This window comes from Alnus glutinosa, chromosome 8 (assembly GCF_958979055.1).
Source record: "Alnus glutinosa chromosome 8, dhAlnGlut1.1, whole genome shotgun sequence".
Taxonomy (NCBI): Eukaryota; Viridiplantae; Streptophyta; class Magnoliopsida; order Fagales; family Betulaceae; genus Alnus; species Alnus glutinosa.
In genome coordinates, this window is record NC_084893.1 from 22,244,421 (window position 1) to 22,316,509 (window position 72,089).

The 72,089-nt window shown below is 35.8% G+C and overlaps 3 protein-coding genes across 3 annotated transcripts; all 3 read right to left on the reverse strand.

Annotated features, from left to right (window-relative positions):
* Positions 1 to 9,237: 9,237 nt before the first annotated feature.
* LOC133876221 (LRR receptor-like serine/threonine-protein kinase FLS2) lies at positions 9,238 to 13,567 on the reverse strand. Its single transcript, XM_062314506.1, has 5 exons — positions 12,925 to 13,567; positions 12,705 to 12,848; positions 11,058 to 11,498; positions 9,511 to 11,013; positions 9,238 to 9,353 (listed from the first exon to the last, which is right to left on the reverse strand). The coding sequence occupies exons 1-5, from the start codon at positions 13,565 to 13,567 to the stop codon at positions 9,238 to 9,240; spliced, it is 2,847 nt and encodes a 948-aa protein (XP_062170490.1).
* A 13,792-nt stretch (positions 13,568 to 27,359) lies between these two features.
* On the reverse strand, positions 27,360 to 28,225 carry LOC133876222 (probable leucine-rich repeat receptor-like protein kinase At1g35710). The gene is made up of 2 exons (XM_062314507.1): positions 27,892 to 28,225; positions 27,360 to 27,829 (listed from the first exon to the last, which is right to left on the reverse strand). Exons 1-2 carry the CDS (start codon positions 28,223 to 28,225, stop codon positions 27,360 to 27,362), a joined length of 804 nt encoding a protein of 267 aa, XP_062170491.1.
* A 15,837-nt stretch (positions 28,226 to 44,062) lies between these two features.
* On the reverse strand, positions 44,063 to 48,664 carry LOC133876223 (probable LRR receptor-like serine/threonine-protein kinase At3g47570). Its single transcript, XM_062314508.1, has 4 exons — positions 48,022 to 48,664; positions 47,802 to 47,945; positions 44,573 to 46,576; positions 44,063 to 44,415 (listed from the first exon to the last, which is right to left on the reverse strand). The coding sequence occupies exons 1-4, from the start codon at positions 48,662 to 48,664 to the stop codon at positions 44,063 to 44,065; spliced, it is 3,144 nt and encodes a 1,047-aa protein (XP_062170492.1).
* Between the last annotated feature and the right edge of the window lie 23,425 nt (positions 48,665 to 72,089).

The window sequence follows — 72,089 nt, forward strand, 5'->3', positions numbered from 1 at the left end:
CAATTGTACCCTACACGATGGATCAAACTAATGCATTAAGATCAATTAGACGTTCAAACCAACCTTAAATCATGTTAAATTTGATTGATCCTTTGATCTTGTCTTTTTCTTTAATGGGAGGATGCTCAAGAAATTACCACAGTCAATAATCTTGTAGAGTGAAGCATGCAAACATGTCATGTTTGCAAAGTGTAGTTGGAGAAGCCATCAATTAGTTATGACTTGGGTAATTTCAGCATTGAGCACGCGGTAAGGATGAAGTTGGAGTCGGTGGAGATATGGAAAATGCTCAACATTCCGTAACTTACATGTTTGTACTTGGAATTTGTGGGAAAGAAGAAGAAGATACAATTATTATTATTATATATATTTTGACAACCCGAGTCATTAATAGTGTGTTTGTTTTGAATAATATTTAAAATAATATTCAACTTTTTTTAAAAAATAAATTATATTTTATTCAACTTTTTGAAAAAATTTTAAATTTTTTCAAATTTTATCTCACAAAGTCAAACCTCGTAATTCATGCAATAAATTTAAATAATATTCAGATTCAACACCCAAGTCATAACATACACAACTATATATATTTTCATTTAGCAAGATTTTACCTGGTTAAGGACGCCGTGCACAGAGTTGTAGAAAGTAGAATAGCCGGCCATGATCATGAAGACTTTCCAAGTCAACGTCGTCAATGCTGATGTCTAATCTTTCACGGTCGAGTTTAAGAAATTTGGTGTACGTGAGATTAACGACTTAATTTGACAAGGTTGTCATGACAAAATTTCTGGAAATTTCTCGGCAATTCTTCTTTGAAACTTGTGATTTATCCATGATATCAATCGCTAATTGCTTTTCTTTTCTTTTTTTCTTTTCTTTTTTTTTTTTTTTTTTTAAAAAAAAAAAAAAAAAAAAAGAAAAAAAAAACTCGACACTTGACACAGCATGCAACAATTAATCGAGCCATGTAGTTTCCATGTAATTTAATTTAGTCATTCTTGCAATTCTTTCTTCTTCTTTTTCTCTTTTTTCTTATCCGTTCATCCAATGCTTAATGCTTAATTTTATTATGTGCAAAAGAATTCATTTCGCCAGAAAAAAATTGCTCCAACAGTTGCCGGTTTATTCCACTTAAATATTTTCGAGTAATTTTACAAATACATTAAGTATTTATCAAGTATCCATAAAAAAATGAGGTAGTATTTAAAATCACCATTAGACATGTGATTGATCAAATGATAAATTCGATCAAATAGTAATTTTAAAAGCCATTTTATTTTTTTATTGACACTTAAATGTATTATTAGACTTACTCAATATTTCCATGATTAGCATTCTGAAAAAATAAGTAATTCTAATAATACATTAAGGATGCGTTTAGGATTGCGATTTCATAGACAATGGGTGCGATTTTAAACCAAATCGCAAAACATAAATCGTTTGGAAATTGCGTTTTTAAAAATTGCGATTTGAAAACGCAAAAAATCTGCTTTTTCAAATCTCAGGTAAGATGGTGCCTTTTTGAAAACGCGAAATTTTAAAGGCTAATTTACGATTTTAAAGGCTAAACTGCGATTTTGCCAAACGCTTAACTGCGTTTTTAAAAATCATTTTTTTCAAATCGCAAATTTTAAAATCGTTATTTTAAATCGTACTTTTTGAAATTGAAAACTCAAACGGACTCTAAGTGTTTATTATGTGTCTATCAAAAAAATGAGATGGCTTCTAAAAAGGCCCCGACTGCTGCACTTGTTGTGCAGTTGTTGTAAAAGTAGCATTTCCCCTTTTAAAATCAGTACCGTTTGATTAAAATGTGTTGAACTTTCTTTTCATGCATTATTTCCAATTCAGCATATTTTCATTAATTCTTGTGTTGTTTTTAGCTTACTCGTTCTATTATTTTAAACGGTCAAATTAGAATCTCTCTCTTTCACACACACCCAGAATTCGTCTCCAGAGTTAATCCACTATAAATAATAGTTGGTGTAGGTAAGTGGGGATAAAGCATAAAGCAAACAGTGTCCACTCTCCTCTCCAATATGAAGACCTTTTTTATAGCATGCATTCTTTTGGCTTCCATATTCTTTCTTCCTTCCGACATAAATGCTCGAGAATTATCTGGTTCCAGCGGCGGTGAGACTACGAATTCCGTTGTGTTCTTATTTTCAACATTCATTAGCTTTACATGTGCATGTGTCTTCTTTACATACACGATGAAACTCTGCTTCATTATTATTATTATTATTATTATTATTATTTTTTTTTTTTCTAATTGAATAAAAAAAATGTTACTAGGGTGGATTTTCATGATCTTTTCCGTTCTTAATCTTAATGCAAGAATAATAAGAGATTCAGTGGGAATGCTTCGTGCGTCTACTTAATTATTATTAATTTGGTCATTCATTTCAGCAATATTTTAACTTTTTGCAATCTTGGTTGATTATATATATATTATTGATCGTACTAGAATCAACTAATTAATATGATATGATTGAAAATTTTCGGCTAGTAATCTAATACGTTATATATATCTTAAATAGCAATAATACTTCGGAAAACTGAGCAAGAGGGTGCAGGATTAGTCATATCAATAACAAATTTTATGATATTCGATCAATAAGGTGAGAAATGTTAAAAGAAAATTTAAACAGAAAAGACTAATTAACCAGTACCAGGTATGAGTATGATTTTGGATTTATCATGTAGAGATCAAATATTTTATAGGCGTAGCAGAGCCGATTAGGATCCTCTACAATTTCAAAGAAACTTTAGATTATCAATTTATGTGAATTTTAGCCGTTTTTTACATCGAATGGCGAAAAAAGTACTACATATTTAAGATATGACATATTATCGAGGCAACAAAAACAAAAAAAAAAATTCTAAAAAGCTTTTTCTTCACTTTTGAAGAGACGTTTTTTCTTTACTAAACCAAAACACAGTTTTTTTCTCAAAGCTTGTATACGACATAAAGTATAAGAACCTGATAAAAATATACTCAATTTTCATTGTTTACATGTCACATTTTTAATATGTAACACTTTTCATGTCGTTCAATGCATGAAACGACCTAAATTTACATAATTTGAAAATTTATAATTTTAAAAAAATTGTAGGGAATGAAGCTGCCGTGGTTTTAGGCCAGCCTGGATATAGGGTAGCGCCTCCAATAACTGAGAGATGTGCTCCTCCTTACAACGGCCAGAGTCATTGCGGCCCATGAAAAAGAAACGTGTGGCTTCAATAATGAATTTGTTGAACAGATGATAGTATTAAGTAGCTTATCGTAGTGAAGAGGAAGGGCGAAGAATAAATTGGTTCTGTGTCACTCATGGCTTGGGGAAATTGCAGTACTTTTGTTGTATGTGTTGTATAACTATGTATTTTTCCTTCTCTGCTGTGTAAAAGAGAAATGATCCATTTCATTTCTAGCTTGGTTCTTCTCCCGTCTTTTCAATTTTTAAAATTATCATTGAATTTGTAGGGTTTATATGAGTCCTACCTATGGACCCTATTGATTCAATGGTAATTTTGAAAAATGAGAGGATGAGAGAAAGACGCTGTAAAACTATGTACTAGATGTCATTTTCGTAAAATAATTAAGCGAGCAGATGAAAGTCAATTTATTTGTATGTGATGGATTGCAACTTTTTTTTAAAAGTTTAAACTAATAGAAATAAGTAAATTTAATCACTTAATCAATACTTTAATACTATGAGCATCGTATATAGTTCTACAGCCAGATTTACCTAATAATATGCTAATACATATTAAAATGAGATTGAGGTTTAGGGGTTACATTTTCTTGAGGAAGAAGGCTCAAAACAAAATCACATTTTCTCTTTAAAACCTCTCTTTCTCCTCTATGGGCTGCTGGTGTTAAAAAAAGGGGGGGGGGGGGAGAAGAAGGCGAAAATGGCATTATTTTAGGATAAAGATAGCTTTTTATGGGCTTTTGCAAGAGGGGGCTAAACACAAAATGTTCTCAGACAGGCTCAAACGTTCGAGAGGAAACTCAAACGTTCGAAATAAAAACAACTCGATCATTCGAGAGGAGGCTGAACATTCAGAAACAAGACAACTTCATTATTTAAGAGGAAACTCGAGCGTTTGGGGAAAAGACAACTCGACTGTTCGAGATGAAACTAAAATGTTCAAAAATAAAGAAATTTAAAGTGTCAAAGGTTTTAAGTAAATCTAATTTATAGCATTTTATTGGAATCCTTTATATATATATATATAAAATAAGGATTTATAAATCGTGATTATTAAATAAATAAATAAATGTATTTATTCTCGGAGTATTACAAATATCCACCTATGTCATTGTGATAACCCCACAATCGCATATATCTTAATATTGCAGGTGATGAGAGTGCTGATAAGGATCTAGTCGCCTCATACTTGAACTTAATTCTATGATTGAAGTAATGGGATGCCGCATGTATTTTGGTTAGCAGAAAATTCTAGAAATTCTAATGTCTTTTAAGATCTTTTGTGAATCTTAAAAACATGGTGTAGTTGTGTTGTGTTTATAGGTTAATATTCAAAATTTTATGTGAGTGGTAAATTGGTAATTATTTAATTCAAAGAGTTCAATCAATCATTAGCTCGTATCATGATTGATCGAACTATTGCACCGAGATGATTCTTCAATCCAAAGAGTTTGGTCGATCCTCTGATTTTATCACGATTGATCAGACTATTGCACCGAGATGATAAAAAATCCAAAAGTTCGATAGACACTTCAATGGGATCACGATCGATCAGACTAATGCACTATGATCAATTAGACATTCAATCGAACCTTAAATCGTGTCAAGCTCGATTGATCCTTCGATCTTGTCCTTTCCTTTAATGGGAGGATGCTCAAGATGGAAATTACCACAATCAATAGTCAAGTAGAGTGAAGCAAAACATGACATGTCTGCAAAGTGTGTTTGGAGAAGTCATCAATTCGTTATGACTTGGGTAATTTAAGTATTGAGCACCCGGTAAGGATGAAGTTTGAGTCAGTGGAGATGAAAATGCTCAACATTCCGTAACTTCATGGTTTACTTGGAATTTGTGAGAAAGAACAAGAAGATAAATATAAAAGAAGATCCCACCATCAAAAAAGAGAAAGGAAAAAGAATTGGGAACCCGAGTCACTAACATGTAAAACCATATATATTTTCATCTAGCAAAACTTTTACCGAGTTCAAGTGAGCTTAAGGACGCCGTGCACAGACTTGTAGAAAGTAGAATAGCCATGATGAAGACTTCCCAAGTCAATGTCAATGCTGATGTCCAATCTTTCATGGTCGACATTAAGAAAACTGGTGTACGTGAAAATAACAACTTTGACAAGGTTGTCATGACAAAATTTCAGGCAATTTCTTCTTTGAAACTTGTGAGTGATCCTTGAATAATTATTAATCGCTAATTACCATTTTTTAAGAAAAAAAAAAAACTCTCGACACTTGACAGCAACAATTAATCGAGCCATGTAATTTCCATGTAGTTTAATTTAGTCATTCATGCAATCCTTAATGCTTCAAGTTCATTTCACTAGAAAAAATATTGCTTGAATAGTTGCCAGTTTATTCCACGTAAATATTTTCATGAGCATGCTGAAAAAATCACCTCTTCTATATATTGTTCCTTCTCTTCCGACTAAACCACGGAACCATCAATTCTATGGTGCTCCCTAAAGTCACTAATAAGACAGCACCAAGCAAGTTGCATTGCTCAACTTCTTGCTATGCCATTAATATCTTTTGGCACTTGCAATTCTTGGACCTCAACTAGTTGGATCGATGCATGTGGAAAAATTGCCAATGAAGTAATGTCCTTCCAGAAACGTCACGGTTCAAGCATTAATCTTGGGGACTGATGCATGCACTGTGGATGCATGTGGTGCAAATTTGAGCCGAGTAAGCTTATTTGGATTTCAACTTAATATCAAGGCCTATCCTAGGGTCATCAAGCAAACACACACACAATGGATCGATGCATGTGGAAAAATTGCCAATGAAGTAATGTCCTTCCAGAAACGTCACGGTTCAAGCATCAAGCAAACTTTCAGCCTAATATCTAGGCCTATCCTTGGGTCATCAAGCACGAACGCACACGCACGTGCGTGCGCGCGCACACACACACACCGAGTGGCCAGGGCCGGCTCGATATATTTGGGGTCCTTAGGCGAGAAGTTTAAAATTACAATCACCACTCCCCAACCCCACAACAAAAAAAAAAAAAAAGAAAGAAAGAAGAAGAAAAAAGAGGAAAAACATGGCTATTCAACAGCCATGCGTTGATTGCGTTCCCCATCAATAATCAAAAGGATGACAAAAAAAATACAAAAGGAAAAGGTGTGGCTGCATGCTGCCTAGCATGCTCTCATGAGAACATAAAATCTTGTGGAAGAAAGGTCTAGAAGACCTCTAAATATCAAAAAAGAAATCGAAAGTAAATTGCAGATCTAACCTTGGGCATGAGAGATTGCCGTAGGAGGGGCAAAGATGAGGCGAGAGGTGGCTACGGCGATCTTGGATTCATGGGCTTCTTATCATATGGCTGCTCGAGGAAATCATAGAGCATTTCAAAGAGTAGTTTTGGTAATTTGCTGGAGAGATTGTTCAAGTAGGATTTGTGTCTTTTTTCTTTCAAGAAAAAAAAGTTCATATTTGTGGTTTTTGGGCCTTTTTATTGGCCAACTTTGTGTTCTGACTATTGATTTTTTGTGGGAGTGAGAATCTTCCAAAATAGAGATAATTAATGACTGTTTATTTTAGTATTAATTGTTGTGTTTTTTGCATCTGAATTTTTTTATGGAAGTTTAAGAGTCTCTTAATTAAAGAAGAGATAAATAGGGGACAAAATAGATAATGAATTTTTTTTCCCTCCTTTCCTCATCAGACTATAATTGGGCCTTGAGAAGTGTAATTTTTGGGGCCTTTTTCTACTGGGGGGAATGTAACTTTTGGGGCCTTCTTTCTTGGGGGCTTTAGGCGACTGCCTAATTCGCCTAAGGGAAGAGCCGGCACTACAAGTGGCAGAGATAGGATTGGGTCTTGTGGATACCTTTCTCAGATTCAATGCCATGTTATCCCCGTAAAAAATGATAACAAAAGGATGAGCCTCAAATTCAATGATAGTGGACAATACAAATGTTGAACGCAAGCGTGACCTTGACTAACAGAATTGCAATGTGCAAGAATCAAGAATCAGAAAGTAGAGAGAAAGATAGAAGATGAAATGCATGTGGAGAACGAATGATTTCAATTAATATTTTGTGTAAATGATACGAAGAATCCTATCTTTATACAAGTATAAAAACAGAGTAAAGTAACTAATTAACTATCTTTATTACATCACGTGTCACGTGTCGGTAACTAACTGTCTAACTAATAAGTTTAACTTCAACACCTATTTACAACTGAATCTATCCCTCAAGATGAATGGTATATATAGGTTTATAACATTCATCTTGGACAAAAACTAATGAAAACAAGAACTTAATTAGCAAACTTTTCCATTTTGCGTATGCATTTTCCTACTCGTCTCAATAAGTCTTGCAAGGATGCTTTACCAATAATTATTTTTTTTTTTGCTTAATTATAACATTATGAATTAGTTGTAAGATAAAAATATAGTTCATTACATATAAGTATATCAATGAATAGGTGGAACATAAGACCCTTGCCCGTCACTTAGGCCTACCATGTATGAGGTTGTAAGCATGACCGAAGGGAGAATGGTTGTTCCAGACATGATCCTAGAACTAAGCACCTAGACTGAAGATATGAGGTTTAAGGCCATGATAGGACCCCCATACGTCGACAAAGGCTTCGAGTGAAAGCCAGATTCTCCAACAGCACATTTTCTCGGGTAGTATGGCGCAACTCCTTTTGGCCCTTGGATTCTACGGCTCTTAATTTCTCTAATATATATGGTAGAATGGGTTGAGTTGTTTATCTCCCCAACATCTCTAGGGATCCTTATAACTGATCACCACATGTTACAAATATTTGAAGCTGTGTCGTGTGATCTTCTTTGGCATTACCGAAATAAAGCCTTTCATGATGCTCTCTCCTTTGATGTTGTTCAAGTCTCTCAACATATCAACAAGATTTCTATGGAGCACTTCATTGCTTGGAATCGAGTCCCGGCCAACTCCAGTGGAACGGTGGCTACCTCCTACAAGTCTTGGTTACAAAATCAATTTTGACATAGTAACCCGGGATACTTTTTCAACACAAGCAGTGACTTGTTGAAATCACAAGGGTCATATTATTAGTATGATCTCCCAAATTAGTTCTCCTTGTTTGCCAAATTATGGCGAAGCCTTAGCTGTGTGTCTAGCTATTTCTTTTGCTACTTCTCTTAATCTTGAGAAAGTTATCATTGAGGGTAACACTCAAGTGGTTATTCTATCTTTGCAACATCCCAAGAATCCTCCAGATTGGCGCATCTCATCTGTTATTTACGATATCATTGACTCTCTTCCAATCTTCATCTCCTAGAGTGTTAGAAGAGTCAATAGAAATGCAAACCTTTGTGTCCACTCAGTGGCACATTGGGTCACAACCAAATCTTTTTCTGGCCGCATTCCCACTACTCCTCCCCCTCCCTCAGTTTCTATTGTAAGTGGGAAAGACCCACCTCCTATTACATTATTAATGTAACTTGCTTTATGGTTTATTTCTGCATTAAGCCTATTAGCTGTTTGTTTCTTGTTCAATGTACTTTAAAAAAAAAAAAATTACAATCCCACAATTGCTTTCATTTGTGTCCCGATACCAAAAATAGTGATTTTTTTACCTTCAACACTTTGAGACTAACGTAGAATACCCATTGGCTGCTAACTATAGATGATAACTACAATCATTAACTGTACTAGTTATAAACAAATCAATGACTATAAAAAAATATCTTTAGTGGAGTCTTAAAAATATAATATTATTTCAAAAGCACGTACAAACTTGAAAGAGCTATAAACAAACTTGATGTTCTCATATTAGCTTCCATCAATATCTTGTAGAAAATTCAATTTGATCTTGTTGAGTGTGATTAAAATCCTTTTTGCATTAATCCTCTGCTCATGTAACTCATCACAACACTGCAACGCCAATCTCATTATGGATGACATACAATTCTCCATAGAAGCATAATCTTTTTCAGTTCTCAACAAATAGGCATCAACAACGTTAGTTACTGAAAAGGGTAAAGATTCCTCTACCCAACGCTTCAAGCTCATTTCTCCACCAAACATGTCATCAGTAGTTTCTTTCTTGTGAAAGTTTCCATAAGCAAAATACCATAACTATACACATCGCCACTTGTTGAAACAATTCCTTCCAATCCATACTCTACGTGTAACATAACAATTAATCATGAGAACATAATTATATATTCCAAAGATATAAAGTGTTAAAATCAATATTCTACCAAAAAACTATAGTTATTTGTGTATAAATGAGTATAATGATAAACATGCAAGTTTTAGTTGTAGGCTAAAAATATCACCTGGTGCCATATACCCAATAGTAGCAAGAGTCATGGTTTGCATCATAGAATCTTTGTCACCTAACAGTTTGACAATTCCAAAATCAGCAACATGTGAGACCATATCTTCATCTAATAAGATATTGCTAGGCTTCAGATCACAATGAACAATAGGTGTTGAATAACCATAATGAAGGTATTCTAGTGCTGATGCGACATCAATCATTATATTTAGTCTTTGTAAGATACTCAAACAACAGTCTTGAGAATACAACCACTTTTGTAGGCTCCCATTAGGCATGTATTCCAATACAAAAGCTTTGAAGTCATTGTTACTACACGTGCTGATGATTTTAATAAGATTCCGATGACGAATGTTGCGTAGTACCCCACACTCAGTTTCAAAACTTTTGAATGCCCCTTCTACTACCAAGTTGAAAACTTTTATTGCAACAATCATACCATCTGAAAGGGTCCCTTGGTATACTAATCCAAAGCTCCCTTTACCAAGTAAGTTGCTTGCATTGAACCCTTTTGTTGCTTGAAAAAGTTCTTGTTGGGAAATTATTTTCCATGTCGCTAGTTGTGGTGAGTTTGTCTCCACCAGAAGTTTTGCATTCCTTTTTTGGCGTCTTGTCCATTCTAATACAAAAGCAACTACAAGCATTGTTAACCCAATTGTTGGTAATACATACTTTAGTATAGATGCTACTGCGGTATTTTTGGGTCGAGAAGCACCTTCTTTACATGGGGGAACTTGCAATCGAGGAGCACCACAAAGTCCATCATTTGACATAAATGATGCAGCAAAGAAGTATACAAATGGTCCTCCTACAGGAATTTTTCCTTCCAGTCTATTTGAAGAGACATTTAGATACTTGAGTTGTGAAAGTCCTTCTAAGGACTTAGGAATCTCTCCAGATAAATTGTTAATGGAAAGATCCAAGAATTCCAAACTTATCAATTTACTAAAAGATTCAGGAATTGAGCCTTCTAATCTATTGTCCGCCAATGAAAGATTAACTAAATCGTTGAGGTCACCAATTGTTGTTGGGATATCACCAGATAGTTGATTTCTTGATAACTCCAATTCCATCAACACCTTCAAATTTCTAATCTCTAATGAGAGAGAGCCATTTAGAGAATTTGATGACAAGTCGACCTTTAAGATATAAGAGAGGCTCCACAAACTCAAGGGAATCTCAGATGTTAATTCGTTGAAGTGTAAATAAAGATATCTTAGAAAAGTTAGATTATTTACACATGTAGGAATAGGTCCAGAAAGCTCATTATGACCTAAATTCAACTCAAACAAGCTCTCTAAATGACAAAGATCAAATGGGATGAGACCTTCTAGTCTATTATTATCAACTCTCAATCCTTGAAGCTTGTGCAATTTTCCCACAGTAGTTGGAATAGGTCCAGTCAATTCATTAAACTGTAGAGACAAAGTCATCAAGTTGCTTAAATTGCCTATATCTCTTGGAATGTTGCCCTTAATATTGCAATGATCTATGTAAAGTTCTTCATTCCAATGGAATCAGAAAGGATGTTATTCAGTAGATTACCTGACAACTGTAACTGTTTTAGATATGTCAAATTTGACAAAGAAGAGAAAAAGTTGAACTCTGGAGTAGAAGATTCAATGGTCAAATTATTGTTTGCTACGCCAAGCCCTGTAAGGAACCTTAAATTACCAAGTGCTTTAGGAATTAAGCCTGAAAATGAGTTGTCACTCAAATCTAACAGAGTGAGTTGTGAAGCATTAGAGATAGAGCTAGGAATTGCTCCACTTAGTTGATTTTCCCAAAGAATAAGTTGCTGGAGATTTGGAAGGAAGAGGCCTACATTTGATGGAAGATGGCCTGAGAAGTTATTGCAAACCACTGAAATTACTTGTACTGTTGAGATGTTAAATATCTCAAATGGAATTGGACCAATAAAGTTGTTGAAACTGACATCAAAGAGCTTAATGCTTTGAAGATTTCCAATTTCACTTGGTATTGCACCTGTCACAATATGAACAACCATGCGTTACTATTCAAAAAAAAAATGCTTTAAATGAATCGTGCATACAAGTGAACAAGTGTAATAAACTAACAAAAACTTCAAATTAAGAGCTAATTAATAAATAGCAATAAATACAAAATCAGTCCATGTGGTTGGTTTAAACTATAAATCGTTCATTGCGGTATAAAAAATAATTCAGAGGTCCTCGGGGTAGGCTAAAATAACAATTCAGTCTTTGTAGTCAAATTTCGTTGAAACACTTGACGGATTTCGTTAGTGTACTACGTTAGCACCAACAGAATGATGACATGTGTCACTCTTAATTAAAAAAAATGTAAAATATATAAATATATAAAACCTTAAAATTAAAAACTTATTTAAAAAAAAATAAAAGAAAAAAAAAAAAAAAAGGTTGGGGGATGGGGGTGGCTCGAAGCCTACCCTAGAGCAAGCTAGGCGTGGCTCACAAGCCACACCTAGCTCATGGGCCTAGCCGAGCATCCACCTCATAGGCCAGGGTGGCTCAACGGCCACCCCCTGCTCTGGGGTGGCCTGTGCATGGCAACTAGTAATATATTGTGTATTCAATGAGCCATAATGTATATTTTATTTCTCTGGTTTTTCATACGTGTGAATCCTTAAGTACATATACAGACTTAAGATCACAATTTCTCTTAAACTAATCAAATATCAAATACAGTATGATGAGAGTGACTTACAACTTTTTTTGGCGACGTATATAATTTTTGCAACTCATATTGATCATGCAAATATTTCTACCTTCATGGCTTCATATCATATCAGGATACTTTATGAAAAAAAAAAATTAAAACACATAAAAAAACATAGCCGTCTTTTGTTGATTTTTATTTCCACATCTTTATTGGAATCATCTTGATTTTGCTACACTGCTTCGTACGTGTTTACAAGCAGACACATTAAGAAAAGCTCGACCGACATACCAGATCGATCACCAATCTGTCACTCGGAAGTTAGGAAGAGGGTCATTAAGAACCTAGTAGCAATAACCAATAGATTGCAATTCACAAGAATTTTCTTTCTTTCTTTTTTCCCCAAAGTTCCTTAAATCCGTTTGTTTCCTTATAAGTTGTGGACAAATTATTTTGTACTTTTAATTGAAGGGAACCCTAATTTGAGGCAAGAAAAAGTCAATGATGTCATCCATAAAATCAATCAAAACATACCTCCAAAGTTGTTGTGAGAAAGGCCTAACGCTATGAGCATGGTTAAGTTTTTAATTCCTTGAGGTACTCTTTCCGTAAATTTATTATTCCACAAAGATAAAATTTGCAGTTGTTTGCACTTGAACAAAGTGGGTGGAATAGTACCTACAAAACAGTAACCATTTGGAAACAAATACTCAAACTTGCAAGTGACTAAAAACTAAAAGAATACTAATCATACCTCCAAAGACGTTGTTGTAAAGGTATAAATCTCTGAGCATGGTTAAGTCCCCAATTTCCAAAGGTACACTTCCACTTAAATTATTATTCGCTAATGATAAATATTGCAGTTGTTTGCACTTGAACAAAGTGTGTGGAATAGTACCATAAAGCTTATTAGCTTCTAGGTGAATGACTTGCAATGATGAAATGTTGGAAATAATGGACGGAATCAGACCAGAAAGCATGTTGTCATAGAGATAAATATGTTTCAAGCTGTATATGTTGAAGATTGAGGATGGAATGGAGCCCGAAAGTTGGTTATGACTAAGATCAATTATTTTCAACCGGTAGAGATGAGACAACTCGTTTGGAATAGAGCCATGAAAACTGTTGTTTTCAATGTTTAGACTAGAAAGAAATGAAAGGTTTCCCAAATGTGGAGGAATGGTGCCTACAAGATCCATGTAAGAAAGGTTTAATGCGATGACTCGATGATGGTTGGAACCACAAGTGATACCGACCCAGTTGCAAATAGAGAAGTTGGTGGACCAGTTGTTTGTCAAAACATTGTAAGGGTCATAAGAAATTTGAGCTTTTAAGGCAAGAAGAGCAGATTGATCGATGGTAAGGTTGGGAACAGTTGCAATAACTAAGCTTGCCATGTAAAATTGCCACATGATCAGAGGTGACACACAAAGGGGGAATAAGAAACAAGTTTTCTCCATGAGGACTGTATGTTGGTCGAGGTAAAGGGGATTAGTGCGAGTTCAAGTGAGACTATACATACATATATATAAAAGAAGATCCCACCATCAAAAAAGAGAAAGGAAAAAGAATTGAGAACCCGAGTCACTAACATGTACAACCATATTTTCTTCGTCTAGCAAGACTTTACCTGGCTTAAGGACGCCGTGCACAGAGTTGTAGAAAGTAGAATAGTCATGATGAAGACATTCCAAGTCAATGTCAATGCTGATGTCCAATCGTTCATGGTCGACATTAAGAAAATTGGTGTAAGTGAGAATAACGACTTTGACAAGGTTGTCATGAGTTGACAGCAACGATTGATAGACGGGAAATGCACATCTCAAAAAAAAAATTTCAAAATTTGATTCTCATGTCATAATCTCATTAAATTTATTATTTTTAAAAAATGTGTCACAATCTTATGAAATTGTGATACATTATTTAAAAATAAAATTTTTTTAAAAAAAAATTTAAAAAGTCTAGCATTTCTCTTAATTAACACTTAACGGCAATGATTAATCGAGCCATGTAATTTCCATATAATCTAATTTAGTCATTCATGCAATGCTTTTTTTTCCCCCCTCTTTTTTCTATTCCATTCATCCGATGCTTAATGCTTCAAGTTCATTTCACAAGAAAAAAATTGCTCGAACAGTTGCCGGTTTATACCATGTAAATATTTCCATGAGAATGCTGAAAAAATCACCTCTTGTATATATTGTTCCTTCTCTTCCAACTAAATACATTTATAATCATGATTGAATTACTTTAACCACTAAAAACCAGGGGTGGAACTAGACATTAAAGTGTGGGAGAGACATAACTGAAAAAGGGTATAAAATTTAGAGAGAATTTTAAAATTTTGAAGAGACATTTGTTAATTTTGGAAGAGAGATTATATAAAAAGCATAAAATTTTAAAATAATTTAAAAATAATGAGGGGACATTAGTCCCTTAAAGTCCTACCTAATTCAGCCCCTCCAAAAAGTTTGAAACCACGGAACTATATATCAATTCTATGGTGCTCCTTAAAGTCACTAAAAAGACAACACCAAGCAAGTTGCATTGCTCAACTTCTTTCCAAGTCCATGTCAATGCTGATGTCCAGTCTTTCCTGGCCGACAAAATTTCAGACAATTTCTTCTTTGAAACTTGTGAGTGATCCTTGATACATTTATTTCCATGAGCATAATTGATTACGGCAAAACATGGTAAACATGACCTCTTGTATATATTGTTCCTTTTCTTCTGGCTAAATACATTTAGTCGAATTCTTAATTTGACATCGAATCCTCCCGGTAGCAATAAATTGGGACTAGGAAAGTCTTCCTGATGATAGTGATGGATCTCTCTAGGAATTATTTCGGGGAGATTTACAGGACTTGACTATGCCATTAATAACTTTTGGCACTTGCAATTCTTGGACCTCAACTAGTTGGATCGTTGTGGAAAAATTGCCAATGAAGTAATGGTTAGCATAAACATATTTAATATGCTAAACTAATACGCATCGGAAAATAAAAGAAAAGATTTAGGGTTTTGTTCAAGCATTTTCAAGAACTTCTTAAAACAAAATAATAAGATGTATCTTTTCACCTATGCCTACTGAATGTCGTACTAATGTCTTTTATACTTAATATCTTTTTAAAAAATATTTAAAATTTCGTGTGAGCGGTAAATTGGTAATTATGTAATCCAAAGAGTTCAATCGATCATTAACTTGTATCATGATTGATCGAACTAGGTGCATCGAGATGATTCTTCAATCCAAAGAGTTTGGTCGATCCTTCGATCTTATCACGATCGATCAGACTAGTGCACCGTGATGATAAAAAATCCAAGAGTTCAATAGACCCTTCAATGGTATCACGATCGATCAGACTAGTGCACAAAGATAATACAAAATTCATAAAGTTTGATTGATCATTCAATCGTACCACGATGTATCAAACTAATGCATGAGGATTAATTGGACGTTCAAACGAATCTTAAATCGTGTTAAATTCGATTGATCCTTCGATTTTGTCCTTTTCTGTAATAGGAGGATGCTCAAGAAATTACCACAATCAATAATCTTGTAGAGTGAAGCAAACATATATGACATGTCTGCAAAGTGTACTTGGAGAAGCCATCAATTAGTTATGACTTGGGTAATTTCAGTATTGATCACTCGGAATTATTCAGTATGGAAAATGCTCAACATTTCGTCACTTACATGGTTGTACTTGGAATTTGTGAGAAAGAACAAGAAGATGTACAACCATATATATTTTCATCATCTAGCAAGACTTTACCTGGCTTAAGGACGCCGTGCACAGAGTTGTAGAAAGTAGCATAGTCATGATGAAGACATTCCAAGTCAATGTCAATGCTGATGTCCAATCGTTCATGGTCGACATTAAGAAATTTGGTATAAGTGAGAATAACGACTTTGACAAGGTTGTCATGACTTGACTGAAACAATTAATCAACGGAAAATGCTATGCATCTAAAAAAAAAAAAAAATCCAAATTTGATTATCAAATGATGTATTATAACCTCATAAAATCTATTATTTAAAAAAAAAAAAAAAAAAAATGTGTCACAATCTCATTAAATTGTGACACATCATTTTGGAACAAAATTTTGAAAGAAAAATTTGAGAAGTCTAACATTTCTCTTAATCAAAACTTGACAGCAACGATTAATCGAGCCATGTAATTTCCATGTAATTTAATTTAGTCATTCATGCAATGCTTTATTTTTTCCCCCCTCTTTTTTTTATTCCATTCATCCAATGCTTAATGCTTCAAGTTCATTTCACTAGAAAAAATTGCTCGAACAGTTTCCGGTTTATACCACGTAAATATTTCCATGAGAATGCTGAAAAAATCACCTCTTGTATATATTGTTCCTTCTCTTCCAACTAAATACATTTATAATCATCATTGAATTACTTTAACCACTAAAACCAGGGGCGGAAGCCGCAGAACTAGACATTAAAGTGTGGGAGAGACATAACTGAAAAAGGGTATAAAATTTAGAGAGAATTTTAAAATTTTGAAGAGACATTTGTTAATTTTGGAAGAGAGATTATATAAAAAGCATAAAATTTTTTTAAAATAATTTTAAAATTTTGAGGGGACATTAGTCCCTTAAAGTCCTACCTAATTCTGCCCCTCCAAAAAGTTTGAAACCACGGAACTATCAATTCTATGGTGCTCCCTAAAGTCACTAATAAGACAACTTTAAGCAAGTTGCATTGCTCAAATTCTTGCTATGCCATTAATATATTTTGGCACTTGCAATTCTTGGACCTCAACTAATTGGATCGATGCATGTGGAAAAATTGCCAATGAAGTAATGTCCTTCCAGAAACGTCACGGTTCAAGCATTAATCTTGGGGACTGATGCATGCACTGTGGATGTGGTGCAAATTTGGATTTCAACTTAATATCAAGGCCTATCCTTGGGTCCTCAAGCAAACACACACACACACAAACACCGAATGACACAGATAGGATTGGGTCTTGTGGATACCTTTCTCAGATTCAATGCCGTGTTATCCCCGTAAAGAATGATAACAAAAAGATGGCCCTCAAATTCAATGATAGTGGACGATACAAATGTTGAACGCAAGCGTGACCTTGACTAACAGAATTGCAATGTACAAGCTAGAATCAAGAATCAATAATCAGAAAGTAGAGAGAAAGAGAGAAGATGAAATGCATGTGGAGAACGAATGATTTCAATTAATATTCTATGTAAATGATGCGAAGAATCCTATCTTTACATGAGTATAAAAACAGTGTAAAGTAACTAATTAACTATCTTCATTACATCACGTGTCACGTGTCAGTAACTAACTTTCTTAACTTTCATCATCTAGCAAGACTTTACCTGGCTTAAGGATGCCGTGCACAGAGTTGTAGAAAGTAGCATAGTCATGATGAAGACATTCCAAGTCAATGTCAATGCTGATGTCCAATCGTTCATGGTCGACATTAAGAAAATTGGTGTAAGTGAAAATAACGACTTTGACAAGGTTGTCATGACTTGACTGAAACAATTAATCAACGGAAAATGCTATACATTTCAAAAAAAAATTTCAAAATTTAATTCTCAAATAAAGTCACTAATAAGACAACACCAAGCAAGTTGCATTGCTCAACTTCTTGCTATGCCATTAATATCTTTTGGCACTTGCAATTCTTGGACCTCAACTAATTGATTCGATGCATGTGGAAAAATTGCCAATGAAGTAATGTCCTTCCAGAAACGTCACGGTTCAAGCATTAATCTTGGGGACTGATGCATGCACTGTGGATGCATGTGTTGCAAATTTGAGCCGAGTAAGCTTATTTGGAATTCAACTTAATATCAAGGCCTATCCTTGGGCCCTCAAGTAAACACACACACACACAAACACCGAGTGACACAGATAGGATTGGGTCTTGTGGATACCTTTCTCAAATTCAATGCCGTGTTATCCCCGTAAAGAATGATAACAAAAGGATGGGCCTCAAATTCAATGATAGTGGACGATACAAATGTTGAACGCAAGCGTGACCTTGACTAACAGAATTGCAATGTACAAGCTAGAATCAAGAATCAATAATCAGAAAGTAGAGAGAAAGAGAGAAGATGAAATGCATGTGGAGAACGAATGATTTCAATTAATATTCCATGTAAATGATACGAAGAATCCTATCTTTACATGAGTATAAAAACAGAGTAAAGTAACTAATTAACTATCTTCATTACATCACGTGTCACGTGTTAGTAACTAATTGTCTAACTAATAAGTTTAACTAAGGTTGTAATAATTTTTTTATTATTCCCATTTTTTTTTTGCTCCAATGTTACTGACTTGTTGAAAGTTGTGTACATATATGTATAATTTGGGTTTTTTTTTTTTTTTTTTTTTTTTTTTTTATATTTTTATGGACCAGGTATTTCGGTCCATAAGTATTAAATTGGTTAATTAATTAATTTTTTTTTCATTATTATTATTATTTTTTAACAATGCTGCATGTGCCAAGCGGAGACGAGATCATCCAACAGTTAGACGGAGTTGCGTTTGGGAATGAGAATGCGGGTAAGAAGAGGAAATGGAAGAAGCGGAGGAGTGCAGCAAGCTCTGATGATGTGCTGTGGAAGAAGAAAAGTATTTTTTTTAGACTGCCGTATGGGAAAGACAATCTGCTTCAGCACAATCTTGATATCATGCACATAGAAAAAAATGTCATGGATAATATACTTGTCATTATTTTGGATATCAAAGGGAAAACAAATGACAACCTGGTAGCTCGGCTGGACTTGCAGGAAATGGGGTTGAGACCTAAGTTGCATCCGTTCATAGCCGCAAATGGTAAGACATATATGCCTGCCGCCTGTCACACCATGTCTAGGGAGGACAAAGAAATTTTTTTGAAAGTTCTTCGAAATTTGACGGTCCCGGATGGATACGCCTCGAATATTTCATGGTGTGTTCGGCTGAAGGACCGTACAATTTCGAGGTTGAAGAGCCATGATAGCCACATACTGATGCAACAGCTTCTCCCAATTGCATTGCGTCAGTCGTTGCCAGAAAAAGTGGTTAGACCTCTTGTGGAGATTTCTGCATTTTTTAGAGGCATATGCTCATCCAAGCTAGCACAAGATGAGATGGACCGACTGCAGGGTGACGTCTGTATAACGTTGTGCAAGCTGGAACAGGTATTTCCTCCAGGATTTTTTACCAGCATGGTCCACTTGGTCGTGCATCTTGTGCGCGAGTATAGACTCGGCAGACCCGTGCAATATTGGTGGATGTACCCTGCAAAGAGGTAAAATTCTGTTAGTAAAATTTTGTTTCTTTATTTGGTTCAATAAACGATGTCAATTTATCGTCGTGCATGTGTGTACACCAGGAGTCTTGGGAGTTTTAAGTCTAACTTGCGCAATAAAGCAGCTCCTGAGGGGTGCATTGCAGAGGGGTACATAGCAACGGAGCTGATAACGTTTTGTTCTAGGTATCTGAATAATGCACCAACCTTTCAAAACAGACCTCAGCGAAATCCTGATGGATCAAAGGGAGCGGGCACGCGAGTTACCCTGAACTGGTTGACAATGCACCAGATTCATCGTTATATTGTGTTCAACTCTGACGAGTTTCACAATTTGCGGATGTAAGTAGTGTTTATATATTTTATAGAATTTCTATTAAAAATATTAATAACTACTATTACGTAAATGTATACATTGCGTGTAGGATGCACAAATACGCGCTTAGGCGATCGTGCACTAAGGGTCTCATCACGGAGGCTCTTATTGAAGCACAAAATCATGAGCAGTTCTGTGAATGGTACCATGCATATGTAAGGAAATAGTGGTAAATTTGAAATTGAAAAAATTTATGCATGTTGGGTGTAATTAACCAATGTCGTCTTTAATATATGTAACTATAATATAAGTGGATGGCCTGGACGATCAACGTAGGGAGAAATTGGGCCACAAATTGGTTATGCGTTGTAGAGGGCTGAAAGAGACAGCAGTCAAGTACAACAGGTACGTGGTAAATAGAAAACTGTTCCGCACGCTTGCTCATGATGTGGGAAGGAGGACACAGAACAGCGGCGTATGTGTTCCAACCATTAACGGCGAAACGTACTACAGACAGTTAGCCGATATAGTTGAGGTCGAGTACTATGACAGGACTACGTACGTCCTGTTTAAGTGCAATTGGGCAGACCCGACGATGGACATAGGGTTCAAAATAGACGAGTATGGCTTAGTGTTTGTCAACTTCAATCACCTCATCCATAGGGGAGAACTGATTCAGGACGAGCCGTATGTGCTTACATCTCAAGTAGATCAAGTATTCTACGTCGAGGATGGAAGGAACCCAAATTGGGTTTGTGCAGTTAGGACCAAACCGCGCAACGTATACGACGTTGGTCAGGGGGAAGGGAGTAATGAGGCAGGTACAACCAATCATGAGTGCGTACCGCTCGTACTAGCCACTACTGACATACCCAATACGAATGATGAATTCGAGTACGATAGGCCCGAAATTGATCCGATTGAAGCTCCCGTGATACCTTGATTGATATATTTTTTTGTGAGTATGATTCGCTTGAACTCACTACACTTGTTTTAATTTGCATAAATTTCATTGTATAATTTGCATATTCATTAATAAAGTATAAAATAAAAATTTTAATTGATTTGTCAACATTTGTTCGCAGGTATCGAAGGACCAGAGACCCCCTCCTTGTGCACATCGGGCACCCCGCCCACTCGTGCCCCCCATGACCACGCCCACAGATTCGACAGCATTATATATTGCGGCGTGGCCACACCACCCAAATGCTGCTTACAGATCGTTATTACCTGGTACGGTGGCCGGGCCCACCTCAGATCACGGGCAGACCAGCACAGCTGGATGTTTCAGTTCTCCATATTCGGAGGCCCCCACATTATCTCAGATAGGGTTCACGACACCAGGTAATGTGACTCGATGGTGGCTACAAGAGGGGATGGGGCCACATGGTTATGCGTGTTACTTTCCGTATACATATACTGCACCCCCGCCGTGTAACTCCGATAGTGAGACACAAGATGATAGGTTTCTCCTGTCACAGACTGGGGAGATGCAGATGCCGGCTATGGGGTTGGGCCAGACGCCAGCATAGGCGGCGATGCAGGGCCAGATGATGGGGTTGAGACAGAAGCCAGCATCAGCAGCGGGTCAGAGCCCGGGGCCTGGAGAGAGCCAGGTGCCTCTATCTGTTGAGAGCTAGGTGCCATTATTTGGGGAGAGCCAGGTGCCACTCTCTGGTGAGAGCCAGATGCCAGATTTGGGGGGGAGCCAACTTCCCCATGAGGGGGACGTTCCAATGTTGGGTCCCGAATATTTGGTCCCCGATAGCCCCCAGGATATGGGTTCAGAGGATGATGAGCAGCCTCCCCCAGTGGGAGGGGTTGCGGAGAAGGTCGTAGGTGACCCAGCGACCCAACACATAGAGATTGACCAAATTCGGTTGATGGATAAGTACATATTTAAATTTCATTAAGACTCATATTATTTTACCGAAAATAAATATTAACTTTGAAAGAAAAAAAAAATTGAATTTTACAATTTATTAATATAATTGTGTTTTTTAGTGTTGTATATTTAAACAATTAAATATTGTATATTTTTTTTATTAGGGTACAACCCAGACGGGAGCATTTATTATGAGGTGATTAGGGACCCGGAGAGAAATTGGGTGCTCCCAAGGGGGAAGAAGATTGTGTTGCAGTACAATGCTGCGATACAACCTGTAGGATGAGCTTGCAATCGTTTTAGGCGGGCGGAGGGCATGCTTATCAGAAGCGGGTCCTTCATACATATGCGGGACGAATCGGCAAAAGTAGATAAGCAGATTAAGAAGGCTATGTGGGACGGGCTGATGGTGTGGTTATGAATCTAATTTATTTATTTATTTAAATTAAATTGAAGATTAAGTTTCTCTTAAACTCTTGAAATTAATGCTTACATTGAATGTGGAGGAGGAGTTCTATCTACCTGTATCAGTAGATGAGCGTAGGGCACAACAGGAAGCGTGGAATGATATTGGCCGCAAGCACCGCTTGTGGAAGTCGAGGTTCAAAACCAAGCTAGAAATTCGAGACGGTGACACACCCGATATTATACGTGCGAGAGTGCCTGTCAGATTTTTGGAGAAGTATGATGCACAAGATGTGGTGTTCCTACTGACCGACTGGTGAACTGAGGGAAAAAGGGTATGTAGGTATTTGATTTTATGACAAAGAAAATGGTGTGTTTTTTAATAACACTTAATTTAATTTTTAAACTAACTTAATTGTGTCAATGCTTACATTTTTTCCATCATGTCCAATGCGTAGGTGACCTCTGAACGAATGAAGCGTTTGCGCGAGCAGAATGACCTCCCCCATTGTACGGGATCTAAAAGTTATGTTAGATTTAATCACGAGGAGGTATGGATAAATATATGTAAATACAATATTTGTTGTCAATTGTTGCTAATTGTCACTATTTTTTCCCTCTAGGTTTGTTATATATTTCAACTAGATGGCGACAGGCATGTACATCTAGCACGCCCCCCACTTGCGCGGAGTTGTTCGTGAAGACGCACACAAGGAAGGACAGCACTTACCTGAACGAACGCACACGGATCTTATGCGTATGCTACTGATCTAATTTACGCGTGTATTTCTAAGTTATGTGTGTGATATGACATTACTTAATATATGTGTATTTTATATTGATGACGTACAGGAGAGGATGGCGTAGAATTTATCCACTAATCCCGCTGCCACGCAGAGCGTCCCACAAGACACGGTGCGTTGGGCACCGAACGACGCGTACGAACAGGCGATTGGGAGGCCTGAGTACGCAGGGAGGGTTTGGCAGGTTGGGCCGAACGTTACCCCTGTTCGTGGGACGTGTTTCACATACAGGTCTCGTTCACAGGGGGCTCCATCAAGTGGCACGTCCTAGGCTTTGGCTGAGCATGCCCGGGAGGTGGCGGATTTGCGGGCGGAGTTACGTGCCGAGCGAGAGAGAAACGACATCTTGGAGCAGCGTATGCGAGGGTTCGAGGCATTCATGGCCTCGCATGGCACAAGAGGTGCTCAGCAGGGTTCACCTGTAAACGTAAGTAGCACATCGTCAGTTAATTATTTTAAATTTCTTTTCATTAATTGTCATACTTTGCGTATAGTATTATATATTGTAAGTGTATTTATTATTTGTAGGTAATGCGACAACAATTGGTCCGTTGTCGCCCTCTGGACGACGCCTGAGCCAGCACTCCCCTGTCGGGACACCATCGCCTATTACACCATCCCTTGCACAGCAATCGCCGGGTGGCCAGTATACTCCTGCGACGGTACCTCAGAGACACCTTTCCGAGTCGTAGATATTTTATGTAATTATTTTTGGTTTGTGAAGATATGTGTAGTTAACAAATACGTTATTAATTATTAATATGTGTAATTTCATTTTGTTCTATTTTGGGGTAAAATACATTTCGCGATATTTTATGCCGGCAAAAACAAAATTACTGAAAAAAAAAAAAAAAAAGAAATTACAAAAGAAATTTCAAAAATAATTAGCCTACATAAAAATACAATTAGGTATTTAAAAAATAATACAATTAAAAATTAAATGAAATAAAAATACAATTACAAATTAAATGAAGTAAAAATAGAATTAGAAATTAAATAAATTAAATATACAATTAGAAATTAAATAAATTAAATATACAATTAAAAATTAAATAAAATAAATATACAATTAAAATTTGGAAAAGGAATAAAAATAAAAATTTAATTTAATTTGGAAATTAAATTAAATAAATAGATTTAATATAATTAATAATTGTATTTAAAAAAAAAAAAAAAAAAAGCAGAACAAAATACTCGTGGCAATCTGGCCACGTGTATCATGATACACGTGGTAGTCTGGCCACGTATCATGTACACGCGGTTGACTATCTGACACGTGTATTAATACACGTGTCAGACAGTCTGACACGTGTATTAATACACATGTCAGACAGTCTGACACGTGTATTACTGTACACGCGGCCAAATGTGCATTTAGCTACACCCGGATCTAACAAGCGTGGAACATGTCGCCAATGACACGTGGCCACCTGTTAGCCACGTGTACAGTGTCCGTACACGTGGCTAACTGTGCATGGCCACTTCCAACTTTTTTTGTAGTGTGCCCCGTGACAATCCCAGCATTTATTCTTCAGCTGCACGTTTGCCCGGGTAGTATGGTGCAACTCCTTTTAATTAGGGTTGACAATTTTTTATACGACCCGCGAATTCGACATGAAGTTATAGGGTTTGAGTTTAGGCTAAACGGGTTCGGGCCATAAATGGGTTGACCCACCTAACCTGTTTAGCTAATTGATTCGGGTTTAGTTTGGCGGGTCGACCCGAACCCGACACGGTAACTTATTTTGCCAACCCTACTTTTGGCCCTTGGATTCTATGCCTCTTAATTTCTTGAATATGGTAGAATGGGTCAAGCTGATTATCATCCCAACATCTCTAGGGATCTCTATAACTGATCACCACGGGTTTCAAATATTTGCAGCTGTGTCGTGTGATCTTATGTGGCATTACTGAAATAAAGCCTTTCATGATGCTCTCTCCTTTGATGTTATTTAAGTCTCTCAACATATCAATAAGATTTCTACAGAGCACTTCACTGCTTGGCATCAAGTCCCATCTCCAGTGGAATGCTGGCTATCTACTACAAGTCTTGGCTACAAAATCAATTTTGACACAGCAATCCTGGATACTTTTTCAGCACAAGCAGCGGTTTGTCAAAATCACCAAGAACATATCATTAGTATGATCTCCCAGATTAGTTCTCCTTGTTTGCTAAATTATAGCGAAGCCATAGCTAAGCGTCTAGCTGTTTTTCTTGCTACTTCTCTTAATCTTGAGAAATTTATCATTAAAGGTGACTCGCAAGTGGTTATTCTACCTCTGCAACATCTCCAAAATCCTTTTGATTGACGCAACTCATCTATTATTTACGATATCATTGACTCTCTTCCAGTCTTCATCTCCTGGAGTGCTAGAAAAGTCAATAAGAGTGCAAACTTCTGTGCCACTCAGTGGCACATTGGGCTGCAGGCAAATCTTTTTTTGGTCACATTCCCACTACTCCTCCTCCTCTCCCTCCCTCAGTCCCTATTGCAAGTGGGAAAGACCCACCTCTTATTAGATTATTAAGTTGTTAGTTTCTTTATGGTTTATTTCTACATTAAGCTTGTTAGCTGCATGCTTCTTGTTCAATGTGTATTTATATATATATATTAGAGTCCCACAATTGCTATCATTTGTGTCCCGATACCAAAAGTAGTGATTTTGTTACCCTCAACACTTTGAAACTAACTTAGAATACCCATTGGCGGCTAATTATAAGTGATCACTACAATCATTAACTCTACCCATTATAAACAAATCAATGACGATAAACAAATCTCTTTAGTGGAGTCTTAAAAATAAAATATAATTTTATTTCAAAAGCACGTACAAACATGAAAGAGCTATAAACAAACTTGATATTCTCATATTAGCTTCCATCAGTATCTTGTAGAAAATTCAATTTGATCTTGTTGAGTGTGATTAAAATCCTTTTTGCACTAATCCTCTACTCATGTAACTTATCACAACACTGTAACGCCAATCTCATTATGGACGACATACAACTCTCAATAAAAGCATAATCTCTTTCAGTTCTCAACAAATAGGCATCAACAATGTTAGTTGCTAAAAGGGGTAAAGATTCCTCTACCCAACGCTACAAGCTCATTTTCCACCAAACATGTCATCTGTAGGTTTCTTTCTTGTAAAAGTTTTCATCAGCAAAATACCATAACTATACACTTCGCCACTTGTTGAAACAATTCCTCTCGATCCATACTCTACGTGTAACATAACAATTAATCATGAGAACATAATTATATATATTCCAAAGATATAAAGTGCTAAAATCAATATTCTACCAAAAAGCTATAGTTAAACACGCAAGTTCTAGCTGTAGGCTAAAAATATCACTTGGTTCCATATACCCAATAGAAGCGAGGGTCATGGTTCACATCATAGAATCCTCATTGCATAAAAGTTTGACAATTCAAAAATCAGCAACATGTGAGACCATAGCTTTATCTAATAAGATATTGTTGGGCTTCAAATCACAATGAACAATAGGTGTTGAATAACCATAATGAAGGTAGTCTAGTGCTGATGGGACATCGATCATTATATTTAGTCTTTGTAATATACTCAAACAACAGTCTTGAGAATAGAACCGCTTCTGTAGGCTCCCATTAGGTATGTATTCCAATACAAAAGCTTTGAAGCCATTGTTACTACACATTCTGATGATTTTAACATGATTCCGATGACGAATATTGCATAGTACCCCACACTCAGTATTAAAACTTGAGAATAGTACCAAGTTGAAAACTTTTATTGCAACAATCATACCATCTGAAAGGGTCCCTTGGTATACTGATCCAACGCTCCCTTTACCAAGTAAGTTGCTTACATTGAACCTTTTTGTTGCTTGTAAAAGTTCTTGTTGGGAAATTCTTTTCCATGTCGCTAGTTGTAATGAGTTTGTCTCCACCAGAAGTTTTGCATTCCTTTTTTGGTGTCTTGTCCATACTAATACAAGAGCAACTACAAGCATGGTTAACCCAATTGTTGGTAATACCTACTTTAGTATACATGCTGCTGCGGTATTTTTGGGTCGAGAAACACCTTCTTTACATGGGGAAACTTGCAATCACGGAGCACCACAAAGTCCATCATTTGACATAAATGATGCGGCACAGAAGTGTACAAATGGTCTTCCTACAGGAATTTTTCCTTGCAATCTATTGAAAGAAACATTTAGATATTTGAGTTGTGAAAGTGCTTCTAAGGACTTAGGAATCTTTCCGGATAAATTGTTATTGGAAAGATCCAAGAATTCCAAACTTATCAATTCACTAAAAGATTCAAGAATTGAGCCTTCTAATCTATTGTCCGCCAATGAGAGATTAACTATATCTTTGGGGTCTCCAATTGTTGGTGGGATATCACCAGATAATTGATTTCTTTATAACTCTAATACTATCAAAACCTTCAAATTTTCAATCTCTAATGAGAGAGAGCCATTTAGAGAATTTGATGACAAGTCGACCATTAAGATCTCCACAAACTCAAGGGAATAGTAGAAGTTAATTTGTTGAAGTGTAAGTAAAGATATCTTAGAGAAATCAGATTATTTACACATGCAGAAATAGGTCCAAAAAGCTCATTATAACCTAAATACAACTCAACCAAGCTCTCTAAATGACAAAGATCAAATGGTATGAGACCTTCTAGTTTATTATTATCAACTCTCAATGCTTGAAGCTTGTGCAATCTTCCCACAGTAGTTGGAATAGGTCCAAACAATTCATTGAACCGTAGAGACAAAGTCATCAAGTTGCTTAAATTGCCTATATCTCTAGGAATGCTGCCCTTAATATTGCAATGATCTATGTAAAGTTCTTCAAGAGAAGTTGGGAGATTTCCAATGGAATCAAAAAGGATGTTATTCAGTAAATTACTTGACAAATCTAACTGTTTTAGATATGTCAAATTTGACAGAGAAGAGAAAAAGTTGAACTCTGGAGTAGAAGATTCAATGGTCAAATTATTGTTTGCAACATTGAGCCACTCAAGGAATTACCAAGTGCTTTAGGAATTAAGCCTGAGAATGAGTTGTTGCTCAAGTTTAAGAGAGTGAGTTGTAAAGCATTAGAGATAGAGTTGGGAATTGTTCCACTTAGTTGATTTTCCCAAAGAAAAAGTTGCTGAAGATTTGGAAGGAAGAAGCCTACATTTGATGGAAGATGGCCTGAGAAGTTATTGCAAACCATTGAAATTACTTGTACTGTTGAGATGTTAAATATCTCAAATGGAATTGGACCAATAAAGTTGTTGAAAACGATATTAAAGATCTCAATGCTTTGTAGATTTCCAATTTCACTTGGTATTGCACCTGTCACAATATGAACAACCATGCGTTATTATTCAAAAAAAAATAAAAATAAAAATTGTGCTTTAAATGAATCGTGCATACAAGTGAAAAAGTGTAATAAACCAACAAAAACTTCAAATTAAGAGCTAATTAATAAAAAAGGATACATGCAAAATCAATCTATGTGGTTGACTTAGACTATAAATCGTTCCTTACGGTTTAAAAAATAATTCAGATGTCCTCGAGGCAAGCCAAAATAACAGTTTAGTCCTTACGGTCAAATTTCATCGAAACACTTGACAAATTCCGTTAGTGTATTACGTCAACACCAATAGAATAATAAAATGTATAGATATATAAAACCTAAAAATTAAAAACTGTTTTTTTTTTTTAAAAAAAAAAAAAAAAAGAAACGAAAAGAAAAAAAGAAAAAAGAAAAAGAAAAAGGGGGTTTGGGGGGGAAGGGGACTGAGACAGGGGTGGCTCTAAGGCTACCCCAGAGCAGGCTGGGAGTGGCTCGCAAGCCACACCTAGCTCATGGACCTAGCCGCACATCCACCTCATAGGCCGAGGTGGTGCGCGAACAACCCCAAAGGTGGCCGAGGTGGCTCGAAGGCCACCCCCTGCTATGGGGTGGCCTACGCATGGCAACTGCTAATATATTGTGTAGTCAACGAGCCCTAATGTGTATTTTCTTTCTCTGGATTTTTATACGTATAAATGCTTAAGTACATATATAGCCTTAAGATCACAATTTCTCTTAAACTAATCAAATACAATATGATGGGTGACTTACAATTTTTTTGGCAATGTATATAATTTTTGCAATTCATATTGGTCATGCAAATATTTTAACCTTCATATCATATCAGAACACTTTTTGGGAAAAAAAAAATCATTTAAAACACATTAAAAAGCATAGCCCTCTTTGTTGATTTTTATTTTCTTTGTTGACTTTTATTTCCGCATCGTTATTGGAATCGTCTTGATTTCGCTACACTGCTTGGTACGTGTTTACAAGCAGACGCATTAAGAAAAGCTCAACTGACATACCCGATCAATCATCGTTCTGTCACTCGGAAGTCAAGAAGAGGGTCATTAAGAACCTAGTACTAAGAACTAACATATTGCAATTCGCAAGAATTTTCTTTCTTTTTTCCAAAGAGTTCCTTAAATCCTTTTGTTTCCTTGTAAGTTGTGGACAAATTATTTTGTACTTTTAATTGACGGGTACCCCAATTTGAGGCAAGAAAAAGTCAATGATGTCATCCATATAATCAATCAAAACATACCTCCAAAGTTGTTGAGGGAAAGGCCTAACGCTCTGAGCATGGTTAAGTTTCTAATTCCTTGAGGTACTCTTCCTATAAATTTTTTATTCGACAAAGATAATATTTGCATTTGTTTGCACTTGAACAAAGTGAGTGGGATAGTACCTACAAAACAATTACCATTTGGAAACAAATACTCAAACTTGCAAGTGACTAAAAACTAAAAGAATACTAAACATACCTCCAAAGATGTTGTTGTCAAGTTATAACTCTGTGAGCATGGTTAAGTCCCCAATTTTCGAAGGTACACTTCCAATGAAATCATTATTCGCCAATGATAAATATTGCAATTGTTTGCACTCGAACAAAGTGAATATGAGTTGGCCAGAAAACTGATTATTAGACATTCCAAGCTCTTGTAAGAAGGGAAGATAATCAAACATATCCATACGTAAAGGACCATAAAGCTTATTAGCTCCTAGGTTAATGACTTGCAATGATTACATGTTGTAAATAATGGACGGCATCAGACCAGAAAGCATGTTGTCTTTAAGATCAATTTCTTGCAAGTTGTATATGTTGAATATTGAGGATGGAATGGAGCCCGAGAGTTGGTTTTGACTAAGATCAATTATTTGCAACAAAGATATATTAGATAGAGATGGAGGAATAGTTCCCGAGAATTTGTTACCATATAGAAACAATCTTTGAAGTTTGGACAACAGCCCCATCCCTAAAGGGATATTTTCGCTTAAGTTATTGCATTCGAAGAATAAATGTTGCAACCGGTAAAGATGAGACAACTCGTTGGGAATAGAGATTTCCCACGTGTGGAGGAATGGTGCCTATAAGATCCATGTAAGAAAGGTTTAATGCAATGACTCGATTATGGCTGGAACCACAAGTGATATCGACCCGATTGCATATAGAGAAGCTGGTGGACCAATTGTTTGTCAAAACATTGTGTTGGTCATAAGAAATTTGAGCCTTTAAGGCATGAAGAACAAATTGATCGATGGTAAAGTTGGGAACAATTACAATAACTAAGCTTGCCATGTAAAATTGCAACATGATCAAAGGTGACACACAAAGGGGGAATAGGAAACAAGTTTTCTCCATGAGGACTGTATGTTGGTCGAGGTAAAGGGGATTAGTGCAAGATAAATATATATATATATATATATATATATATATATATATATATATATATATATATATATAAAAGAAGATCCCACCATCAAAAAAGAAAAAGGCATTTGATCATGATCACAAAATTTCAGGCAATTTCTTCTTTGAAACTTGTGAATGATCCTTGATATATATTCCATGAGCATAATTGATTCCACATGGTTGATACTCTCTGACTAAGTACATTTATAATCGTCATCTATTTATACACACATCGAGTGATAGAGATAGGATTGGGTCTTGTGGATACCTTTCTTAGATTCAATGCGTGTTATCCCTGTAAAGAATGATAACAAAAGGATGACCCTCAAAATCAATGATAGCGCGCGGACAATGCAAATGTTGAACGCAAGTGTGACCTTGACTAACAGAATTGCAATGTGCAAGAATCAAGAAACAGAATGTAGAGAGAAAGAGAGAAGATGAAATGCATGTGGAGAATGAATGATTTCAATTTATATTCTGTGTAAATGATACGAAGAATCCTATCTTTATACAAGTATAAAAACAGAGTAAACTAACTAATTATTAACTATCTTCATTACATCACGTGTCAGTGTAGCTTAACCAATCTAACCACTCTAATTGATTAACTAATCAATCCAGCTGTCTAATTAATAAGTTTAACTTCAACATCTATTTACAGCTGAATCGATCCCTCAGGATGAATGGTAAAGGCTTATAACATTCATCTTGGACAACAACTAACGAAAAGAAGAACAAGAAAGAGGCTTAGTAAGAATGTCAGGGACTTTGTGTTTAGACTGAACATGCAAAGTGCGTATCAATCCTAAGTAATCGTCACATACAATGTGCCAATCGAGTTCTATATGATTGGTGCACTCGTGAAATACAGAGTTAGCAAAGCTGCGATATGTAGGACAGCTTGACTTTCACTAAAAATCAAAGCAGGCTGAGTATGAGGAAGCTGCAAGTCCTTAAGCAGAGCAAAATGCCAAAGAAGCTCGCAAGTGACAAAGGCCATAGACCTATACTCTGCTTCAACAGATGATATGGAAATTGTGTTTTAAATATTTTATTTCCAAGAGATCAAGGAATCACCCAAAAAAATCTGTGTTGCATATGGACCATAATCTTATTTTTTTTCTTCTTTTGTTCTTTTGTTTATTTTTTTCACTCATTGGCATCTAAAAAAGACTCAGGAATGTACCCACCAGATTTACTTTTATTCTTTTTCTTTTTTATCATTAAAAGCGTAAAGCACATCTAGGTACAAGAGAAGCCATATAATTAGAATTGGCAAAAAGAATAAGAAAATCATTATAACTAATCACCAAAGGAGAAACAAAGGCAGCTGTCCAAATATATAATGTGTTGAAAAATAAAAACTTAATCTCCTCTAATGTCCTCTCACGGTCCTCAAAACTCCTATCATTAATTTCCCTCTATAGACACCACAACAAGCACGAAGGCACCATCTTCCACACATCAGCATTCTGAGTGTTGCCAACAGTCCACCAACAAAGCACATAAATCGACTACTCATCTAGGCATGGTCCAAAAAACCCAAAAAGACTAAAGAAAACATTCCAAATGGCATAAGCAACCTCACAATAAAGTAGAAAATGGCCCACAGATACCCCATTCCGTTTACATAAACAACACCAATTAACCACAATGACATGCCACTTTCAAAGATTTTTCATGGTAAGGATATTTTCTAGAGCCACTGACCAACCAAAAATGACCACCATCAATGGAACAATAAGTCCCACATTGTTATAGGTGAAACTGAACTTTATAATAGATTCTAAGAAATCTCTAAATTGATTAGTCATTTTGGATTGATAGTATAGATGTGGCTAGCACTTTTCTGTGAGCCATTACAAGTAGAGACCTCTAGACTTTCTTGACAATCTTATTGTCAAGAATCTTTTTCCCAAGGTTGAAACTAGAATTTACAAAATCATTCAACTAGCATAGAACTCGTCGAACGTCTCATCATCCCTCATTAATTTCTTCAAACTTAGATGTTAACATCTGAAATTTGAAATTCTTCACAGCCTTAGTACCTTCATGGGTAACCTCTATGATTTCTCATGCCTCCTTAGCAATCTCACAAAGAGAAATTCGCTTGAATTCCTCAGGAGACATGACCATGAAAACAGATTTAGGCCTTTCCTATTCCAATTACACTCACTAAGCTCATCTTTGGACCATTGATACAGAGGCATTTCTAGCCGTTTCCAATCTTTCTCAGTGGTCATCTAGACATGCTCGTCTAAAGATTTATGGGAGACTCTCAGGCAAACTTTCCAGCAAGCATAATTGTACCCATCAAAATAGGGTGGTACCAACAGAGATTGTGAGTGAGCCATTGACAATTGGGGACAAGGATCACACTTAGGAGTTTAATCCAAAATGAGAGAACCTCACTCTGATGCCAATTGAAATGCAAAATTTACACCCCAATGCTCACAACCAACAATTATGCAGCAGAATAAAAAGTTGATATCAAACCACTAAGAAAGCATAAACCAATCATACATCAGCACAACAAATTTTGTTAACAAAATGGAAACCCTTTGAATAATACATCAAAGATAAAACCACTCAAAGACGGCCAAACCCAAGAAAGCAACACTAAGAAGAATTCATAATACAGGCAAAATACACTAAACAACCCTTCTAATGAATTAGATAGACATTTGTACCCAAACAAACACCCCCTTGCCCACTTTCATTCTATTGCAGCAGCTGCAGAATTCAAGTTGTTTTTGATGTAGAACAACTTGTGGTTTGATCACTCCAAGAGAATAAATGTTATTCAGCTTATCTTAAATGTTTCTCTAATCACACAATGAAATTGCTAAGCTTTTAGTGTATAGAATCTCACAATATTAGCCTTACTCATTTCTGCTTAGCTTCTTAAAATAGTGCCTTCATAGTCCTTTCATAAACTTGGAAAAATCAAACAGAAAACCTAAAGTCGGTTTAGGTTTTATGTGGCGTTGTCCGGTCAAGTTAGTGAGATATCCAAACATCCTTAGGGTTTCTTGCCTTATACTACGAGTTTCTTGGACACCATCGAACGCAACTGTAGACCAAAGCTTCTGTCTCTCAAATCGTCCGGACAAGTATGAAGGCCAAAGAAAACGAAACCTTTTGTTTCTTCAAGTTGGACATGAGTGAACAAAACAACAAAAGAAACATTCTATCTAAACAACCGTCCAGACATCAGTAGACGAACCAGCAGACAATGCACACTGCCAGAGCATTTTGTCCGGACACTAGCGGATAAGCCTGCAAACGAAGCTTGATGTACTTGATTTTCTTGAACATTTTTCAACCCAAATCGTAAGTACAAATCTACCCAACCACAAACTACATACACATTTGTTTTGAGCACCGAATATGCCAATTAAAAACCTAACACCTTATTTAGAAGTTGGGCTTGGACCCACAAATTTTTCTGAGCTTATGTTTTCAACCTTTTAGTATTTCAAAACTTGAGGTCGAGTTTTTTCCAACCAAGGGAGAATGATGCTAAAGGAAAAACGCGAAATATTGGTTTATAACGGTTATTAGAATTTAATTTTATGTTTTATTTGATTTCAAGAGTCAATGGTATTGTCTTCGTAATTCAATAAGGAGGTGATTGTCCTAAAGGATTTTAGGAAATTTAATAAATGGGTGTTGCCCTAGATTATGTTAGGTAAGTCAGTAAATGGGTATTGGCCTAGGGTTTTGTCTCTTAGTCTATTTAAGTGTCTCGTGTCTCAATGAAGATGGACTTTGATCGAATAAAATTATGAAAAATTAATTCTCTCTTTCGCTTCCTCCCTCTTCTCTCTCTTTCTCTACTCAGCTTCTTGTCTCTTCTCCCTCTTTCTAGCTTCTTCTCTCTTACTAATACATTAGCATTAGTAACACAGTAAGAATGTATTAGATAAAAAATAAGAAGTAGAAAACACTTAAACACGGAATTTTAAAATAGAAAAACTAAGAAAAAATGTAAAAAATCTAGGAGTAAAAATTTGTAATTCTTGCCTATGCTTTTAATAGGTCCAACACTCAAGAAACTCCACATAAAATAATAGAGAGAAAACATACCCAGATAGCTTCTATAAATTGGCGTATTATAGGATGGTTTTGTGGAACTGAAGATGAACTAGCCTTGAGCTTTGCAATCTCATCCTGAACAACTTCTTAAAATTGGTTAACTGCATTTCAAGCATTAAATTAACAAATCAGAGAAAATGAATAAAAAAAATTATTTATATAAAGACAAAACATTAGAAGAGGAAAAACTTCGCATTATATAGAGTTCAAGCACCTCTCCTCCAGGCTGGCACCTATCTCCAACAGAATGAATTGCTCATGAAAAATGTGTAGTCTTCATATGTAGCCAACAACTCAACAGCTGCATTTCAAGCTCTTTCACCTACAGCAACATCCAATTACTAATTAATCTTTATTTTTTTAATGATCTTTATTGCCAAGTACCTAGAGTTTCCCATCATCTTCAAATTGCAATTTTAAATCATTTTTAAGTGGAACACCTACCGTCAAGAAGATAAACCCTAAATTAATAATGCGATAACTCTAATAATCCAACCAAAAGGCAGAGAACAAATCAACAAAGGCACCAAGAAAAAGCAGCTATTATACAAGAAAACAAGAGATAATATAATGGCTTCAGTTTTAGTGGGGTTAGTATAGGTTTTTGAGGTTGAGGCCATTTATATGTCAATAACATTTAAATTAATCCTTTTCTTTCAAATCTAGGAATTCTTGGCCAATGCAGGATCCACAGAAGGCTCCACAATATGGGGTTCTCAGCATTGTCAAAAAGAAGGGTTATAAGATTTTTGAACCACGTATCAGTAAGGGAAATGGATTTCTGACGGGGGTCAAACAGCTGTCAGGTGATGGGTACCAAAAAATAAACTGTCCCCCAATCCGACAGACCATGCTACCTAGTCTCTCCACGTCTCCTTGCCAGCCTACTTTTCCCTCTCTTTGCTTCTCCCGCTCTGTGGCCCTGGACCATGTATGGTGGTATTTTTTTTTTTTTTTTTAACAAGGAGAAAAATTTATTAAAAATGCAAAAGGAGCCCCGAAATATACATAAAGTATACAAAACAAGAGAGGAGAGAGGGAGGAAAAATACCCAAAAAAAAAAAAAAGGAGAAAATTTTTGTTAAGTGAGGAGAAGATTTTATTAAAAACGCAAAAGGCATTCCAAAATATGCAGAAAGTATACAAAGAGGAAACCAAAACAGGAGAGAGGGGAGAGGGAGAAAAAACACCCAAAAAATCCAAAAAAAGAGAGAACCGAAAGACCCCTACAAAACTAGCCTAAGAACCCAGAGACAAAAACTTCACTTCAAAAGACCTCTTGCCTTGCCCCACCTAGAACCGAAACCCCTGGTAACATAGTTAATTGTGCACTCTAAGTTCTTCACTTTACAATTCCTTTTAAAACTTAGGAGTAGAGACTAGATCGTCTAGACAATTCTCCACATCAATTAGAGCCAGGAGACCCCCAAAGCTTGAAAACATAAGCTAAGATCGATAGTTTATAATTAAACTTTTGTCGGTAATTTAAATTTATTGTTAGATGTTATTTATGGCACTCCCAATTTGAATATATATAATTATTGTTAGTCAATGTGTATATCTTTGTTAAACATAATTTTTATTTTTATTTTTTTTTGGGAAAAATATAATTTAACCTCCAAAACTACCATATTTTCTCTAGATGGTCTCCTAAACTACCAAGACTTGCACTCTAACCCCCCAAACTACCAAAACCGTTGAAAAATACCTCTTTTGGCGAAATATCCTCATAATACCCTTGTCACGTGTCATTTTTCAATTAAAAAATTAAAAAAAAAAATTCAAAACAAATTAAAATAAAATTTTATTTTTTAAAATCTTTTCTAAAATCTTTTTATAAAATCTTTTTATAAAATCTTTTTTTAAAATCTTTTTATTTGTATGGGAATATTTCGCCCAAAGGAACATTTTTCAAAGGTTTTGGTAGTTTGGGGGGCCAGAGTGCAAGCCTTGGTAGTTTGGGGGGCCATCCAGAAAAATGGTGGTAGTTTAGAGGGCTAAATTGTATTTTTTTTTTTTTTTTTTTTTTTAGTTGTTAGTCAATATTTAAAAATTTGCAATTTGCCTCCACAAAGTTTCCTGAATTTTCAATTTGCCCCCCTAAAGGCAAAATGACGACGTTTTGGAGTGAGGGTAAAATGGATAAATTTACATAAAAAACAATTCACGAGATACGCACGTGTTCAAAATTCCGTCTGATTTGAAAGATAAGTCAAATAGAATGGCAACATTGACAATTTTGAAAACTTGGGGGGGCATATTGTAAATTTTTAAACTTTGGTAGTCGAATTTAAAATGTATGACAACTTTAAAGGGTGAATTATATTTAACTCTTAATTTATGGACTATTCCAAAGTTAGTAAGTCTTATTACGTTGATTCTTTTTCCGTTGTCCTTTAATTTTAATCCCCTTTTTGTGTGGAACTTTCTGTTTATGCATTATTTCCAATTCAGCATATTTTCAATAATTCTTGTGTTGTTTTTAGCTTACTCATTCTAATATTTGAAACGGCCAAATTAAAATCTTTCTCTTCCACACACAATCAGAATTCGGCTCCAGAGTTAATGCACTATAAATAATAAGGATAATTGCACCGTTGGTCCCTGTGGTATGCCATAATTATTTTTCACTCCTTATAGTTTAAAAGGTACATGGGAGGTTCTTGTGGTTAGCAATAATTACAAATCGATCCCTACAGTCAAATTCCGTTAAAAATTTTAACAGATTCCGTCAAATGCCACGTCAGTGCCACGTGTCACTGAATGCACATCTTAATAAAATAATATAAATTTATTAAAAAATAAATAAATAAACTTATTTTTTTTTAAAAAAAAAAAAATGGGGCAAGGGGGTGGCCGCGAGCCACCCCCAAAGGCCGCCGGGGGTGGCGCCCAGCCACCCCTTTGCTGGCTTTTTTTTTTTTTTTTTTTTTTTCTTCTTTTTTGTTTTTTTGTTTTCTTTAAAAAATAATTTTTTTAAATAAATTTATATTTTTTTATTTAGATGGACACGTGTCGCCATCTTATTAGCGACACATGACACTGACGTGGCATTTGACAGAATCTGTTAAAATTTTTAACGGAATTTGACTGTAAAGATCGATTTGTAATTATCGCTAACCATAATGACCTCTCATGCACTTTTTAAATCATAGGGAGTGAAAAATAATTATGACATACCACGGGATCAACGGTGCAATTATTCCTAAATAATAGTATGCGTAGGTAAGTAGGGATAAAGCATAAAGCAAAGTAGCAAACAGACTCTCTCCTCTCCAATACGAAGACCTTTTTTATAGCATGCGTTCTTTTGGCTTCCATATTCTTTCTTCCTTCCGACATAAATGTTTATGTACCAACGCGGTGAGACTTTTAATATCTATTTAAAAAAAATTAAAAATTTAATGTGAGTGGTAAAATGGTAATTATCTAATCCAAAGAGGTCAATCGAACATTAGCTCGTATCATAATTGATCAAACTATTGCATCAAGATGATTCTTCAATCCAAAGAGTTTGGTCGATCATTTAATCTTATCATGACCAATCAGACTAGTGTACCGTGATGATAAAAAATTTAAGAGTTTGAAATACCCTTCAATGGTATCATGATTGATCGAACTAGTGCACTGAGATGATAAAAAATTCAAGAGTTCGATAGACTCATCAATGGTATTACGATTGATCATTCAATTGTACCCTACACGATGGATCAAACTAATGCATTAAGATCAATTAGACGTTCAAACCAACCTTAAATCATGTTAAATTTGATTGATCCTTTGATCTTGTCTTTTTCTTTAATGGGAGGATGCTCAAGAAATTACCACAGTCAATAATCTTGTAGAGTGAAGCATGCAAACATGTCATGTTTGCAAAGTGTAGTTGGAGAAGCCATCAATTAGTTATGACTTGGGTAATTTCAGCATTGAGCACTCGGTAAGGATGAAGTTGGAGTCGGTGGAGATATGGAAAATGCTCAACATTCCGTAACTTACATGTTTGTACTTGGAATTTGTGGGAAAGAAGAAGAAGATACAATTATTATTATTATATATATTTTGACAACCCGAGTCATTAATAGTGTGTTTGTTTTGAATAATATTTAAAATAATATTCAACTTTTTTTAAAAAATAAATTATATTTTATTCAACTTTTTGAAAAATTTTTAAATTTTTTCAAATTTTATCTCACAAAGTCAAACCTCGTAATTCATGCAATAAATTTAAATAATATTCAGATTCAACACCCAAGTCATAACATACACAACTATATATATTTTCATTTAGCAAGATTTTACCTGGTTAAGGACGCCGTGCACAGAGTTGTAGAAAGTAGAATAGCCGGCCATGATCATGAAGACTTTCCAAGTCAACGTCGTCAATGCTGATGTCTAATCTTTCACGGTCGAGTTTAAGAAATTTGGTGTACGTGAGATTAACGACTTAATTTGACAAGGTTGTCATGACAAAATTTCTGGAAATTTCTCGGCAATTCTTCTTTGAAACTTGTGATTTATCCATGATATCAATCGCTAATTGCTTTTCTTTTCTTTTTTTCTTTTCTTTTTTTTTTTTTTTTTTTAAAAAAAAAAAGAGAAAGAAAAAAAAAAACTCGACACTTGACACAGCATGCAACAATTAATCGAGCCATGTAGTTTCCATGTAATTTAATTTAGTCATTCTTGCAATTCTTTCTTCTTCTTTTTCTCTTTTTTCTTATCCGTTCATCCAATGCTTAATGCTTAATTTTATTATGTGCAAAAGAATTCATTTCGCCAGAAAAAAATTGCTCCAACAGTTGCCGGTTTATTCCACTTAAATATTTTCGAGTAATTTTACAAATACATTAAGTATTTATCAAGTATCCATAAAAAAATGAGGTGGTATTTAAAATCACCATTAGACATGTGATTGATCAAATGATAAATTCGATCAAATAGTAATTTTAAAAGCCATTTTATTTTTTTATTGACACTTAAATGTATTATTAGACTTACTCAATATTTCCATGATTAGCATTCTGAAAAAATAAGTAATTCTAATAATACATTAAGGATGCGTTTAGGATTGCGATTTCATAGACAATGGGTGCGATTTTAAACCAAATCGCAAAACATAAATCGTTTGGAAATTGCGTTTTTAAAAATTGCGATTTGAAAACGCAAAAAATCTGCTTTTTCAAATCTCAGGTAAGATGGTGCCTTTTTGAAAACGCGAAATTTTAAAGGCTAATTTACGATTTTAAAGGCTAAACTGCGATTTTGCCAAACGCTTAACTGCGTTTTTAAAAATCATTTTTTTCAAATCGCAAATTTTAAAATCGTTATTTTAAATCGTACTTTTTGAAATTGAAAACTCAAACGGACTCTAAGTGTTTATTATGTGTCTATCAAAAAAATGAGATGGCTTCTAAAAAGGCCCCGACTGCTGCACTTGTTGTGCAGTTGTTGTAAAAGTAGCATTTCCCCTTTTAAAATCAGTACCGTTTGATTAAAATGTGTTGAACTTTCTTTTCATGCATTATTTCCAATTCAGCATATTTTCATTAATTCTTGTGTTGTTTTTAGCTTACTCGTTCTATTATTTTAAACGGTCAAATTAGAATCTCTCTCTTTCACACACACCCAGAATTCGTCTCCAGAGTTAATCCACTATAAATAATAGTTGGTGTAGGTAAGTGGGGATAAAGCATAAAGCAAACAGTGTCCACTCTCCTCTCCAATATGAAGACCTTTTTTATAGCATGCATTCTTTTGGCTTCCATATTCTTTCTTCCTTCCGACATAAATGCTCGAGAATTATCTGGTTCCAGCGGCGGTGAGACTACGAATTCCGTTGTGTTCTTATTTTCAACATTCATTAGCTTTACATGTGCATGTGTCTTCTTTACATACACGATGAAACTCTGCTTCATTATTATTATTATTATTATTATTATTTTTTTTCTAATTGAATAAAAAAAATGTTACTAGGGTGGATTTTCATGATCTTTTCCGTTCTTAATCTTAATGCAAGAATAATAAGAGATTCAGTGGGAATGCTTCGTGCGTCTACTTAATTATTATTAATTTGGTCATTCATTTCAGCAATATTTTAACTTTTTGCAATCTTGGTTGATTATATATATATTATTGATCGTACTAGAATCAACTAATTAATATGATATGATTGAAAATTTTCGGCTAGTAATCTAATACGTTATATATATCTTAAATAGCAATAATACTTCGGAAAACTGAGCAAGAGGGTGCAGGATTAGTCATATCAATAACAAATTTTATGATATTCGATCAATAAGGTGAGAAATGTTAAAAGAAAATTTAAACAGAAAAGACTAATTAACCAGTACCAGGTATGAGTATGATTTTGGATTTATCATGTAGAGATCAAATATTTTATAGGCGTAGCAGAGCCGATTAGGATCCTCTACAATTTCAAAGAAAATGCCATTTTCGCCTTCTTCTCCCCCCCCCCCCTTTTTTTAACACCAGCAGCCCATAGAGGAGAAAGAGAGGTTTTAAAGAGAAAATGTGATTTTGTTTTGAGCCTTCTTCCTCAAGAAAATGTAACCCCTAAACCTCAATCTCATTTTAATATGGCTATTCAACATGGCTATTCAACAGCCATGCGTTGATTGCGTTCCCCATCAATAATCAAAAGGATGACAAAAAAAATACAAAAGGAAAAGGTGTGGCTGTGCATGCTGCCTAGCATGCTCTCATGAGAACATAAAATCTTGTGGAAGAAAGGTCTAGAAGACCTCTAAATATCAAAAAAGAAATCGAAAGTAAATTGCAGATCTGACCTTGGGCATGAGAGATTGCCGTAGGAGGGGCAAAGATGAGGCGAGAGGTGGCTACGGCGATCTTGGATTCATGGGCTTCTTATCATATGGCTGCTCGAGGAAATCATAGAGCATTTCAAAGAGTAGTTTTGGTAATTTGCTGGAGAGATTGTTCAAGTAGGATTTGTGTCTTTTTTCTTTCAAGAAAAAAAAGTTCATATTTGTGGTTTTTGGGCCTTTTTATTGGCCAACTTTGTGTTCTGACTATTGATTTTTTGTGGGAGTGAGAATCTTCCAAAATAGAGATAATTAATGACTGTTTATTTTAGTATTAATTGTTGTGTTTTTTGCATCTGAATTTTTTTATGGAAGTTTAAGAGTCTCTTAATTAAAGAAGAGATAAATAGGGGACAAAATAGATAATGAATTTTTTTCCCTCCTTTCCTCATCAGACTATAATTGGGCCTTGAGAAGTGTAATTTTTGGGGCCTTTTTCTACTGGGGGGAATGTAACTTTTGGGGCCTTCTTTCTTGGGGGCTTTAGGCGACTGCCTAATTCGCCTAAGGAAAGAGCCGGCACTACAAGTGGCAGAGATAGGATTGGGTCTTGTGGATACCTTTCTCAGATTCAATGCCATGTTATCCCCGTAAAAAATGATAACAAAAGGATGAGCCTCAAATTCAATGATAGTGGACAATACAAATGTTGAACGCAAGCGTGACCTTGACTAACAGAATTGCAATGTGCAAGAATCAAGAATCAGAAAGTAGAGAGAAAGATAGAAGATGAAATGCATGTGGAGAACGAATGATTTCAATTAATATTTTGTGTAAATGATACGAAGAATCCTATCTTTATACAAGTATAAAAACAGAGTAAAGTAACTAATTAACTATCTTTATTACATCACGTGTCACGTGTCGGTAACTAACTGTCTAACTAATAAGTTTAACTTCAACACCTATTTACAACTGAATCTATCCCTCAAGATGAATGGTATATATAGGTTTATAACATTCATCTTGGACAAAAACTAATGAAAACAAGAACTTAATTAGCAAACTTTTCCATTTTGCGTATGCATTTTCCTACTCGTCTCAATAAGTCTTGCAAGGATGCTTTACCAATAATTATTATTTTTTTTGCTTAATTATAACATTATGAATTAGTTGTAAGATAAAAATATAGTTCATTACATATAAGTATATCAATGAATAGGTGGAACATAAGACCCTTGCCCGTCACTTAGGCCTACCATGTATGAGGTTGTAAGCATGACCGAAGGGAGAATGGTTGTTCCAGACATGATCCTAGAACTAAGCACCTAGACTGAAGATATGAGGTTTAAGGCCATGATAGGACCCCCATACGTCGACAAAGGCTTCGAGTGAAAGCCAGATTCTCCAACAGCACATTTTCTCGGGTAGTATGGCGCAACTCCTTTTGGCCCTTGGATTCTACGGCTCTTAATTTCTCTAATATATATGGTAGAATGGGTTGAGTTGTTTATCTCCCCAACATCTCTAGGGATCCTTATAACTGATCACCACATGTTACAAATATTTGAAGCTGTGTCGTGTGATCTTCTTTGGCATTACCGAAATAAAGCCTTTCATGATGCTCTCTCCTTTGATGTTGTTCAAGTCTCTCAACATATCAACAAGATTTCTATGGAGCACTTCATTGCTTGGAATCGAGTCCCGGCCAACTCCAGTGGAACGGTGGCTACCTCCTACAAGTCTTGGTTACAAAATCAATTTTGACATAGTAACCCGGGATACTTTTTCAACACAAGCAGTGATTTGTTGAAATCACAAGGGTCATATTATTAGTATGATCTCCCAAATTAGTTCTCCTTGTTTGCCAAATTATGGCGAAGCCTTAGCTGTGTGTCTAGCTATTTCTTTTGCTACTTCTCTTAATCTTGAGAAAGTTATCATTGAGGGTAACACTCAAGTGGTTATTCTATCTTTGCAACATCCCAAGAATCCTCCAGATTGGCGCATCTCATCTGTTATTTACGATATCATTGACTCTCTTCCAATCTCCATCTCCTAGAGTGTTAGAAGAGTCAATAGAAATGCAAACCTTTGTGTCCACTCAGTGGCACATTGGGTCACAACCAAATCTTTTTCTGGCCGCATTCCCACTACTCCTCCCCCTCCCTCAGTTTCTATTGTAAGTGGGAAAGACCCACCTCCTATTACATTATTAATGTAACTTGCTTTATGGTTTATTTCTGCATTAAGCCTATTAGCTGTTTGTTTCTTGTTCAATGTACTTTAAAAAAAAAAAAATTACAATCCCACAATTGCTTTCATTTGTGTCCCGATACCAAAAATAGTGATTTTTTTACCTTCAACACTTTGAGACTAACGTAGAATACCCATTGGCTGCTAACTATAGATGATAACTACAATCATTAACTGTACTAGTTATAAACAAATCAATGACTATAAAAAAATATCTTTAGTGGAGTCTTAAAAATATAATATTATTTCAAAAGCACGTACAAACTTGAAAGAGCTATAAACAAACTTGATGTTCTCATATTAGCTTCCATCAATATCTTGTAGAAAATTCAATTTGATCTTGTTGAGTGTGATTAAAATCCTTTTTGCATTAATCCTCTGCTCATGTAACTCATCACAACACTGCAACGCCAATCTCATTATGGATGACATACAATTCTCCATAGAAGCATAATCTTTTTCAGTTCTCAACAAATAGGCATCAACAACGTTAGTTACTGAAAAGGGTAAAGATTCCTCTACCCAACGCTTCAAGCTCATTTCTCCACCAAACATGTCATCAGTAGGTTTCTTTCTTGTGAAAGTTTCCATAAGCAAAATACCATAACTATACACATCGCCACTTGTTGAAACAATTCCTTCCAATCCATACTCTACGTGTAACATAACAATTAATCATGAGAACATAATTATATATTCCAAAGATATAAAGTGTTAAAATCAATATTCTACCAAAAAACTATAGTTATTTGTGTATAAATGAGTATAATGATAAACATGCAAGTTTTAGTTGTAGGCTAAAAATATCACCTGGTGCCATATACCCAATAGTAGCAAGAGTCATGGTTTGCATCATAGAATCTTTGTCACCTAACAGTTTGACAATTCCAAAATCAGCAACATGTGAGACCATATCTTCATCTAATAAGATATTGCTAGGCTTCAGATCACAATGAACAATAGGTGTTGAATAACCATAATGAAGGTATTCTAGTGCTGATGCGACATCAATCATTATATTTAGTCTTTGTAAGATACTCAAACAACAGTCTTGAGAATACAACCACTTTTGTAGGCTCCCATTAGGCATGTATTCCAATACAAAAGCTTTGAAGTCATTGTTACTACACGTGCTGATGATTTTAATAAGATTCCGATGACGAATGTTGCGTAGTACCCCACACTCAGTTTCAAAACTTTTGAATGCCCCTTCTACTACCAAGTTGAAAACTTTTATTGCAACAATCATACCATCTGAAAGGGTCCCTTGGTATACTAATCCAAAGCTCCCTTTACCAAGTAAGTTGCTTGCATTGAACCCTTTTGTTGCTTGAAAAAGTTCTTGTTGGGAAATTCTTTTCCATGTCGCTAGTTGTGGTGAGTTTGTCTCCACCAGAAGTTTTGCATTCCTTTTTTGGCGTCTTGTCCATTCTAATACAAAAGCAACTACAAGCATTGTTAACCCAATTGTTGGTAATACATACTTTAGTATAGATGCTACTGCGGTATTTTTGGGTCGAGAAGCACCTTCTTTACATGGGGGAACTTGCAATCGAGGAGCACCACAAAGTCCATCATTTGACATAAATGATGCAGCAAAGAAGTATACAAATGGTCCTCCTACAGGAATTTTTCCTTCCAGTCTATTTGAAGAGACATTTAGATACTTGAGTTGTGAAAGTCCTTCTAAGGACTTAGGAATCTCTCCAGATAAATTGTTAATGGAAAGATCCAAGAATTCCAAACTTATCAATTTACTAAAAGATTCAGGAATTGAGCCTTCTAATCTATTGTCCGCCAATGAAAGATTAACTAAATCGTTGAGGTCACCAATTGTTGTTGGGATATCACCAGATAGTTGATTTCTTGATAACTCCAATTCCATCAACACCTTCAAATTTCTAATCTCTAATGAGAGAGAGCCATTTAGAGAATTTGATGACAAGTCGACCTTTAAGATATAAGAGAGGCTCCACAAACTCAAGGGAATCTCAGATGTTAATTCGTTGAAGTGTAAATAAAGATATCTTAGAAAAGTTAGATTATTTACACATGTAGGAATAGGTCCAGAAAGCTCATTATGACCTAAATTCAACTCAAACAAGCTCTCTAAATGACAAAGATCAAATGGGATGAGACCTTCTAGTCTATTATTATCAACTCTCAATCCTTGAAGCTTGTGCAATTTTCCCACAGTAGTTGGAATAGGTCCAGTCAATTCATTAAACTGTAGAGACAAAGTCATCAAGTTGCTTAAATTGCCTATATCTCTTGGAATGTTGCCCTTAATATTGCAATGATCTATGTAAAGTTCTTCAAGAGAAGTTGGGAGATTTCCAATGGAATCAGAAAGGATGTTATTCAGTAGATTACCTGACAACTGTAACTGTTTTAGATATGTCAAATTTGACAAAGAAGAGAAAAAGTTGAACTCTGGAGTAGAAGATTCAATGGTCAAATTATTGTTTGCTACGCCAAGCCCTGTAAGGAACCTTAAATTACCAAGTGCTTTAGGAATTAAGCCTGAAAATGAGTTGTCACTCAAATCTAACAGAGTGACTTGTGAAACATTAGAGATAGAGCTAGGAATTGCTCCACTTAGTTGATTTTCCCAAAGAATAAGTTGCTGGAGATTTGGAAGGAAGAGGCCTACATTTGATGGAAGATGGCCTGAGAAGTTATTGCAAACCATTGAAATTACTTGTACTGTTGAGATGTTAAATATCTCAAATGGAATTGGACCAATAAAGTTGTTGAAACTGACATCAAAGAGCTTAATGCTTTGTAGATTTCCAATTTCACTTGGTATTGCACCTGTCACAATATGAACAACCATGCGTTACTATTCAAAAAAAAAAATGCTTTAAATGAATCGTGCATACAAGTGAACAAGTGTAATAAACTAACAAAAACTTCAAATTAAGAGCTAATTAATAAATAGCAATAAATACAAAATCAGTCCATGTGGTTGGTTTAAACTATAAATCGTTCATTGCGGTATAAAAAATAATTCAGAGGTCCTCGGGGTAGGCTAAAATAACAATTCAGTCTTTGTAGTCAAATTTCGTTGAAACACTTGACGGATTTCGTTAGTGTACTACGTTAGCACCAACAGAATGATGACATGTGTCACTCTTAATTAAAAAAAATGTAAAATATATAAATATATAAAACCTTAAAATTAAAAACTTATTTAAAAAAAAAATAAAAGAAAAAAAAAAAAAAAGGTTGGGGGATGGGGGTGGCTCGAAGCCTACCCTAGAGCAAGCTAGGCGTGGCTCACAAGCCACACCTAGCTCATGGGCCTAGCCGAGCATCCACCTCATAGGCCAGGGTGGCTCAACGGCCACCCCCTGCTCTGGGGTGGCCTGTGCATGGCAACTAGTAATATATTGTGTATTCAATAGCCATAATGTATATTTTATTTCTCTGGTTTTTCATACGTGTGAATCCTTAAGTACATATACAGACTTAAGATCACAATTTCTCTTAAACTAATCAAATATCAAATACAGTATGATGAGAGTGACTTACAACTTTTTTTGGCGACGTATATAATTTTTGCAACTCATATTGATCATGCAAATATTTCTACCTTCATGGCTTCATATCATATCAGGATACTTTATGAAAAAAAAAAATTAAAACACATAAAAAAACATAGCCGTCTTTTGTTGATTTTTATTTTCTTTGTTGACTTTTATTTCCACATCTTTATTGGAATCATCTTGATTTTGCTACACTGCTTCGTACGTGTTTACAAGCAGACACATTAAGAAAAGCTCGACCGACATACCAGATCGATCACCAATCTGTCACTCGGAAGTTAGGAAGAGGGTCATTAAGAACCTAGTAGCAATAACCAATAGATTGCAATTCACAAGAATTTTCTTTCTTTCTTTTTTCCCCAAAGTTCCTTAAATCCGTTTGTTTCCTTATAAGTTGTGGACAAATTATTTTGTACTTTTAATTGAAGGGAACCCTAATTTGAGGCAAGAAAAAGTCAATGATGTCATCCATAAAATCAATCAAAACATACCTCCAAAGTTGTTGTGAGAAAGGCCTAACGCTATGAGCATGGTTAAGTTTTTAATTCCTTGAGGTACTCTTCCCGTAAATTTATTATTCCACAAAGATAAAATTTGCAGTTGTTTGCACTTGAACAAAGTGGGTGGAATAGTACCTACAAAACAGTAACCATTTGGAAACAAATACTCAAACTTGCAAGTGACTAAAAACTAAAAGAATACTAATCATACTTCCAAAGACGTTGTTGTAAAGGTATAAATCTCTGAGCATGGTTAAGTCCCCAATTTCCAAAGGTACACTTCCACTTAAATTATTATTCGCTAATGATAAATATTGCAGTTGTTTGCACTTGAACAAACTGTGTGGAATATTACCATAAAGCTTATTAGCTTCTAGGTGAATGACTTGCAATGATGAAATGTTGGAAATAATGGACGGCATCAGACCAGAAAGCATGTTGTCATAGAGATAAATATGTTTCAAGCTGTATATGTTGAAGATTGAGGATGGAATGGAGCCCGAAAGTTGGTTATGACTAAGATCAATTATTTTCAACTGGTAGAGATGAGACAACTCGTTTGGAATAGAGCCATGAAAACTGTTGTTTTCAATGTTTAGACTAGAAAGAAATGAAAGGTTTCCCAAATGTGGAGGAATGGTGCCTACAAGATCCATGTAAGAAAGGTTTAATGCGATGACTCGATGATGGTTGGAACCACAAGTGATACCGACCCAGTTGCAAATAGAGAAGTTGGTGGACCAGTTGTTTGTCAAAACATTGTAAGGGTCATAAGAAATTTGAGCTTTTAAGGCAAGAAGAGCAGATTGATCGATGGTAAGGTTGGGAACAGTTGCAATAACTAAGCTTGCCATGTAAAATTGCCACATGATCAGAGGTGACACACAAAGGGGGAATAAGAAACAAGTTTTCTCCATGAGGACTGTATGTTGGTCGAGGTAAAGGGGATTAGTGCGAGTTCAAGTGAGACTATACATACATATATATAAAAGAAGATCTCACCATCAAAAAAGAGAAAGGAAAAAGAATTGAGAACCCGAGTCACTAACATGTACAACCATATTTTCTTCGTCTAGCAAGACTTTACCTGGCTTAAGGACGCCGTGCACAGAGTTGTAGAAAGTAGAATAGTCATGATGAAGACATTCCAAGTCAATGTCAATGCTGATGTCCAATCGTTCATGGTCGACATTAAGAAAATTGGTGTAAGTGAGAATAACGACTTTGACAAGGTTGTCATGAGTTGACAGCAACGATTGATAGACGGGAAATGCACATCTCAAAAAAAAAATTTCAAAATTTGATTCTCATGTCATAATCTCATTAAATTTATTATTTTTAAAAAATGTGTCACAATCATATGAAATTGTGATACATTATTTAAAAATAAAATTTTTTTTAAAAAAAATTTAAAAAGTCTAGCATTTCTCTTAATTAACACTTAACGGCAATGATTAATCGAGCCATGTAATTTCCATATAATCTAATTTAGTCATTCATGCAATGCTTTTTTTTTCCCCCTCTTTTTTCTATTCCATTCATCCGATGCTTAATGCTTCAAGTTCATTTCACAAGAAAAAAATTGCTCGAACAGTTGCCGGTTTATACCATGTAAATATTTCCATGAGAATGCTGAAAAAATCACCTCTTGTATATATTGTTCCTTCTCTTCCAACTAAATACATTTATAATCATGATTGAATTACTTTAACCACTAAAAACCAGGGGCGGAACTAGACATTAAAGTGTGGGAGAGACATAACTGAAAAAGGGTATAAAATTTAGAGAGAATTTTAAAATTTTGAAGAGACATTTGTTAATTTTGGAAGAGAGATTATATAAAAAGCATAAAATTTTAAAATAATTTAAAAATAATGAGGGGACATTAGTCCCTTAAAGTCCTACCTAATTCAGCCCCTCCAAAAAGTTTGAAACCACGGAACTATATATCAATTCTATGGTGCTCCCTAAAGTCACTAAAAAGACAACACCAAGCAAGTTGCATTGCTCAACTTCTTTCCAAGTCCATGTCAATGCTGATGTCCAGTCTTTCCTGGCCGACAAAATTTCAGACAATTTCTTCTTTGAAACTTGTGAGTGATCCTTGATACATTTATTTCCATGAGCATAATTGATTACGGCAAAACATGGTAAACATGACCTCTTGTATATATTGTTCCTTTTCTTCTGGCTAAATACATTTAGTCGAATTCTTAATTTGACATCGAATCCTCCCGGTAGCAATAAATTGGGACTAGGAAAGTCTTCCTGATGATAGTGATGGATCTCTCTAGGAATTATTTCGGGGAGATTTACAGGACTTGACTATGCCATTAATAACTTTTGGCACTTGCAATTCTTGGACCTCAACTAGTTGGATCGTTGTGGAAAAATTGCCAATGAAGTAATGGTTAGCATAAACATATTTAATATGCTAAACTAATACGCAGCGGAAAATAAAAGAAAAGATTTAGGGTTTTGTTCAAGCATTTTCAAGAACTTCTTAAAACAAAATAATAAGATGTATCTTTTCACCTATGCCTACTGAATGTCGTACTAATGTCTTTTATACTTAATATCTTTTTAAAAAATATTTAAAATTTCGTGTGAGCGGTAAATTGGTAATTATGTAATCCAAAGAGTTCAATCGATCATTAACTTGTATCATGATTGATCGAACTAGGTGCATCGAGATGATTCTTCAATCCAAAGAGTTTGGTCGATCCTTCGATCTTATCATGATCGATCAGACTAGTGCACCGTGATGATAAAAAATCCAAGAGTTCAATAGACCCTTCAATGGTATCACGATCGATCAGACTAGTGCACAAAGATAATACAAAATTCATAAAGTTTGATTGATCATTCAATCGTACCACGATGGATCAAACTAATGCATGAGGATCAATTGGACGTTCAAACGAATCTTAAATCATGTTAAATTCGATTGATCCTTCGATTTTGTCCTTTTCTGTAATAGGAGGATGCTCAAGAAATTACCACAATCAATAATCTTGTAGAGTGAAGCAAACATATATGACATGTCTGCAAAGTGTACTTGGAGAAGCCATCAATTAGTTATGACTTGGGTAATTTCAGTATTGATCACTCGGAATTATTCAGTATGGAAAATGCTCAACATTCCGTAACTTACATGGTTGTACTTGGAATTTGTGAGAAAGAACAAGAAGATGTACAACCATATATATTTTCATCATCTAGCAAGACTTTACCTGGCTTAAGGACGCCGTGCACAGAGTTGTAGAAAGTAGCATAGTCATGATGAAGACATTCCAAGTCAATGTCAATGCTGATGTCCAATCGTTCATGGTCGACATTAAGAAATTTGGTATAAGTGAGAATAACGACTTTGACAAGGTTGTCATGACTTGACTGAAACAATTAATCAACGGAAAATGCTATGCATCTAAAAAAAAAAAAAAAATCCAAATTTGATTATCAAATGATGTATTATAACCTCATAAAATCTATTATTTAAAAAAAAAAAAAAAAAAAAATGTGTCACAATCTCATGAAATTGTGACACATCATTTTGGAACAAAATTTTGAAAGAAAAATTTGAGAAGTCTAACATTTCTCTTAATCAAAACTTGACAGCAACGATTAATCGAGCCATGTAATTTCCATGTAATTTAATTTAGTCATTCATGCAATGCTTTATTTTTTCCCCCCTCTTTTTTTTATTCCATTCATCCAATGCTTAATGCTTCAAGTTCATTTCACTAGAAAAAATTGCTCGAACAGTTTCCGGTTTATACCACGTAAATATTTCCATGAGAATGCTGAAAAAATCACCTCTTGTATATATTGTTCCTTCTCTTCCAACTAAATACATTTATAATCATCATTGAATTACTTTAACCACTAAAACCAGGGGCGGAAGCCGCAGAACTAGACATTAAAGTGTGGGAGAGACATAACTGAAAAAGGGTATAAAATTTAGAGAGAATTTTAAAATTTTGAAGAGACATTTGTTAATTTTGGAAGAGAGATTATATAAAAAGCATAAAATTTTTTTAAAATAATTTTAAAATTTTGAGGGGACATTAGTCCCTTAAAGTCCTACCTAATTCTGCCCCTCCAAAAAGTTTGAAACCACGGAACTATCAATTCTATGGTGCTCCCTAAAGTCACTAATAAGACAACTTTAAGCAAGTTGCATTGCTCAAATTCTTGCTACGCCATTAATATATTTTGGCACTTGCAATTCTTGGACCTCAACTAATTGGATCGATGCATGTGGAAAAATTGCCAATGAAGTAATGTCCTTCCAGAAACGTCACGGTTCAAGCATTAATCTTGGGGACTAATGCATGCACTGTGGATGTGGTGCAAATTTGGATTTCAACTTAATATCAAGGCCTATCCTTGGGTCCTCAAGCAAACACACACACACAAACACCGAGTGACACAGATAGGATTGGGTCTTGTGGATACCTTTCTCAGATTCAATGCCGTGTTATCCCCGTAAAGAATGATAACAAAAAGATGGCCCTCAAATTCAATGATAGTGGACGATACAAATGTTGAACGCAAGCGTGACCTTGACTAACAGAATTGCAATGTACAAGCTAGAATCAAGAATCAATAATCAGAAAGTAGAGAGAAAGAGAGAAGATGAAATGCATGTGGAGAACGAATGATTTCAATTAATATTCTATGTAAATGATGCGAAGAATCCTATCTTTACATGAGTATAAAAACAGTGTAAAGTAACTAATTAACTATCTTCATTACATCACGTGTCACGTGTCAGTAACTAACTTTCTTAACTTTCATCATCTAGCAAGACTTTACCTGGCTTAAGGACGCCGTGCACAGAGTTGTAGAAAGTAGCATAGTCATGATGAAGACATTCCAAGTCAATGTCAATGCTGATGTCCAATCGTTCATGGTCGACATTAAGAAAATTGGTGTAAGTGAAAATAACGACTTTGACAAGGTTGTCATGACTTGACTGAAACAATTAATCAACGAAAAATGCTATACATTTCAAAAAAAAATTTCAAAATTTAATTCTCAAATAAAGTCACTAATAAGACAACACCAAGCAAGTTGCATTGCTCAACTTCTTGCTATGCCATTAATATCTTTTGGCACTTGCAATTCTTGGACCTCAACTAATTGATTCGATGCATGTGGAAAAATTGCCAATGATAGTGGAAAAAAGATGGCCCTCAAATTCAATGATAGTGGACGATACAAATGTTGAACGCAAGCGTGACCTTGACTAACAGAATTGCAATGTACAAGCTAGAATCAAGAATCAATAATCAGAAAGTAGAGAGAAAGAGAGAAGACGAAATGCATGTGGAGAACGAATGATTTCAATTAATATTCCACGTAAATGATACGAAGAATCCTATCTTTACATGAGTATAAAAACAGAGTAAAGTAACTAATTAACTATCTTCATTACATCACGTGTCACGTGTTAGTAACTAATTGTCTAACAAATAAGTTTAACTAAGGTTGTAATAATTTTTTTATTATTCCCATTTTTTTTTTGCTCCAATGTTACTGACTTGTTGAAAGTTGTGTACATATATGTATAATTTGGGTTTTTTTTTTTTTTTTTTTTTTTTTTTTTTTTTTTTTTATGTTTTTATGGACCAGGTATTTCGGTCCATAAGTATTAAATTGGTTAATTAATTAATTTTTTTTTTCATTATTATTATTATTTTTTAACAATGCTGCATGTGCCAAGCGAAGACGAGATCATCCAACAGTTAGACGGAGTTGCGTTTGGGAATGAGAATGCGGGTAAGAAGAGGAAATGGAAGAAGCGGAGGAGTGCAGCAAGCTCTGATGATGTGCTGTGGAAGAAGAAAAGTATTTTTTTTAGACTGCCGTATGGGAAAGACAATCTGCTTCAGCACAATCTTGATATCATGCACATAGAAAAAAATGTCATGGATAATATACTTGTCATTATTTTGGATATCAAAGGGAAAACAAATGACAACCTGGTAGCTCGGCTGGACTTGCAGGAAATGGGGTTGAGACCTAAGTTGCATCCGTTCATAGCCGCAAATGGTAAGACATATATGCCTGCCGCCTGTCACACCATGTCTAGGGAGGACAAAGAAAATTTTTTGAAAGTTCTTCGAAATTTGACGGTCCCGGATGGATACGCCTCGAATATTTCATGGTGTGTTCGGCTGAAGGACCGTACAATTTCGAGGTTGAAGAGCCATGATAGCCACATACTGATGCAACAGCTTCTCCCAATTGCATTGCGTCAGTCGTTGCCAGAAAAAGTGGTTAGACCTCTTGTGGAGATTTCTGCAATTTTTAGAGGCATATGCTCATCCAAGCTAGCACAAGATGAGATGGACCGACTGCAGGGTGACGTCTGTATAACGTTGTGCAAGCTGGAACAGGTATTTCCTCCAGGGTTTTTTACCAGCATGGTCCACTTGGTCGTGCATCTTGTGCGCGAGTATAGACTCGGCAGACCCGTGCAATATTGGTGGATGTACCCTGCAAAGAGGTAAAATTCTGTTAGTAAAATTTTGTTTCTTTAATTGGTTCAATAAACGATGTCAATTTATCGTCGTGCATGTGTGTACACCAGGAGTCTTGGGAGTTTTAAGTCTAACTTGCGCAATAAAGCAGCTCCTGAGGGGTGCATTGCAGAGGGGTACATAGCAACGGAGCTGATAACGTTTTGTTCTAGGTATCTGAATAATGCACCAACCTTTCAAAACAGACCTCAGCGAAATCCTGATGGATCAAAGGGAGCGGGCACGCGAGTTACCCTGAACTGGTTGACAATGCACCAGATTCATCGTTATATTGTGTTCAACTCTGACGAGTTTCACAATTTGCGGATGTAAGTAGTGTTTATATATTTTATAGAATTTCTATTAAAAATATTAATAACTACTATTACGTAAATGCATACATTGCGTGTAGGATGCACAAATACGCGCTTAGGCGATCGTGCACTAAGGGTCTCATCACGGAGGCTCTTATTGAAGCACAAAATCATGAGCAGTTCTGTGAATGGTACCATGCATATGTAAGGAAATAGTGGTAAATTTGAAATTGAAAAAATTTATGCATGTTGGGTGTAATTAACCAATGTCGTCTTTAATATATGTAACTATAATATAAGTGGATGGCCTGGACGATCAACGTAGGGAGAAATTGGGCCACAAATTGGTTATGCGTTGTAGAGGGCTGAAAGAGACAGCAGTCAAGTACAATAGGTACGTGGTAAATAGAAAACTGTTCCGCACGCTTGCTCATGATGTGGGAAGGAGGACACAGAACAGCGGCGTATGTGTTCCAACCATTAACGGCGAAACGTACTACGGATAGTTAGCCGATATAGTTGAGGTCGAGTACTATGACAGGACTACGTACGTCCTGTTTAAGTGCAATTGGGCAGACCCGACGATGGACATAGGGTTCAAAATAGACGAGTATGGCTTAGTGTTTGTCAACTTCAATCACCTCGTCCATAGGGGAGAACTGATTCAGGACGAGCCGTATGTGCTTACATCTCAAGTATATCAAGTATTCTACGTCAAGGATGGAAGGAACCCAAATTGGGTTTGTGCAGTTAGGACCAAACCGCGCAACGTATACGACGTTGGTCAGGGGGAAGGGAGTAATGAGGCAGGTACAACCAATCATGAGTGCGTACCGCTCGTACTAGCCACTACTGACATACCCAATACGAATGATGAATTCGAGTACGATAGGCCCGAAATTGATCCGATTGAAGCTCCCGTGATACCTTGATTGATATATTTTTTTGTGAGTATGATTCGCTTCAACTCACTACACTTGTTTTAATTTGCATAAATTTCATTGTATAATTTGCATATTCATTAATAAAGTATAAAATAAAAATTTTAATTGATTTGTCAACATTTGTTCGCAGGTATCGAAGGACCAGAGACCCCCTCCTTGTGCACATCGGGCACCCCGCCCACTCGTGCCCCCCATGACCACGCCCACAGATTCGACAGCATTATATATTGCGGCGTGGCCACACCACCCAAATGCTGCTTACAGATCGTTATTACCTGGTACGGTGGCCGGGCCCACCTCAGATCACGAGCAGACCAGCACAGCTGGATGTTTCAGTTCTCCATATTCGGAGGCCCCCACATTATCTCAGATAGGGTTCACGGCACCAGGTAATGTGACTCGATGGTGGCTACAAGAGGGGATGGGGCCACATGGTTATGCGTGTTACTTTCCGTATACATATACTGCACCCCCGCCGTGTAACCCCGATAGTGAGACACAAGATGATAGGTTTCTCCTGTCACAGACTGGGGAGATGCAGATGCCGGCTATGGGGTTGGGCCAGACGCCAGCATAGGCGGCGATGCAGGGCCAGATGATGGGGTTGAGACAGAAGCCAGCATCAGCAGCGGGTCAGAGCCCGGGGCCTGGAGAGAGCCAGGTGCCTCTATCTGTTGAGAGCTAGGTGCCATTATTTGGGGAGAGCCAGGTGCCACTCTCTGGTGAGAGCCAGATGCCAGATTTGGGGGGGAGCCAACTTCCCCATGAGGGGGACGTTCCAATGTTGGGTCCCGAATATTTGGTCCCCGATAGCCCCCAGGATATGGGTTCAGAGGATGATGAGCAGCCTCCCCCAGTGGGAGGGGTTGCGGAGAAGGTCGTAGGTGACCCAGCGACCCAACACATAGAGATTGACCAAATTCGGTTGATGGGTAAGTACATATTTAAATTTCATTAAGACTCATATTATTTTACCGAAAATAAATATTAACTTTGAAAGAAAAAAAAAATTGAATTTTACAATTTATTAATATAATTGTGTTTTTTAGTGTTGTATATTTAAACAATTAAATGTTGTATATTTTTTTTATTAGGGTACAACCCAGACGGGAGCATTTATTATGAGGTGATTAGGGACCCGGAGAGAAATTGGGTGCTCCCAAGGGGGAAGAAGATTGTGTTGCAGTACAATGCTGTGATACAACCTGTAGGATGAGCTTGCAATCGTTTTAGGCGGGCGGAGGGCATGCTTATCAGAAGCGGGTCCTTCATACATATGCGGGACGAATCGGCAAAAGTAGATAAGCAGATTAAGAAGGCTATGTGGGACGGGCTGATGGTGTGGTTATGAATCTAATTTATTTATTTATTTAAATTAAATTGAAGATTAAGTTTCTCTTAAACTCTTGAAATTAATGCTTACATTGAATGTGGAGGAGGAGTTCTATCTACCTGTATCAGTAGATGAGCGTAGGGCACAACAGGAAGCGTGGAATGATATTGGCCGCAAGCACCGCTTGTGGAAGTCGAGGTTCAAAACCAAGCTAGAAATTCGAGACGGTGACACACCCGATATTATACATGCGAGAGTGCCTGTCAAATTTTTGGAGAAGTATGATGCACAAGATGTGGTGTTCCTACTGACCGACTGGTGAACTGAGGGAAAAAGGGTATGTAGGTATTTGATTTTATGACAAAGAAAATGGTGTGTTTTTTAATAACACTTAATTTAATTTTTAAACTAACTTAATTGTGTCAATGCTTACATTTTTTCCATCATGTCCAATGCGTAGGTGACCTCTGAACGAATGAAGTGTTTGCACGAGCAGAATGACCTCCCCCATTGTACGGGATCTAAAAGTTATGTTAGATTTAATCACGAGGAGGTATGGATAAATATATGTAAATACAATATTTGTTGTCAATTGTTGCTAATTGTCACTATTTTTTCCCTCTAGGTTTGTTATATATTTCAACTAGATGGCGACAGGCATGTACATCTAGCACGCCCCCCACTTGCGCGGAGTTGTTCGTGAAGACGTACACAAGGAAGGACAGCACTTACCTGAACGAACGCACACGGATCTTATGCGTATGCTACTGATCTAATTTACGCGTGTATTTCTAAGTTATGTGTGTGATATGACATTACTTAATATATGTGTATTTTATATTGATGACGTACAGGAGAGGATGGCGTAGAATTTATCCACTAATCCCGCTGCCACGCAGAGCGTCCCACAAGACACGGTGCGTTGGGCACCGAACGACACGTACGAACAAGCGATTGGGAGGCCTGAGTACGCAGGGAGGGTTTGGCAGGTTGGGCCGAACGTTACCCCTGTTCGTGGGACGTGTTTCACATACAGGTCTCGTTCACAGGGGGCTCCATCAAGTGGCACGTCCTAGGCTTTGGCTGAGCATGCCCGGGAGGTGGCGGATTTGCGGGCGGAGTTACGTGCCGAGCGAGAGAGAAACGACATCTTGGAGCAGCGTATGCGAGGGTTCGAGGCATTCATGGCCTCGCATGGCACAAGAGGTGCTCAGCAGGGTTCACCTGTAAACGTAAGTAGCACATCGTCAGTTAATTATTTTAAATTTCTTTTCATTAATTGTCATACTTTGCGTATAGTATTATATATTGTAAGTGTATTTATTATTTGTAGGTAATGCGACAACAATTGGTCCGTTGTCGCCCTCTGGACGACGCCTGAGCCAGCACTCCCCTGTCGGGACACCATCGCCTATTACACCATCCCTTGCACAGCAATCGCCGGGTGGCCAGTATACTCCTGCGACGGTACCTCAAAGACACCTTTCCGAGTCGTAGATATTTTATGTAATTATTTTTGGTTTGTGAAGATATGTGTAGTTAACAAATACGTTATTAATTATTAATATGTGTAATTTCATTTTGTTCTATTTTGGGGTAAAATACATTTCGCGATATTTTATGCCGGCAAAAACAAAATTACTGAAAAAAAAAAAAAAAGAAATTACAAAAGAAATTTCAAAAATAATTAGCCTACATAAAAATACAATTAGGTATTTAAAAAATAATACAATTAAAAATTAAATGAAATAAAAATACAATTACAAATTAAATGAAGTAAAAATAGAATTAGAAATTAAATAAATTAAATATACAATTAGAAATTAAATAAATTAAATATACAATTAAAAATTAAATAAAATAAATATACAATTAAAATTTGGAAAAGGAATAAAAATAAAAATTTAATTTAATTTGGAAATTAAATTAAATAAATAGATTTAATATAATTAATAATTGTATTTAAAAAAAAAAAAAAAAAAAAGCAGAACAAAATACTCGTGGCAATCTGGCCACGTGTATCATGATACACGTGGTAGTCTGGCCACGTATCATGTACACGCGGTTGACTATCTGACACGTGTATTAATACACGTGTCAGACAGTCTGACACGTGTATTAATACACATGTCAGACAGTCTGACACGTGTATTACTGTACACGTGGCCAAATGTGCATTTAGCTACACCCGGATCTAACACGCGTGGAACATGTCGCCAATGACACATGGCCACCTGTTAGCCACGTGTACAGTGTCCGTACACGTGGCTAACTGTGCATGGCCACTTCCAACTTTTTTTGTAGTGTGCCCCGTGACAATCCCAGCATTTATTCTTCAGCTGCACGTTTGCCCGGGTAGTATGGTGCAACTCCTTTTAATTAGGGTTGACAATTTTTTATACGACCCGCGAATTCGACATGAAGTTATAGGGTTTGAGTTTAGGCTAAACGGGTTCGGGCCATAAATGGGTTGACCCACCTAACCTGTTTAGCTAATTGATTCGGGTTTAGTTTGGCGGGTCGACCCGAACCCGACACGGTAACTTATTTTGCCAACCCTACTTTTGGCCCTTGGATTCTATGCCTCTTAATTTCTTGAATATGGTAGAATGGGTCAAGCTGATTATCATCCCAACATCTCTAGGGATCTCTATAACTGATCACCACAGGTTTCAAATATTTGCAGCTGTGTCGTGTGATCTTATGTGGCATTACTGAAATAAAGCCTTTCATGATGCTCTCTCCTTTGATGTTATTTAAGTCTCTCAACATATCAATAAGATTTCTACAGAGCACTTCACTGCTTGGCATCAAGTCCCATCTCCAGTGGAATGCTGGCTATCTACTACAAGTCTTGGCTACAAAATCAATTTTGACACAGCAAATCTTTTTTTGGTCACATTCCCACTACTCCTCCTCTCCCTCCCTCAGTCCCTATTGCAAGTGGGAAAGACCCACCTCTTATTAGATTATTAAGTTGTTAGTTTCTTTATGGTTTATTTCTACATTAAGCTTGTTAGCTGCATGCCTCTTGTTCAATGTGTATTTATATATATATATTAGAGTCCCACAATTGCTATCATTTGTGTCCCGATACCAAAAGTAGTGATTTTGTTACCCTCAACACTTTGAAACTAACTTAGAATACCCATTGGCGGCTAATTATAAGTGATCACTACAATCATTAACTCTACCCATTATAAACAAATCAATGACGATAAACAAATCTCTTTAGTGGAGTCTTAAAAATAAAATATAATTTTATTTCAAAAGCACGTACAAACATGAAAGAGCTATAAACAAACTTGATGTTCTCATATTAGCTTCCATCAGTATCTTGTAGAAAATTCAATTTGATCTTGTTGAGTGTGATTAAAATCCTTTTTGCATTAATCCTCTACTCATGTAACTTATCACAACACTGTAACGCCAATCTCATTATGGACGACATACAACTCTCAATAAAAGCATAATCTCTTTCAGTTCTCAACAAATAGGCATCAACAATGTTAGTTGCTAAAAGGGGTAAAGATTCCTCTACCCAACGCTTCAAGCTCATTTTCCACCAAACATGTCATCTGTAGGTTTCTTTCTTGTAAAAGTTTTCATCAGCAAAATACCATAACTATACACTTCGCCACTTGTTGAAACAATTCCTCTCGATCCATACTCTACGTGTAACATAACAATTAATCATGAGAACATAATTATATATATTCCAAAGATATAAAGTGCTAAAATCAATATTCTACCAAAAAGCTATAGTTAAACACGCAAGTTCTAGCTGTAGGCTAAAAATATCACTTGGTTCCATATACCCAATAGAAGCGAGGGTCATGGTTCACATCATAGAATCCTCATTGCATAAAAGTTTGACAATTCAAAAATCAGCAACATGTGAGACCATAGCTTTATCTAATAAGATATTGTTGGGCTTCAAATCACAATGAACAATAGGTGTTGAATAACCATAATGAAGGTATTCTAGTGCTGATGGGACATCGATCATTATATTTAGTCTTTGTAATATACTCAAACAACAGTCTTGAGAATAGAACCGCTTCTATAGGCTCCCATTAGGTATGTATTCCAATACAAAAGCTTTGAAGCCATTGTTACTACACATTCTGATGATTTTAACATGATTCCGATGACGAATATTGCATAGTACCCCACACTCAGTATTAAAACTTTTGAATGCCCCTTCTGCTACCAAGTTGAAAACTTTTATTGCAACAATCATACCATCTGAAAGGGTCCCTTGGTATACTGATCCAACGCTCCCTTTACCAAGTAAGTTGCTTACATTGAACCTTTTTGTTGCTTGTAAAAGTTCTTGTTGGGAAATTCTTTTCCATGTCGCTAGTTGTAATGAGTTTGTCTCCACCAGAAGTTTTGCATTCCTTTTTTGGTGTCTTGTCCATACTAATACAAGAGCAACTACAAGCATGGTTAACCCAATTGTTGGTAATACATACTTTAGTATACATGCTGCTGCGGTATTTTTGGGTCGAGAAACACCTTCTTTACATGGGGAAACTTGCAATCACGGAGCACCACAAAGTCCATCATTTGACATAAATGATGCGGCACAGAAGTGTACAAATGGTCTTCCTACAGGAATTTTTCCTTGCAATCTATTGAAAGAAACATTTAGATATTTGAGTTGTGAAAGTGCTTCTAAGGACTTAGGAATCTTTCCGGATAAATTGTTATTGGAAAGATCCAAGAATTCCAAACTTATCAATTCACTAAAAGATTCAAGAATTGAGCCTTCTAATCTATTGTCCGCCAATGAGAGATTAACTATATCTTTGGGGTCACCAATTGTTGGTGGGATATCACCAGATAATTGATTTCTTTATAACTCTAATACTATCAAAACCTTCAAATTTTCAATCTCTAATGAGAGAGAGCCATTTAGAGAATTTGATGACAAGTCGACCATTAAGATCTCCACAAACTCAAGGGAATCGTAGAAGTTAATTTGTTGAAGTGTAAGTAAAGATATCTTAGAGAAATCAGATTATTTACACATGCAGAAATAGGTCCAAAAAGCTCATTATAACCTAAATACAACTCAACCAAGCTCTCTAAATGACAAAGATCAAATGGTATGAGACCTTCTAGTTTATTATTATCAACTCTCAATGCTTGAAGCTTGTGCAATCTTCCCACAGTAGTTGGAATAGGTCCAAACAATTCATTGAACCGTAGAGACAAAGTCATCAAGTTGCTTAAATTGCCTATATCTCTAGGAATGCTGCCCTTAATATTGCAATGATCTATGTAAAGTTCTTCAAGAGAAGTTGGGAGATTTCCAATGGAATCAAAAAGGATGTTATTCAGTAAATTACTTGACAAATCTAACTGTTTTAGATATGTCAAATTTGACAGAGAAGAGAAAAAGTTGAACTCTGGAGTAGAAGATTCAATGGTCAAATTATTGTTTGCAACATTGAGCCACTCAAGGAATTACCAAGTGCTTTAGGAATTAAGCCTGAGAATGAGTTGTTGCTCAAGTTTAAGAGAGTGAGTTGTAAAGCATTAGAGATAGAGTTGGGAATTGTTCCACTTAGTTGATTTTCCCAAAGAAAAAGTTGCTGAAGATTTGGAAGGAAGAAGCCTACATTTGATGGAAGATGGCCTGAGAAGTTATTGCAAACCATTGAAATTACTTGTACTGTTGAGATGTTAAATATCTCAAATGGAATTGGACCAATAAAGATGTTGAAAACGATATTAAAGATCTCAATGCTTTGTAGATTTCCAATTTCACTTGGTATTGCACCTGTCACAAATGAACAACCATGCGTTATTATTCAAAAAAAAAAAAAAATTGTGCTTTAAATGAATCGTGCATACAAGTGAAAAAGTGTAATAAACCAACAAAAACTTCAAATTAAGAGCTAATTAATAAAAAAGGATAGATGCAAAATCAATCTATGTGGTTGGCTTAGACTATAAATCGTTCCTTACGGTTTAAAAAATAATTCAGATGTCCTCGAGGCAAGCCAAAATAACAGTTTAGTCCTTACGGTCAAATTCATCGAAACACTTGACAGATTCCGTTAGTGTATTACGTCAACACCAATAGAATAATAAAATGTATAGATATATAAAACCTAAAAATTAAAAACTGTTTTTTTTTTTTTTTTTTTTTATAAAAAAAAAAAAAAAAAAAGAAACGAAAAGAAAAAAAGAAAAAAGAAAAAGAAAAAGGGGGTTTGGGGGGGAAGGGGACGGAGACAAGGGTGGCTCTAAGGCTACCCCAAAGCAGGCTGGGAGTGGCTCGCAAGCCACACCTAGCTCATGGGCCTAGCCGCACATCCACCTCATAGGCCGAGGTGGTGCGCGAACAACCCCAAAGGTGGCCGAGGTGGCTTGAAGGCCACCCCCTGCTATGGGGTGGCCTACGCATGGCAACTGCTAATATATTGTGTAGTCAACGAGCCCTAATGTGTATTTTATTTCTCTGGATTTTTATACGTATAAATGCTTAAGTACATATATAGCCTTAAGATCACAATTTCTCTTAAACTAATCAAATACAATATGATGGGTGACTTACAATTTTTTTGGCAATGTATATAATTTTTGCAATTCATATTGGTCATGCAAATATTTTAACCTTCATATCATATCAGAACACTTTTTGGGAAAAAAAAAAAAAATCATTTAAAACACATTAAAAAGCATAGCCGTCTTTGTTGATTTTTATTTTCTTTGTTGACTTTTATTTCCGCATCGTTATTGGAATCGTCTTGATTTCGCTACACTGCTTGGTACGTGTTTACAAGCAGACGCATTAAGAAAAGCTCAACTGACATACCCGATCAATCATCGTTCTGTCACTCGGAAGTCAAGAAGAGGGTCATTAAGAACCTAGTACTAAGAACTAACATATTACAATTCGCAAGAATTTTCTTTCTTTTTTCCAAAGAGTTCCTTAAATCCTTTTGTTTCCTTGTAAGTTGTGGACAAATTATTTTGTACTTTTAATTGACGGGTACCCCAATTTGAGGCAAGAAAAAGTCAATGATGTCATCCATATAATCAATCAAAACATACCTCCAAAGTTGTTGAGGGAAAGGCCTAACGCTCTGAGCATGGTTAAGTTTCTAATTCCTTGAGGTACTCTTCCTATAAATTTTTTATTCGACAAAGATAATATTTGCATTTGTTTGCACTTGAACAAAGTGAGTGGGATAGTACCTACAAAACAATTACCATTTGGAAACAAATACTCAAACTTGCAAGTGACTAAAAACTAAAAGAATACTAAACATACCTCCAAAGATGTTGTTGTCAAGTTATAACTCTGTGAGCATGGTTAAGTCCCCAATTTTCGAAGGTACACTTCCAATGAAATCATTATTCGCCAATGATAAATATTGCAATTGTTTGCACTCGAACAAAGTGAATATGAGTTGGCCAGAAAACTGATTATTAGACATTCCAAGCTCTTGTAAGTAGGGAAGATAATCAAACATATCCATACGTAAAGGACCATAAAGCTTATTAGCTCCTAGGTTAATGACTTGCAATGATTACATGTTGTAAATAATGGACGGCATCGGACCAGAAAGCATGTTGTCTCTAAGATCAATTTCTTGCAAGTTGTATATGTTGAAGATTGAGGATGGAATGGAGCCCGAGAGTTGGTTTTGACTAAGATCAATTATTTGCAACAAAGATATATTAGATAGAGATGGAGGAATAGTTCCCGAGAATTTGTTACCATATAGAAACAATCTTTGAAGCTTGGACAACAGCCCCATCCCTAAAGGGATATTTTCCCTTAAGTTATTGCATTCGAAGAATAAATGTTGCAACCGGTAAAGATGAGACAACTCGTTGGGAATAGAGATTTCCCATGTGTGGAGGAATGGTGCCTATAAGATCCATGTAAGAAAGGTTTAATGCAATGACTCGATTATGGCTGGAACCACAAGTGATATCGACCCGATTGCATATAGAGAAGCTGGTGGACCAATTGTTTGTCAAAACATTGTGTTGGTCATAAGAAATTTGAGCCTTTAAGGCATGAAGAACAAATTGATCGATGGTAAAGTTGGGAACAATTACAATAACTAAGCTTGCCATGTAAAATTGCAACATGATCAAAGGTGACACACAAAGGGGGAATAGAAAACAAGTTTTCTCCATGAGGACTGTATGTTGGTCGAGGTAAAGGGGATTAGTGCAAGATAAATATATATATATATATATATATATAAAAGAAGATCCCACCATCAAAAAAGAAAAAGGCATTTGATCATGATCACAAAATTTCAGGCAATTTCTTCTTTGAAACTTGTGAATGATCCTTGATATATATTCCACGAGCATAATTGATTCCACATGGTTGACACTCTCTGACTAAGTACATTTATAATCGTCATCTATTTATACACACATCGAGTGATAGAGATAGGATTGGGTCTTGTGGATACCTTTCTTAGATTCAATGCGTGTTATCCCTGTAAAGAATGATAACAAAAGGATGACCCTCAAATTCAATGATAGAGCGCGGACAATGCAAATGTTGAACGCAAGTGTGACCTTGACTAACAGAATTGCAATGTGCAAGAATCAAGAAACAGAATGTAGAGAGAAAGAGAGAAGATGAAATGCATGTGGAGAATGAATGATTTCAATTTATATTCTGTGTAAATGATACGAAGAATCCTATCTTTATACAAGTATAAAAACAGAGTAAACTAACTAATTATTAACTATCTTCATTACATCACGTGTCAGTGTAGCTTAACCAATCTAACCACTCTAATTGATTAACTAATCAATCCAGCTGTCTAATTAATAAGTTTAACTTCAACATCTATTTACAGCTGAATCGATCCCTCAGGATGAATGGTAAAGGCTTATAACATTCATCTTGGACAACAACTAACGAAAAGAAGAACAAGAAAGAGGCTTAGTAAGAATGTCAGGGACTTTGTGTTTAGACTGAACATGCAAAGTGCGTATCAATCCTAAGTAATCGTCACATACAATGTGCCAATCGAGTTCTATATGATTGGTGCGCTCGTGAAATACAGAGTTAGCAAAGCTGCGATATGTAGGACAGCTTGACTTTCACTAAAAATCAAAGCAGGCTGAGTATGAGGAAGCTGCAAGTCCTTAAGCAGAGCAAAATGCCAAAGAAGCTCGCAAGTGACAAAGGCCATAGACCTATACTCTGCTTCAACAGATGATATGGAAATTGTGTTTTGTTTATTTTATTTCCAAGAGATCAAGGAATCACCCAAAAAAATCTGTGTTGCATATGGACCATAATCTTATTTTTTTTCTTCTTTTGTTCTTTTGTTTATTTTTTTCACTCATTGGCATCTAAAAAAGACTCAGGAATGTACCCACCAAATTTACTTTTATTCTTTTTCTTTTTTATCATTAAAAGCGTAAAGCACATCTAGGTACAAGAGAAGCCATATAATTAGAATTGGCAAAAAGAATAAGAAAATCATTATAACTAATCACCAAAGGAGAAACAAAGGCAGCTGTCCAAATATATAATGTGTTGAAAAATAAAAACTTAATCTCCTCTAATGTCCTCTCACGGTCCTCAAAACTCCTATCATTAATTTCCCTCTATAGACACCACAACAAGCACGAAGGCACCATCTTCCACACATCAGCATTCTGAGTGTTGCCAACAGTCCACCAACAAAGCACATAAATCGACTACTCATCTAGGCATGGTCCAAAAAACCCAAAAAGACTAAAGAAAACATTCCAAATGGCATAAGCAACCTCACAATAAAGTAGAAAATGGCCCACAGATACCCCATTCCGTTTACATAAACAACACCAATTAACCACAATGACATGCCACTTTCAAAGATTTTTCATGGTAAGGATATTTTCTAGAGCCACCGACCAACCAAAAAAGACCACCATCAATGGAACAATAAGTCCCACATTGTTATAGGTGAAACTGAACTTTATAATAGATTCTAAGAAATCTCTAAATTGATTAGTCATTTTGGATTGATAGTATAGATGTGGCTAGCACTTTTCTGTGAGCCATTACAAGTAGAGACCTCTAGACTTTCTTGACAATCTTATTGTCAAGAATCTTTTTCCCAAGGTTGAAACTAGAATTTACAAAATCATTCAACTAGCATAGAACTCGTCGAACGTCTCATCATCCCTCATTAATTTCTTCAAACTTAGATGTTAACATCTGAAATTTGAAATTCTTCACAGCCTTAGTACCTTCATGGGTAACCTCTATGATTTCTCATGCCTCCTTAGCAATCTCACAAAGAGAAGTTCGCTTGAATTCCTCAGGAGACATGACCATGAAAACAGATTTAGGCCTTTCCTATTCCAATTACACTCACTAAGCTCATCTTTGGACCATTGATACAGAGGCATTTCTAGCCGTTTCCAATCTTTCTCAGTGGTCATCTAGACATGCTCGTCTAAAGATTTATGGGAGACTCTCAGGCAAACTTTCCAGCAAGCATAATTGTACCCATCAAAATAGGGTGGTACCAACAGAGATTGTGAGTGAGCCATTGACAATTGGGGACAAGGATCACACTTAGGAGTTTAATCCAAAATGAGAGAACCTCACTCTGATGCCAATTGAAATGCAAAATTTACACCCCAATGCTCACAACCAACAATTATGCAGCAGAATAAAAAGTTGATATCAAACCACTAAGAAAGCATAAACCAATCATACATCAGCACAACAAATTTTGTTAACAAAATGGAAACCCTTTGAATAATACATCAAAGATAAAACCACTCAAAGACGGCCAAACCCAAGAAAGCAACACTAAGAAGAATTCATAATACAGGCAAAATACACTAAACAACCCTTCTAATGAATTAGATAGACATTTGTACCCAAACAAACACCCCCTTGCCCACTTTCATTCTATTGCAGCAGCTACAGAATTCAAGTTGTTTTTGATGTAGAACAACTTGTGGTTTGATCACTCCAAGAGAATAAATGTTATTCAGCTTATCTTAAATGTTTCTCTAATCACACAATGAAATTGCTAAGCTTTTAGTGTATAGAATCTCACAATATCAGCCTTACTCATTTCTGCTTAGCTTCTTAAAATAGTGCCTTCATAGTCCTTTCATAAACTTGGAAAAATCAAACAGAAAACCTAAAGTCGGTTTAGGTTTTATGTGGCGTTGTCCGGTCAAGTTAGTGAGATATCCAAACATCCTTAGGGTTTCTTGCCTTATACTACGAGTTTCTTGGACACCATCGAACGCAACTGTAGACCAAAGCTTCTGTCTCTCAAATCGTCCGGACAAGTATGAAGGACAAAGAAAACGAAACCTTTTGTTTCTTCAAGTTGGACATGAGTGAACAAAACAACAAAAGAAACATTCTATCTAAACAACCGTCCAGACATCAGTAGACGAACCAGCAGACAATGCACACTGCCAGAGCATTTTGTCCGGACACTAGCGGATAAGCCTGCAAACGAAGCTTGATGTACTTGATTTTCTTGAACATTTTTCAACCCAAATCGTAAGTACAAATCTACCCAACCACAAACTACATACACATTTGTTTTGAGCACCGAATATGCCAATTAAAAACCTAACACCTTATTTAGAAGTTGGGCTTGGACCCACAAATTTTTCTGAGCTTATGTTTTCAACCTTTTAGTATTTCAAAACTTGAGGTCGAGTTTTTTCCAACCAAGGGAGAATGATGCTAAAGGAAAAACGCGAAATATTGGTTTATAACGGTTATTAGAATTTAATTTTATGTTTTATTTGATTTCAAGAGTCAATGGTATTGTCTTCGTAATTCAATAAGGAGGTGATTGTCCTAAAGGATTTTAGGAAATTTAATAAATGGGTGTTGCCCTAGATTATGTTAGGTAAGTCAGTAAATGGGTATTGGCCTAGGGTTTTGTCTCTTAGTCTATTTAAGTGTCTCGTGTCTCAATGAAGATGGACTTTGATCGAATAAAATTATGAAAAATTAATTCTCTCTTTCGCTTCCTCCCTCTTCTCTCTCTTTCTCTACTCAGCTTCTTGTCTCTTCTCCCTCTTTCTAGCTTCTTCTCTCTTACTAATACATTAGCATTAGTAACACAGTAAGAATGTATTAGATAAAAAATAAGAAGTAGAAAACACTTAAACACGGAATTTTAAAATAGAAAAACTAAGAAAAAATGTAAAAAATCTAGGAGTAAAAATTTGTAATTCTTGCCTATGCTTTTAATAGGTCCAACACTCAAGAAACTCCACATAAAATAATAGAGAGAAAACATACCCAGATAGCTTCTATAAATTGGCGTATTATAGGATGGTTTTGTGGAACTGAAGATGAACTAGCCTTGAGCTTTGCAATCTCATCCTGAACAACTTCTTAAAATTGGTTAACTGCATTTCAAGCATTAAATTAACAAATCAGAGAAAATGAATAAAAAAAATTATTTATATAAAGACAAAACATTAGAAGAGGAAAAACTTCGCATTATATAGAGTTCAAGCACCTCTCCTCCAGGCTGGCACCTATCTCCAACAGAATGAATTGCTCATGAAAAATGTGTAGTCTTCATATGTAGCCAACAACTCAACAGCTGCATTTCAAGCTCTTTCACCTACAGCAACATCCAATTACTAATTAATCTTTATTTTTTTAATGATCTTTATTGCCAAGTACCTAGAGTTTCCCATCATCTTCAAATTGCAATTTTCAATCATTTTTAAGTGGAACACCTACCGTCAAGAAGATAAACCCTAAATTAATAATGCGATAACTCCAATAATCCAACCAAAAGGCAGAGAACAAATCAACAAAGGCACCAAGAAAAAGCAGCTATTATACAAGAAAACAAGAGATAATATAATGGCTTCAGTTTTAGTGGGGTTAGTATAGGTTTTTGAGGTTGAGGCCATTTATATGTCAATAACATTTAAATTAATCCTTTTCTTTCAAATCTAGGAATTCTTGGCCAATGCAGGATCCACAGAAGGCTCCACGATATGGGGTTCTCAGCATTGTCAAAAAGAAGGGTTATAAGATTTTTGAACCACGTATCAGTAAGGGAAATGGATTTCTGACGGGGGTCAAACAGCTGTCAAGTGATGGGTACCAAAAAATAAACTGTCCCCCAATCCGACAGACCATGCTACCTAGTCTCTCCACGTCTCCTTGCCAACCTACTTTTCCCTCTCTTTGCTTCTCCCGCTCTGTGGCCCTGGACCATGTATGGTGGTATTTTTTTTTTTTTTTTTTGACAAGGAGAAAAATTTATTAAAAATGCAAAAGGAGCCCCGAAATATACATAAAGTATACAAAACAAGAGAGGAGAGAGGGAGGAAAAATACCCAAAAAAAAAAAAAAGGAGAAAATTTTTGGTAAGTGAGGAGAAGATTTTATTAAAAACGCAAAAGGCATTCCAAAATATGCAGAAAGTATACAAAGAGGAAACCAAAACAGGAGAGAGGGGAGAGGGAGAAAAAACACCCAAAAAATCCAAAAAAAGAGAGAACCGAAAGACCCCTACAAAACTAGCCTAAGAACCCAGAGACAAAAACTTCACTTCAAAAGACCTCTTGCCTTGCCCCACCTAGAACCGAAACCCCTGGTAACATAGTTAATTGTGCACTCTAAGTTCTTCACTTTACAATTCCTTTTAAAACTTAGGAGTAGAGACTAGATCGTCTAGACAATTCTCCACATCAATTAGAGCCAGGAGACCCTCAAAGCTTGAAAACATAAGCTAAGATCGATAGTTTATAATTAAACTTTTGTCGGTAATTTAAATTTATTGTTAGATGTTATTTATGGCTCTCCCAATTTGAATATATATAATTATTGTTAGTCAATGTGTATATCTTTGTTAAACATAATTTTTATTTTTATTTTTTTTTGGGAAAAATATAATTTAACCTCCAAAACTACCATATTTTCTCTAGATGGTCTCCTAAACTACCAAGACTTGCACTCTAACCCCCCAAACTACCAAAACCGTTGAAAAATGCCTCTTTTGGCGAAATATCCTCATAATACCCTTGTCACGTGTCATTTTTCAATTAAAAAATTAAAAAAAAAAATTCAAAACAAATTAAAATAAAATTTTATTTTTTAAAATCTTTTCTAAAATCTTTTTATAAAATCTTTTTATAAAATCTTTTTTTAAAATCTTTTTATTTGTATGGGAATATTTCGCCCAAAGGAACATTTTTCAAAGGTTTTGGTAGTTTGGGGGGCCAGAGTGCAAGCCTTGGTAGTTTGGGGGGCCATCCAGAAAAATGGTGGTAGTTTAGAGGGCTAAATTGTATTTTTTTCTTTTTTTTTTTTTTAGTTGTTAGTCAATATTTAAAAATTTGCAATTTGCCTCCACAAAGTTTCCTGAATTTTCAATTTGCCCCCCTAAAGGCAAAATGACGACGTTTTGGAGTGAGGGTAAAATGGATAAATTTACATAAAAAAAAATTCACGAGATACGCACGTGTTCAAAATTCCGTCTGATTTGAAAGATAAGTCAAATAGAATGGCAACATTGACAATTTTGAAAACTTGGGGGGGCATATTGTAAATTTTTAAACTTTGGTAGTCGAATTTAAAATGTATGACAACTTTAAAGGGTGAATTATATTTAAACTCTTAATTTATGGACTATTCCAAAGTTAGTAAGTCTTATTACGTTGATTCTTTTTCCGTTGTCCTTTAATTTTAATCCCCTTTTTGTGTGGAACTTTCTGTTTATGCATTATTTCCAATTCAGCATATTTTCAATAATTCTTGTGTTGTTTTTAGCTTACTCATTCTAATATTTGAAACGGCCAAATTAAAATCTTTCTCTTCCACACACAATCAGAATTCGGCTCCAGAGTTAATGCACTATAAATAATAAGGATAATTGCACCGTTGGTCCCTGTGGTATGCCATAATTATTTTTCACTCCTTATAGTTTAAAAGGTACATGGGAGGTTCTTGTGGTTAGCAATAATTACAAATCGATCCCTACAGTCAAATTCCGTTAAAAATTTTAACAGATTCCGTCAAATGCCACGTCAGTGCCACGTGTCACTGAATGCACATCTTAATAAAATAATATAAATTTATTAAAAAATAAATAAATAAACTTATTTTTTTTTTAAAAAAAAAAATGGGGCAAGGGGGTGGCCGCGAGCCACCCCCA

Coding starts and splice junctions, on each gene's coding strand:
- LOC133876223 (XM_062314508.1), bottom strand. CDS start 48,664: ATGGCAAGCTTAGTTATTGCAACTGTTCCCAACCTTACCATCGATCAA. Junction 47,946..48,021: donor TTACAACAACGTCTTTGGAA/GTATGATTAGTA, acceptor ACTGTTTTGTAG/GTACTATTCCACCCACTTTG. Junction 46,577..47,801: donor TTCTCACAACAACTTTGGAG/GTATGTTTTGAT, acceptor ATATTGTGACAG/GTGCAATACCAAGTGAAATT.
- LOC133876222 (XM_062314507.1), bottom strand. CDS start 28,225: ATGGTTGTTCATATTGTGACAGGTGCAATACCAAGTGAAATTGGAAAT. Junction 27,830..27,891: donor CTTAATTCCTAAAGCACTTG/GTAATTCCTTGA, acceptor CTTCTACTCCAG/AGTTCAACTTTTTCTCTTCT.
- LOC133876221 (XM_062314506.1), bottom strand. CDS start 13,567: ATGGCAAGCTTAGTTATTGCAACTGTTCCCAACCTTACCATCGATCAA. Junction 12,849..12,924: donor TTACAACAACGTCTTTGGAG/GTATGATTAGTA, acceptor ACTGTTTTGTAG/GTACTATTCCACCCACTTTG. Junction 11,499..12,704: donor TTCTCACAACAACTTTGGAG/GTATGTTTTGAT, acceptor ATATTGTGACAG/GTGCAATACCAAGTGAAATT.